Genomic DNA, 72,089 nt, shown 5'->3' on the forward strand with positions numbered 1-72,089 from the left:
TCTGCTGAATACCTTGCCGTGTTGTAGCTGTGCACAAAATCTATTCTGCAGGAGGCCTAACAAGTTTATCTTTGTCCTTTTGGCCCATTTCTTATCTGGCTGGCACAGCCAGATCTGTGTGAGTTTCAGGGAAGTGTTGAGGCTTTTAGTGCTTCACACAGGTGTGTTCCTGATTAGCAATACAGCTGTTTTGTGTATTATATGTCTCCACAAGTGTAGTGAGGATGGAAAGAACAACTTGACAGCATATGGAAGATAGAATATGTTTGATTAATCCCAACAACCAGTGACTTTGTGCAAAAATGTTTATTAGCTTTGTGCCCAATAGGATTTGTGCTATGTTATCTAGGTTAGCATACAGTTTAGTTATACTTCTTCCATTTATATCAGCTTCTGATGTTCAGAAATTTCACTACTTAGCTGACAATTATTGTACTGAAAAGTATTTGGTAATGTGTTTGTCAGTGAAGTCATGGAAATTTACTGTACAGGTTAACTACTGGTGTTTGTTTAATAAATTTCAGTGCCTTGTTGAGGTCTCAGTCACTGCCCTGAGGAATTTACAATAAAAGATAGGTAGAGATAACAAACCCACATTGAGTTTACTTGGTGAAAATTATTAGCCAAACCAAACATGACACATCAAGCATGACAGATAGCATATACCTTGCATTCCAGCGTTAGTGAGCCAGTGAAAATAATCCAAATTTATAAATTAAATTCAGGAAAATTTAAATTGGAATTAGAACTGGAGGAATACTTTGGAAAATAAGGTCGCCTTCATTGCCCAGTGAAGGTTTTAAAAGGAGCCGATTTTTATATTCAAAAATGATATAAAAGTTGTAGACAGGATTATTTATTATTCAGAGCAAACTGTTTACATAGAGAAGTGGCCCAGAAAGGGTTGAGCTTCAGTATTGTGTATAAAAGTCAGGATGAGAGAATTAATGTTTAATACAGAGATCTTCAGTTATTGCTCAGCATTCTGATGGAAGAACTGATATGAACTTTGTGTGGGAAATTACTTTTTTGGTTGCATTCAGAATAGATTTTTTTTCCTGAAAGCAATTTGTCTCATTTAGTTTACTGAGTTAATGAGGCCCAGTCCTGGAGCTGAGTCACAAAGTGTGCCAATTTCTTGGCAAGCTCAATGCCAGCCTGCTTGATTCTCAGTTTTCTCTGTTTCAGAACACGCTACCTCATCACATCAGTGTCAGTACTTCACAGAGCATTCAAGTGCAAGTCCCTCATAGTTATATGTGTGCTGAAATAGGCCATTGAATTTTAATCAGACTTAAAGCTGTCCTTTTGTATCTCATCCTCCCCTGAGAGTGATGTATTTTATCACTTACAGAGAATTACAGCACATAAATTGAATGTCTTGTCAGTAAAACCATTGTTACCTATGTAACAAAGTTGTTACAGATCCATTTTCAAGGTCACCTCAATTCTTTCTCAGTTTTACTGAGCAGATTTATATTGGTTTTGTGCAGTTAGATGGAAAAGATAAACAAAACACAAGAAATGATTTGTTTCTTTCTTTTCCAATTTGAAGATTAATAAGGTAGATGAATTGAGTAAATCCAGATTTAACTCATTCATCTTCAAATGTTCTCTTTTGTTCAGATGACAAAAGCTTCATCAGAAGAGAGAAAAAAATTGAAGGGGAAAGCTATGTGCTGAAGGGAAAGAATCTTTTCAGTCTCAAGAGCGTGTAAAAGGAATTTTGGATTACAAAACCCAGACAAGTAGCTCTGGGAGCTTTGATGACATGAATTTCAAAGGGCAAAAGCAAACCACTTTTAAATGCTGAGAAGCAGAAGGAAAAGCCATCAGAATGGTTAAAAAAAGGAGGAACTGGTACCTAAATGATAAGAAGGAAGGCTTAGAGAGCCTTTTCGAAAAGGGGACATGGTGTATGGGGTAGAGGAAAAATACACCTCTACAATTTCCTGAAGGGAGGCTGTAGCCAGGTGGGGGTCAGTCTCTTCTCCCAGGTAAACAGCTATAGTACAAGAGGAAATGGCCTCAAGTTGTGCCAGGGGAGGTTTAGGTTGGATATGAGGAAAAAAACTCCTCACCAAAAAGCCTGTCAAGCACTGGAACAGGCTGCCCAGGGAAATGGGTGAGTCACATCCCCAGAGGTATTTAAAAGAGGTGTAATGTGGTGCTTGGGGTCATGGTTTAGTGGTGGACCTGGAAGCGCTAGGTTAAGGATTGGGGGAGTTGTTCTTAAAGGTCTTTTCCAGTCTAAATGATTCCATGGTTACTGGGTGATCCAGAGCATGAGAGAATATGCATATGGTCCTTGCACAGAACAGGACATCAGACTTGATGAAGGTAATTGCTCAGAATAAAATAAGGTCTGCTTTTCACTGTGAGAGGGAAGGCAGATAATTACTAGCAATTAGGTTTATCCTCTATAATAGCTGTGTTTGTGAATATTGAATGTATTAATGCAAGCAAACCATCAGGTCTGGTAATCACACTTGATGTTATATTCAGTAGAAAATTTTTGAATTTTCATTTCCTTAAGGAGATATGAAAATCAGTGAAAAGTATCTGACTTTTTTTTTAAGAATTAGAAATAAGATATTTCTTCACTTTTTCTTATCTTTTCCAGCTGCATGTCCAATAGAATAGAATTATGTTATTTTATTTAATTATTCTTTGTATTCAGGTCACTTCAATTAGGATAATGCTTCCAAGGGCTTTTTTGCATTGCAGTCTAGACAAGCTCAGGAGTATGTTTTAATTCAGGTGACCTCCCCAGTTTGTGGGTTGATGGACCCACATATTATTCTCTTCTTCAGTTTCCTAGTGGCAAAATTCTGTGTGAGGAACATTAAATATAAATGTCACTCGAATAAAAAAAAACACACAAAGAAAAAATCCCAACGCAAGAAGTACCAATAAATCAGCTCTGCAGGAGTGGGATGCTAGTTTAGAGCAGAGGCAGTAGACCATGTAATCATTAGAGCTGGATAGGGATTGTACCTGTATTATCTGTGCCATGGATATTTTGTACCTGTTGAGAGTACTGTACTTTGATGGGAGTCACAGCAGGAGATTTGCAACCTGAAGCTAAATAGTCCATTAAGGGATCATGCTACTGCATTTCTTGCTTCTGTGGTTCCTGAAATCCTAAGCAAAGCGGTGTTTATGGAATAGCACCCTTTATTTTACATGTTTCTAGTAAAGTAGTTCTGGAGTTGTAAAGACTCATGCGTGGAGCCCTGACAATCCTGACTTGCTCGGATCTTATTATAAGCACCTCTTGTATGAGGTAGAGTAGGCTCGTAGCATCATCCTTTATTACCAGGTCTGCACATACTTACAACACATCCTTCAAAATTCTGGAGAAAACTCAGTGATGAAAAGGATCTCTAAAGGTCACAGTGCTTTTCCCCTTTCTTTTCTTAAAGCAAGAGAGCAGATGAGGAAGCTCCTGGCTGATGATGTCCTGCTTGCAAGTGAATGATTTCCTTCTCTGTTTCCTTAGAACTTTGTAGGGCTCTCGTTTTCCAATTCAATCTCAATCACTCAAAAGCAATATATTGTTGAGAGCTATCAAGTGTCTTGTCTGGTTGTTAATATTTTAACAAATATATTTAATATCTCTGATTTTATGTTTCCATTTTTCCACACATCCTGGCATGATACAGTGTTCACAAGCAATATGCTCTTTGGGATGAATCACGTGTGTTACAGCACTAGTAATATGGAGTATCTCACTAGGCTAATAATAATAATAATAATAATAATAATAATAATAATAGTGAGTATGAGTCAGTGCAGGAGTGGCTAAGATTAACTCAGAGTTTCGGAGAGCCAAGAGATGATTCATCTTTTGAAATAGAGAGAAGCTGCTAATAAACATTAATAGACATTTTCAGTTTTGTTTGCAGCATACCAGCACTTGCTGTAGATACTGAAGAGGCAGCATGAGGAACCGTGAATGTCATACTAGCAGCAGTTTTATAATCAATGACTTGTGCCTGTTGATTTGTCACTGCTGTAGATATTGGCATTCTCTACTGTCAAGATACAGCAAAAACCTCACTGGTTTTGCTACTGCAGCAGATTTTTTCCACAGTCCTTAGTGCTGTTCTTTTGCACTTGAGAGATTTGCTGGGTGTTTCCTTGAATTTCTGAATGCTAAGTGCATATCAAGAACAGCTGCACTAATTTATGGTATTTAAGGTTGGCAAATGGCTCAAATAACAGGAAAGTCACTCTGATGTAGATTCACTGGACAGCAGGATGAATTTGTTCTCCACAGAATGTGTTTGCTCCTCCTCTTTGCATCTCTGCCAAATCATTTTAATTGGGACCTCATGCTACTCTGCCTTCTGTGACAGTCACTCTGAACCCCCCACTGCCCTGAAGCCATCTTCACAATAAAATGCAGAACTGTACCCGACTGCTGACCACGTGCTCCCAGCTCATGGAGAACTTCCTTGCTTCAGGTGAAAAACAGTGTGATGCTTACTTTGCTCAGCTGTCAGGCAATGTCTTTGACTTCCTTGCTGGTGTGGCCACTTGCAAACAGCTTTAATGTTTTCTAGTCACTGCATGTGTTTGGACTGGTTTTATCTGGTCAAAGGAAAGACACAGGTTGGAGTCAGGCTTGCGAGTATTGTGATAAACTCCAGTTGGTATCCAATGTGATAGAGAGCTTTCTGCCCTCAGGAATTTCGTTCTCCCTACACATTGCTCAGAGTGGGAGCTAGTCTGATGTGTCACAAGCAGTCATCTTTTCCTGTTATATTTAATGAATGTACAACTGCAGCTTTTGTTGCCTGTGCAGTGCCTCAGACCATGGTGGCCACTGCTCTTTGTCCAAACAAAATAGTTTCCTCTTGTAAACTACTAACTTCTATTATTTTCCATTTATTTATTTATTTATCTGTATTATTATTTTATGATCTAATCTTTTAGAAACAGAAACAGGAGAGAAAACACCAATGATACTTTTACTAGTCATGCTTGCTCATGCCCTTGCTTTTTTGAAAATTATTTATTAAATTTTATTTTCTAGTATCAGGCATTTAAGTTGGCCAACACCTTCTGCACAAAAGGAGATATGACAGGAGCCTTCCTTAACAAAAATACACTCCTGTCATCTGGGTGTCTGTAAATTAATCTTTTCAATACATGCTCTTAAGCTATGGTTTTGGTGTTTTTTTAATCAAGAGGAAAAAAACCTGCACTTTTCATTCTAATTCCTCTTCTGCATTATTGGTTTCTCACTGGCCTTGTACCTCCTTTGTGACTACCATTCACACACAAAAATGCCCAACATTTTTCTCAGCTTTCCTATTTGTCTTCTTGAACAGAATTCTCCTGTACAAAGGTGAAAATACTCAGATATAATTTTGCAATTTGTTATCTCTTTAAGTGCTGAAATATCTCAGATTCAACATTTGCACTGTTAAATGTTCATTAGTTCTCTCAAAAATAAAAAGATTGGCTTGGAACCTTGAGATAACTGTTTGGGTTATGTCTGTATATGCCTGCTTTCACATGAAAAATTCATTAAAAAAATTCTGTGAAGTCCATGCCTGCCTTTAGAATTTGATAATGTTTTACTTTCTGTAAGTGAAAAATGTTGAATAGATAGCCATTTCAGAGACTGCCTCTACCCCTCCTCTTAGATTTTTTTCTCTTTTCATGGCTTATAACAACCTTATTTATAAATGGATTTGAGCTGGCTCTGTTGCATATTTGACCCCTATCTTGTTAAACATTTTTTATATGTTGTGATCATTTTTTTATTGGTGTTTCTGAGTGTGCTGGTTTTGGCTGGGATAGAGTTAACGCTCCTCACAGTGGCTTGCATGGTGCTATGTTTAGTGTTTGTGACCAGAAGAGTGTTGATAACACAGGACTGTTTTCATTATTGCTGAGCAGTGCTCATGCAGAGTCAAGGTCTTTTCTATTTCTGTCCTAATGAACTTGAGAGTATTGTGCTGCATGTGAAGAGTTTATAGATCTGCCTTTCCTACCTATTCAAAAGTGGGTACTCCTTGGCTTCTGTGAATAACCTGTTTGCATGGAAAAATATTCGGTGTATGAGTAGCTGCCAAATAATAGCCTAGGGGAGTTATCGGTGAGACAGCTGGAATTAAGGATATGTAAATATTACTTTTTTAAAAAAAGAAATGTAAAACAATAATTTTGTGATCAGTGATTACTACCTCTTTGTTCTGCTGCAGGTTTTATGAAATCAACAGTTTTGTCCTGTCTAACAACTCATCAGAAAAGAGAATTGTGTAATATTAGTGAATTTCTATCCACCACAGGCACTAGGAATCCTTCTACCTTGGAAGCTGAGTTACTTTGTACAAGTATTTTGTTTTTATTTCTCACACTATCTATTTATTACACATTACTTCAGTGGCATTCAGGCAGATTACCTTTCTTTCCCTTTCAGATTTGAATACTCATGTGTAACACTTCTCTTTTTCCCAGGTAGAACTGGTAAAGTTTATATAAATCAGATACTTCCTAAAACTCTGTTACTCAAGAAAAGTATGCAGTTTTCCCAGGTTGAGGCATCTTTCTACATACCTTCTTACAAAATAACTCTATTTAATTAGCATTGACGTGATATCCACTGATGAATGTACAGAGTGTTCAGAGACCTTTGTGTTGCAATGTGGTGTTTCTTTTCATTGTGGGATGACTCTGCACTACTGGCCTCCATCACAACAAATTAAATTTTAACCCATTCATGCTCTGGAAATAACGGGGTTTGCCCAGTACCACCACACTTCTGTCTAGGGGTAGAAACCTTCCTTTGTGGAAAGGTTGCAGCTTGAATAATTTAATGGGAAAAACTGTAACCATTTCAGGATTTCTGGATAAACAGTTCTCAGGCAATAATTAACAACATCTATATACACACAACAAAGTTCACATTGTTGAACATGGAGTGAGACTAAGGGAAAGAAGAACAGGTGAAAGAAATGAGAATCCAGTTTTCTCTATGCTGAAAATATATCAGATTCCTAGTAAGATATCAGAAAAGAAAGGATCAGAAAATTGCAAGACAATTTAATATTGAGCTCCCAGGCAGATGGAGTCTATTGTGTTTTTCTCTACTCTAAACAGTAGACTAATACCTTCCAATTAAATGTACATTTCAGAGTGAGAACATTCCTGTGGCCTTGTGAAAGCCAGGCTTGGGGTGATTCATAGTAAGACTCTCCTTTCTGGGAATTCTGAATTAATCAAAATACTTAAGGAGAAAATAATGTAGATATCAAACATCCTGTAAAGCTGAACTGTGCTGCTCAAATTCTTTTCATATTGTCTATTTTTATTCATCTAGTTCCGCATAAAATGACACTGCCAGATGAAAAGGATGTAAACATTATACCCCCCTCCTGTTGTGAAATAAGTCTTCACATTGCTTTTAGTTTGGAAATTTAAAGTACATTGTTCATTTACTAATTATTTATTAAACAGAAGAGTTGGCAGTGCCAGTTATTTTGGAAGTTTGCATTGCTGTGCTGGTTCCCAGAGTATCTCACACTAACTGTGAGAAATTTTCCTTCACTTTTAGAGTGCTTGGTGGCCTCTCTCTTTTCTGTCTCTGTTTTTTGACACGTGGCTGTGACATGGCCTGCATCTCTGTCCCACTACTATTAGTTCAGATGCAACAGTGAGGAATTATTTAGTATAATCTCCTGAGATGGAATCCAGTACAGCAGGATGAAGTCTGCAAAATAAAATTCAGATTAGAATATGTGAAATCATCTTGGCAGCAAGATCTGTGAACAAAAGGACATTTGACAGGAGTTGCGGAAATCCCAATGTGGTAGATTTTTGTAGAACAAGCAATCTTGTCTAGAAAGTCCAGTCTGTATGGAGATATGCTGGATGATCTGACTCAGCAGGGTCTGTCTAGGTTTCTTTTTGGAATAGCATGGAAGGACTGGATGCAAAAGATAAAGAGAAAATTTAACTTTCAAATCCTATATTACTATTCTAATAATCTGATATAATACCCAGCAACAAGAGAAAAATTAACTAGTATTCAGGTGAACTGCTAAATTAAAACTGTCTCCAGAGTTTCACCTAAATCCTTCTACTTGGTTGCTTATTTCTCACTCAATTCAAGAACACTTTTTCACTGTAACTCTTCCTAACCTTTTTTGAAAACTGTGACTTTTTCACCGGGAATTTAATTCATGTAATATCAAATATTGATGAATAACATTTTTGAAGCTTTTGATGGAGAAAATTACATGAGTTTGCAAAGGGTGATGTAATGCTTATTTAAACTTACTTTGCGCTTAATTTTTGTTTCAGTTTTCCAGTGAAAAATTCAACATTCACATTGAAAAAGCTCCTTTTTCAATTTTCATTTTAAAATCATATTTGAGATTACTTTGAAGAAGTCATGACTTCTTACAGGTAAGGAGGGTACTAAGGTTGTGGAAAAAGTTCTTTTGGTTGGTTTCACACCATGCCTTAAGAATTATATGCATTTTCAGAAGCTCTCAATGACTTTTCCAAATTATGTTGTCTGATGCTGGGAAGGAACACCAGCTTCACTAATAGAGAGTGTGAGGGAATCTACTTTGATACTGCTAGTACATTTCCATAGAAAGCTGTGTAATAATATCTAATAAATTCTGAATTTTTTGATGGCTAAATGCATTGCATAAGTCGAGCATATTGAGAGGGTGCTTGTAGAGTAGAAACTTGGTACATTTGTTTCTGTATGCTTCCACTGGCAATCCTGCACTAGAAGTGTGTCTTTTTCCTGGGAAAAAGAGCAGTCATCTGTTGTTAGGCAATAAAATTGAGTAAGAGATGGGATCTTGTGATGGAGAAATAAGATGTTCTCTTGGAAATACACTAGGAGGTCAAGGATTTTCATGTAAAATCAAAGCCAAAGGACTAAAGGACAGGCTGATGCTTTGTAGAGGTAACAAGATTATTTGTATTCTTCTACAGTTGTTTTGATGTTAGTTATCTTCTAGACATGAACCAGTTTCAGAGGGTGGGAACAGCTGTCCATGTTGATAGGGGTATCTTGTTACTGTTTCCTGCTTTCTTCTGACAGTGATAGTGACTGCTATCAGAAACAGGATATGGAAGTTTGACAATTCCTGTGTACTCTCATACATCCACTGTTTACGTAAGTCAGAAGGAAATACTTTCACCCTGCCTTGCTTGTCGATTTAATGGAGAAAAGATCCAAAGAGACTAAATGAAAAGTCTGTGTGCCAGAAAATCTCTTCATTAAACATGCAGGAGAAGCTGCATGCACTTCAGAAGTGTAACTTTTTTACTAATTTTTTTCTTTCCTTTCCTCACTCTGTAGGAGGATGGAACACAAAAAATTTTGCCATCCCAATTTCAGGGATTTCAAAACAATTTTGATCCCTGTTTTTCTGTTTAAAAACAATCCAAACACTGCAAAATAGCTGCTGAATATTCCCATTAATATACTTTGCCCAAGTGAAGTCAGTTTTGGTGATTAGGATCTGCCCTAATGGATAGATTTTCCAGGTTTATTGGATTTGTTTCAGTATAAGTTTATTACCTTGCATTGGATTGCACTTATTTTTTTTTTTTTTTTAATGTGGAAGTGTTTTAGGAAAAAGAACAAGACTAGAGTAACTACTATACAGAGTGTTCCCAAAAAGCCTAGCATACAAAGGGAAGCCAAGATTGCGACAGATAAGGAATGTCGTTACGAACATAGCTTGGGGCTATTCTGACTTGTGGCCATAAATGCAGGAAACAATTTTCCTCCTGGGTCCTTTTTAAATATAGGAACAAAATAAAACCTGATGATTGCAGGTATAGTGTGTGGGAGAAACTGAAAGGTCATATATCTGGGCACAGGAGGATGAAAGTGCATGTACATGAATTTGTAACTCCTAACTGTTAAATATTTTAGGATACCACTAGTCCACCAGCATCTGTGATGAAATAACATAACAATAGTACTTCCTTTCTTAACAGTCAAATAATGTGGTAGGATGTCCCTGTTCTTATGATCTGAACAGTATGTTCACAAAATTGCTTAGAAAAACTCTTCAATTCTGTTTCCATTATATCAGCTACAAGAACTACATGCAGAAGCTTTAGGCATTTTAATTATTAACTGAAGAACTGTCAGGATTGATTAAAAATCCCAGACAAACACCATGTATATGAAACAAATTAACCCTGCTGGGATAATAAATAAAAAAAAATAATTCCAGAACACTACAGTTTTTATTTACAGCAAAACCAGCAATACTCTCACTGCTTTCTTATGAGCACTTGTTAATACTTATGTTTGTATATTAAAAGCATTCTCTTTAACCTCTATATAAATATGTTCCTTAGAAGGACATTTTTGGTGCTAAAATTTAGTTGCAAGTCTTGCTATTGTGTTTTTTGACTTAAGTACATTTTCCAGTTGTATTTCACAGTTAATTCTTGTAAATTTAAATTGGCATCATGTTCAGCAAAAAAATACAGTTTATTGCTTATCTCATTTTCCAGTTGCATATTTCCTGCAGTTCACTGATTTTTCCTGATTTTTTTTTTTAAATATATTTTATCTGTAAATATTTTGTCCTTACTGTTTATTCTGCATTTTAAATTAATTATTTCCCACATCTTTGTTTGTTAGAAATAATTAATAACTAAACCCTGAGGGCAAACCAATTGCCTTCCTTTTAGATTCCAACAAGCATCTTAAAAAACAAGCAGGAGTGGAATTCTGGTGACATAAACAGTTTGCACATTACAGGAACTCTTCCTGTAAAATTCAGTCTGCAAATGGAAGTTCTTAGAATATGAAATCACAACACTTAAGAGTGAAATAATCTTCTGTATAACTGGGAAAGGGGTTGATGTTGGTGGTAATCTTGCAGGTTGTTTAATTTCTGTTTCCTAAAGAAAGCTCTATTTTGCTTTCCTCTGCTAATTAAACGCTTGCTAGGTGCAAAGAGCAGCACTGGTTTGTGTAAAAGGGAGAGTTAAAGTGGTTAAAGAGCTACCCAGATGTTTTTTACAACGCTCCATAGCCACCAGGTGCCCATATGAATTCATCCATACAAAATACTATCTGCTTTAAAGAAAATTGTAAAAGCTCATTGACTTCTTGAAGGTGGAACTTAATATTTAATGCCTTCCTGTTTCAAGTGCTCCACTGTAAATTGTAGTCATTCATTTCTGCACAATCAAGCATAGAAATTAAAGAGTATGCTTCATTCATGTGAGAGTAGGTACTGTAGTAAAACATAACATAGCAGTGCAGAATGTGATTGCAAGACTGGGCTTTCTCCAATGTATTTCATTTTGCTTAAATTTCTCTCTGTCTGCATCCCCAACAAAATTATGGATAGTAAAAAGAAAAATTATGAAGTAATTAGCATTCCAGAAATCACACAGTGACTCTGGGGGAAAGCATGTAAGCAAATTAAGTAATGCATATTTCATTTCATTAGGGGTTAGAAATTGTGTTTTTCAGTATATAAACAAAAGCTGGCAGTTAATTTTTATCTGAAGTGAATAAAAATGTTTACATTGAATCAGTTGAATTAAAAAATAAAATTAATATGGTCAATTCACTTAACAGTTCGACTTGGTCATGCCTCTGGGTCCCTTCTAACTCAGACAATTCTGTGGTTTGATGCACATTAGAAGGATGGAAGGTTGGCTTCAGTGGCTCTAACTCTAGGCTGCTTTTCCTAGAAGAGGCTCACCTACGTAACCCATATTCAGCAAAGAGTATGTTTCTGGAAAAGGGGTTCTTGGTAAGTGTTTTTTTGTTAAGAGAAAGAGGTTTTTTTTTTTTTGGGTTTTTTTTGTGATATTCATGATGTAAAGCTTTAGGGGTTATGTCAAAACATGAGCTGAGTAAGAGACAAAACCAGAAAACATTGTGTAATATTTCTATTGTAACTTCTGGTGTTATTTGGAATTTCAGTTTTATTTATTTTGACCTCCATTCCTCACTCTGTTTTCTAGTTAGATTTTTAAGTTCTGTCAATCCCAGAGAGAAGCTGCTGGTACAAACTTGTGCAAGTTCCTCCTCTTCATTAAGGGCATTTTGAAAAAGCAGTTTAGGATCAATGCCAGTGGTTTGATAGACTCAAGGACAGAGTAAAAGGCTCCAACAAGTTCCTGGATGAGAGAGGCACTTGAGTGTGGTGTAGCAAAAAAAAAAAAAAAATAGAAGGAAAGAGGTTGTCTGCTCCTGTAAACACAAACCATTTTTCATGTTCTGGTTCTGTCTTTGGCTGAGAAGAACTTGTTGGTAGAAGACAAAGAGAGGACAGTCTGTCACTGCCTAAAGACCACATAGTACTTCATCAGTTTTCCCTGGTTTTCCATACACACTCTAAGAAGGTAATTTCTACCAGTCCTATAACAGGAACTCAGGATAAATAATTATAAATAATGAATGCAATTTTTTCTGAAGCAAACTTTTTTTACTCAAGCTAGGGCTACTGCTTTTATACTGTACTGTTTCTTCTGAGAGTAAATTTCACATGGAAATGTGCCAGAAAGTAAGGAATTCACAAGGCATTTTACTTGCAGTGTCTGCCCAAATTTTCTTTTTAGTTGGTTCATAGATCTTTCATATTCTTCTGTAGCATTGGCTAGTGCAAGGTTTCTAATGAAAGAGATTTTAACAATTATGACAATTTTAACAAATTCATATTTGTTAAAAAATGGTTTCATAGTGTACCAGAAATCACAATTTTTTTTTGGAAATTAATGATACATGGAATCCTCTGATTCAGAACATGCAAGTGCAGAGAAATGGAAGATTTTTTTTTATAACAAGCTAGCAACTGAAAGGCAGAGAAAAAAATAGGAAAATAAAGAAAAAAAAAAAGATAAATGTACAATTTAATTCCCTCAAAACATCAGCAGCCATAAATCAGCAAATGTCATCTATGGTTTGGAAATGAAATATTTAGTTAATCCAATAGGCTTTTCTCCTCAGGCCAGCTATATGAAAGAAAAGCAGAACATTCAAGCCTGGTCATGTACTTACAAACATCTTTCTGCAAGATCAGGATGTGGGTTTGCTAGTCATCCTTGTGCCTCCATGATCCACACCAGTGCTGATGTCAGTGCTCCCTGGTGATATGAGCTGGCTCAGCCCTCTGAAAGCTGTCACACATGTTGTGAGGTACAAAGACTGTAGGACTTCTGTGGCCCTTTGCCAGCAGCTGGTGTTTTTAGAGGAGCAGCTCATGGAGGAAGCCTGTAACAGGACCAAATGGGATGAGCATCTGGTAGTGAAAGAACATGGCTATAGGCAGGTTCTTGATTCCACTCTCTCTTCCTTTTTAACCTGTCATCCTAAATTTCAATATTACCTGTGTATTTAAGCATGTCCTCCAAAGCTATGGCTTTTCAATAAACCCACTTTTGTTGTATTTTTCTTTTTTTTTTTTTTTTTTTTTTGCACAAAAACCAGAAGGTGGTGTACTTTTGCTGCATTTTTTCTCATGGAGCCTATGTAATGATTATCTGTGACCTGGAAAAAACCTCAAATGCACACATACTGCTCTATATAATGTTTCTTTGTGAAAAAACTTAGGAATCGCAGGTGCTACAGGTCACATGTTTATTACTACATGTTGCCACAAATGATAGCAGAAACATTCAGCCTTTTTATGAAGCTTCATTTATAGCAATACAATGTGACCTTCCAAAACCTGTCTGGCTACTTCAAGTGTTTACAAGAGAGCAGGGAAGGTATGGAATGCTATTACATTGATGTTTGTAAATATTAATAGAAAGAAAGTATCTTTCAACTCTTTACCCAATCAGTTTATTTCCTTCTAAAATGTATTGTACTTTGAAGCATAATCTGTTTACAGTGTAGTATGTTATCTGTATGACTACCAGTGTTCACGAAAAAAAAGAAATTGCATTTGAGTATCGCTTACTAGTTAAAAAATAAAATTGCTGCCTCTGCACAATAGGTTAGTTATGCAGTTTTAGTTCCAAAGAGGTCATGGATTCTTGAGAAAAAACAATATGAGTTCAGGTCAATAGTGGTAAAAGTGCTTTCCGTGGTGAACCAGAATTCATTACCACTGAAATAGAAGTATTTTGGCCTGAGCTCCCTACCTGCAAAAAAAAAATAAAATTCAGGACTCTGTCTATCACTGAAAATAAAATTTTCATATGAAGTGGTTCTGGGTTTCCCCTTAATGCTGAAATATTTTTAAAAGCCTTTTCAACATGGTGCTAACACAGAAAACAATATTTTCTTAGAAATCACAGGGAAATCAGAGGTATGAAAATTTATAATTTATTATAATAATTTATAATTTATAATTTGGTGTTTTAGTGTGAGGAATCCTGTCTTAATAAAGTTGCCTCATATAATTTCTTCACTGAAAGGACTGTAAAGCACTGGAGCAGGGTTCCCAGGAATGTGGTGGAGTCATCATCCCTGGAAGTGCTCAAAAAACATGTGGATATGGCATCAGAGGACATGATTTAATGATGAATATGGTGGTGTAGCTGGGTTGATAGTTAGACTTGGTGATCTTAGTAAACTTTTCTAACCTTAATAATTTTCTGATTCTATAATTTGCCTTACATCTTGAATATTGTCTGCTTTTGCAAAGACAAAAAATGCTGTATCTCCGTAAATTCTGCAACAGTGTCCTCTGAGTGTAAGTTCCTTCCTTAGCTTTTCAGCCCATTTTTCCCACTTGCTTAAAAAAAATGTGGTTTTTTTATATGGTTTGCAAGCTGTATAATTAGTACCACCTAGGGATGCATTTGCTTCATAGTCCAGATCAGCTGAACAATTCCTGGTGGTACATAGGCCAAGAAAGGGGATGAGGAAGGCAGGTACAATAAAATCCTCAAACCTCCTTCTGGGCAGAATTGATGCTGAGGGATACAAAAGCATTCAGATTATTCTCTTCCATCCCTGTCTGCCATATCTAGAGTTTCCTTAATGTAGCAGCATATCATGAAGTAGGAAGCCCTCTGATATTTTGGACACCTTCTCTCCACAACCATTTCCAGGCCAGTGTAGGACAAACCCCTTCTCTCAGACTAGATTAGATGTTTTTTTCTGTTCACCAAGGGTAGCTCAGAAGCAGTGAAAACATTGTGTGTGGTGCCCTCGTGCTGCTAACAGCATTGGTTTTTTTCCTACCATAAACAGAAATTTCCCTTCTTTGATCAGGATGTACACATGGAAGTAGAACCTCTGCTGTTTCAGGCAGGTATTATCAGTTACTTGTTAAAAGATAAAATCCTACAGCCCATTCTTCTGTGCATAATTTCTAAACCTCTGGATCTGGTCATGGAAAGTAGAACTATGCAGCCACTCAGTGATTACTGATTACTGATTAAGAGAAATTAAAAAAAAAAAAAAAAATAGATAAAACTTGATTTCTCTTTAGGAAGGAAATTCCTAATCACACACTGTTCCTGCATGGTGGATGTTTATGCCATTGCTTGAGACCATTTGACATGAGCTATTTGTCAATAGACAAAGATTAGAGTTCAGCCTGGTTATGGGGTGTTGTGGTGGTCTGAAAATGCGCAGTCCCAGAAGCACTCTAGTGTAGCCCATGTAGAGGGTATTAAAAAAGCAATGTGCAGAACCACATTGGAAGGGACAAAAACCATCTGGTCCAACCTTTAATCAGAAATGGAGCATAGGTGAGGTTATTGGATACTCTAGAACATCAGAGAGCTCTTTGTCCCAGAGGAGATAAATCTTAGAAGGTTTTCCTGCAGCTTGTATGGATTCTTGCCTGTCTCCTTATCCTTTATTCCCATGACTGGTACTGGCTTATGTACCCTCACTAGAATTTTGACACTTCACCTCTCAGGCTGTGGACTAATCTACAGCCAGTGTGTGACAAATTTCAAGTTCTTCTCTGTTATCTGATGAATGTGTTTCACCAGAATTCAAGTGAAACTTACCCAATACCAGTCTGATTCTAAGGAGCAGAGGAAACATGCTCTGGTTCAGTGTCCTCTAAGGTGATCTCAGTCTCTACAGTCTCTTCCTTGATGGCTTCCTTTACTTCACCTTTTCATCCTTGACCATCAGACACCCTACCTCGAAATGTAAAAAGATGAAGATTTAGGTGTGGAAAGGTCAAATAAGAAAAAATAGTGTAATTTCATTTCAGCATGGCGCTAACAGACCATTAAATTTAAAACAATGCTTCACTTGATAAGGAAGAACTTACCGCATGTAGAGAGGCCCCAGTCCTCAACTATCAAATGTTCTATCTGAAACCACATCATTTAGAACAGGAAACCCAGAAAAATATGTTTCCTCCAGATCACGTTGATGTAATGGTGTATATAAGGTAATTAATATTCTGGATTTCAAACTGGCCCAATGGAATCCTCCAAGTCAAAATGATATGAGAAAGCAAACAAAACATTTCCTTTCTTTTCCAGAGAAAGATAAATAGGAATATCTAAGCAAGTCCTGACAAGCTTTAAAATCTGATATGGAATTCAATTGTATTATACCACCTAAACAGGATGCCAGAGTTGTTGAGATTTTGTTGTTCCACTAAATAAACTTTATTTAGGAGCAAAAAAGTAACAATTGGTGACCAGGAACTCTTTCAATCCAGAACTAAATTGCAGTGTATCAGACTAAAAAGCTTAAAAAGCCTGACCATTTTCTAGATGTTAGAGCAAGCAAAACAAATGATCTCTAAAAGTGTTTATTGTTTGAGCCATTTAGTTAGGAAAAAACCCTCAGAGCATAAAAACTGCTCAAAAATAGCAGACCTCTGAATGGTGGAGATCAATTATTTTGGTATTGCATCCAACTTAAGGAGCAAACAGATGTGCTTGAAGTTCATTACCCTTTGCACTATTCTTTCCCTAATTCAATTTGGTAGATGGAGAGAAAGAGAGAATGTGATTTCTGTCTCCACATAGGGCTGGCTATCAATATACAGCAGGCTGAAGTCGATGGTTCTTAGGACAAACAGATTAAATTTGCTCTTTTGGTATATCTCCCAGCTTCTTCTAGAAGATACTCTAACCTCATGGATTTTAAATCTGTTCTTTTAATCAAAAGTCTGATGTAAGGCAAGAAGTTTATGTTTTACCAGCTTCAAGTTCTTGCCTTTTCTCTGACCGCCAAGTTAGAGGGTGGTGCAGGATGTAAAAAAATACACTGATCTCCACTGGTTTTAATGAGTACAGTTTTAAAACTAATTTTATACAAATTTATCACTCTATTTATTTTTTTGATATGTGAGTGGAGTTATGTATCCAATAAGAGATATGCAAACCCCTCAAAAGCTGCCAAAGAATACAAGTTATACAAGCGGGCATGTCACAGGCTGACTTGGTGACTCACGTCTTGGCAGCTGCCCTATAAACAAAGCTACTGAATTGGTTGAATCTGTCTAATCATAAAACCTTTTATGCAGCTCACTTTCAAAGATATGCTGCAAAGAATTACTACAGAGGGAAAATTTGAGCAAATGCATGAATTACTAATGATTTGAAAAATTAGACTAGGCTTTGGAAATTCAATTATAATAGTTGTATTTCAGTCTGAGTTTTAATCAGATATGAATACATATTAAATCTAAACCAAAGATTTGAAAATCAAATGCATTCTCTTAATAATTTCCATTTCTGCTTTGGGAGTCAGCCAAACACCAATGCCAGAGCTTCTGATCACCTGAAAAATTTTTGAATATCAGGTAAATATTGAGGATCCAGTAGTCATAATTGCTTTAAATTGATTAGAGTCCTGCTTTTATAGTCTGAGTGCTTTAAATATTCAAAAACTACTGGAATTCAGGGAGAAGATAAGTAAATAATTAGAAACCAATAACTATGATTCTGCAGGTCAGATCTTTCCTCAAAGGGAATTCCATAGAATTCCTTCTATAGAAGTAGCCAAGTTCCAAGACAGGGCATTCATGCTGCTGATTAGCAGTTATTTGCCAGCTTCTAGGAGTATAAAATGTATTTATATTCCACAGTTCAAGAGCAATGACTGTTAAGCATTAACAGTTGTTGAGGATACCTTGCTGGATTGAAAGCCCCCTTTAGAAAATCCCAATACTGAAAATTTAGAATGATTTTTGTACCATTATGCTACAGTCTTTATAGGTAGATTCATGCTAATCTGCACCTTTGTCTGTAAAAATCTCATCTTTCTTTCTCTTTTCATCTCCTGGAATGCTGTTTTTGACTTTGAGAACTAAAGACTCAATCACCTCTGCCTGGAGGGGAACAAAAAAGTATTTGTGGTCAATTTGGCTAGACATTAGCATTTCATTTAGAAATTGAGTGAGAACTGGGTTTATGCATATTTTCAACTACTCTTAACAAATCTTCAGTTTGTCACATGGAGCAGCATTTACTGTTAGATAGTTCCTAAGTCCATGTAAATTAATTTCTTCTGCATTTTCTCCAGAATTGTGAAGCTCAGAAGCTGTAACCTAATACATATGGAGATACATTCTAGTTTTCTGGGATAGGCCAAAATGACTATTAACTGAATGTTTTTTTGAATATCAAGAAACTAAGGAATACTGGAAGCACAGAGCTAACAAACTAAGACAGCTAACACAGTTCACTTCTATCCAGAAGGTGAAGAACAACACCATGCAGGAGGAAGGTCTTGGAGAGAGGCAGAAAATTCCACCTAGCTTCTTTGGGGGATTCTTGCATAGTTTTCACCTTCCCTGCCTAGAAGGGCTGTCCAGAATTCTTAGTCTTCACAGAAAGTTTTGGCAGGAAGGGAGACTCCATCAGGACCAATTTGCAGTTGATGCAGTGAATGCCTCAGTGCTATACTCTATGCCATTATTTTTTGTCTAGCACAGAGATTGTGACTAGACTTGAACACAGATTCAGCTGATTTGTGGGCTGGTTCAGGCTCACTGAACTTGATGACATCTTAGCATTTCCCTGAAGCTTAGCATGCAAATCCTGCTTTAAATACAGATGTTTCCCCAGCATGACAAATGTTTCAGTGCTGAAGTGTCATTTAACTTGAGAACAAAAGTACTTTGTTATAAATGCAGAACCAAGGCTTCAGATTTTCAGGAATTAAACTCAGTTTATTTAAAATGATTATGATTGCTTTTTGAGGCCAAAACCAACGTCTAATAAGATTTTAGTCCTTATGTCTGTTAAACAGACTCCACAGATCTTTGTTGTCACCCTGGAGTATTTTAATTTATGCTACAAATGTATTTTCAGGGCCAAATGTTTTAAGAAACTCTCATTGGAAATGAAATTTGAATTTCACTCCAATGTGTGGAGTGAGTATTAAATATTTTTTCTTCCTTAAGCTGTTTAAATAATTTTTTCCCTAAGAGTATGCTGCAATGGCAAATTAAGGGAAAAAATAGTGGCCAATAGGAAACTCACTATCCATACTAATATTTATAAAGGCTCTTTGTTGTTCATAGGACTGAACCTTATTCTTTCAGCCACAGAGTTTGCACCATGTACATGTCATAGACAAATATCTGTACTGCAAGATACAGCTATTTATCTTCAGTTCAGTTGAGTAGCACAAGCTTTGTACTTTTAGAAACATTTTGCTCTATGTTTGTGCTTTTTCCTTGGATTTTTTTTTTAATGTTTGACATAGTAGACATAATGGGGAATTACAGAAATAATGAAATAATGAGACTGCTCAGATGACATATTTGATGATTTTTCAAGGAACACCGTCCGAGAGGTTGGCCTAGTGACCATATTTTTATTTTTTATTACAGTGTAACAGAATTGTTCTTTTTAAGCAGAACCCACTGTTGTATTCAGTCCACAGTTCTGTTCAATAAATGGAATGGCTGTGTATGTTCTCTCATGCCTATTTTGAGTTTTGGCATTTTTCTTTCATTCTGTTTGGTCCTTCTGGAAGTAAAAATTTTTAATGCTAGCAGCATAAAAAAAGAAGGAAAATCCATATGAAAAATAGAAGTTTGTCCTGCCACAAGGGTGGTCTAAATAGTCTTAAATATCTTTTCCATCCTAAGTGATTCTACAATTCTAAAGACTCTGTCATGAAATGTTTGGGAAGTGGCCTGTGTATAGCATAACAAACCTTCCAGTGACTGTGATTATCTATGGAAGTATATAAAATAATATCTAAGGAATTAAAACAGGTAGGAGCATAGATTTACCTCAGCAGGTGGCACGGATATGGATTTGAGGGATCCATAGTAGGATATGACAAATCCATATGTCAAAGATTATACATCAGCTGATGTATAAATGTGATTGTTTAAATTAAAGAGCAAATCCAATTTTGATATATTTCAGGAACTGAGAAGAAAAATGAAACTGCAAATTCAGTTAGGTAAAACATTCTCAATGAAATGTAATTTATACAGATTTAAGCTTATTTCATGATCTTAAGACACCAAAGTTGGGAGATAAACATCACTGAGAAATAATGCCTCACAAGTTTTATAAAAGGTACTGTCTCCATGGACATGCAGATATAGTGACTATTGGTCTAAATCAAAAGATTTCTAGTGTATGTGTAGATTGTGAGTGTGTAGTAGGTACATATATGTGAATATATATATATATACCCACATATATAAATATATAGTTATATAGATATGTAAAAAAAATGCTAGCTGCGTTTTCTCTAGTCTTTCATTAATATGTACCTAGTAAATCTCTTAAATCAAGACAACAGCAACAGTTTTGATAAGTGTGAGCTAATTTGTAAACGTTGCTGAGGGCAGTGTATTTAAACAGATTTACAAATGCAGAGAAGGAAGTTCCATGAGGGAACACTATATCTATTTGAAGTGAAATTGCCAGAAGGAAGCTCTTTAATTTTTGTAAGAACTGTTCCAGAATAAGTAGAAGAGAATTCAGTATTCTCTGCCTATCTCTGTGTCTTTCTTGAGAACTGTTCATAGGTATATGACGTTAACTGCTTGTAGTGTTAATTACTGAAATAATGCTTCAAGGTCAAATGCAGTTTAAGATTCTGAAGCATTAGTCTTCTAAACTAGGTGAATCTGAGGAGCTAGTTGAGCTAAAATACAACTATTTTTTCTGAAGAGTTTTACATTCCTGTATTCCAAAATATCTTTATTTCCTCTTCTCCTCTGTAGGTTTTGTTTGCAGCTGTGGGAAAGTGCAGGGAAAGTTATCTACGTGCTTTTATTTTCTGCAGGCAAGAAGAAGTGTGCTTATTCTCATGTCCTATAGCAAAGAGTTCAAAGCTCTGTGACTGAGTGCTTGATCTCCTGTTCTTCTTTCCTTTCTCAAGACTGTGGCTGCAAAGGAAAGGTTCCATTGCAAAGAGAAAAAAGCTGCTGAGATACCTTGAGCCATTTCTTTGATGTGAAGCATGATGTGAACTAATAAATTGGTTTTACAGTTTCCCTGAAATCAGTGAAATGAGTGATGTCTTAAGTGAACATGCTCTTGGTGGTTGCTGAAGAAGCACAGCTGCTTTGGTCTAGCTGGAGTGTAGTTCACTTCTGAAACGCTTGTGTTTAAGGTAGTCCAATGTGAAGATGAAGAGAAGGAGTTGGCAGGGTCAGGGTGACAAATAAGGGATTGGATAGATATTTTGCATTCTACTTGGATGTCACTACCATAAATCTCTGCTTGATGAGGCTCAATCTAGAGCCTTTGACCACTTGGAATTCCTGGACCAAATGTCAGACCTATCACCAAACAATCATCCTGTCCTGTGCAACCTCTCTTCTGTGTGAAAGGAGGGATAGGAACCCTCTGATGGAAATCAAAGCTAAAATGTGTAATTCCTGTAACAAGAAATTAATTCTACCTCTGCAGAAGTAATAATCTCTGTAAAATTTGTCCAGCAGATGCCAGCAGTGAATTAACAGAGCTTCTGAAAAATAAAAGGACTTTAACATATAACTGTTTCAAATGCTTCACTGCTGAAATAGTTAATATTTTTCATTAATTTTTACTGTGAAGATCCTGATTTTATCCTCTAAATCCCTGAGAGAATCATGTGTTAGGCTGTCTTTATACAAACCAGAAAACATTCAAATTAAAATCTGGGCCACAGTGCATAGTAATGGCCTTTCAAGTAAACAGTAGGGTTTGTTACTTATTTTAAAGAAGTTCCAGCTTTAGCCTCTTTGCACCTTATTTTTACCTGGTCTGTTCTCTTCCTATTTACTGCCCCCATCAGAGTAAGAGCATAATGCTGCTTGTTTACTGCCCCTTTCTGTTTTAATTTTAAATTTGACCTGACATTAAGCTGTTCCTTTATGTACTGGAGGGAAAAAGAAAAAAAGAAAATCTAAGTCATATGGTATTATCCTTCACTTTCATTGCACCATCTGGACTCCTGGAGCTGGAGCTGAAAACTGTCAACATCTCTTGATGCAAAGCAAATAGACTTAGCTAAAAGGGAAGTTCAAGCTGGAGAATCATCCTGTAGAAAGTTTAGAGCAGTTCAACACTGGAGGAAGGAAATCATCATCTATCAGAAGAGCCCTATCCTCCCCGAAAGCCACAGCTTTAGATATCTAATGCTGTTCCTTTAAAGATTAGTCTCATATTCACAGTTTCAGTGGAAATCAGAGTTTGGTTTCATTGAAGTTTATTTTTGGTTTACTGTTTGCAAAGCTTATGTTCCAAACAAGAGGAAAAGGTTTAGTCTCTCATATCTGGACTTCCTTAATTTCAGAAAACTAGAAAGTTTTCAGAAAGAAACAAGAAGTTACTCCATGATTCACCCTGTCAGTAATAAAATTGATACACATATGATTTTGTTGCACTCATAATACAAGCTAATTCCAGGTCATTCTGAACTCTACAGAATGTAATGAACAGTCCACATAATTATGTAGATTATGTACCTCTTGAATGCCTTGAATTAAGGCATTAAATAATACAAATAAACTAACAGTGTCATGCAACAAAGTGTTTTAAATGCCTCATGATCTGGGCATTTGTGGAGGATCGTAAGCACTGAAAAAAACAAAGTTTGTTAGCAATATTTATTCTTTGTCCCAAAGAAAAATCCTAAATGAAACCCTAAGGACCCACTGAAAAGTAAACTTGTGTTGCATGGGGTTGAGCCTTCATTCCAAATAATGATCATTGTACGAGTCTAGAATATTACTTGCTATATTATGTTCTTAGCAATTAGTGTATCTCATTTAAAATATTTATTTTTCCTTTTGGCTGAGTTTCTTTACAACACTGGAACAGTTGTATTAGAAATGATTGTCTCTCAGGCAAAATAAATTAAGTCTTGGAATTATGTCAAGACTTTTAACTGAACATGAAGTTTCAAAACAGTCTTTGTACAAAAAATGAAACTCACTTTCCCCCTTCAACTCATCTTTCTACCTACTGCTTCTCTGGTGTTTCTCTCTTTAAATCAAACATAAACTCTCTTTCTTTCTGACTGGAAGACTTCCAAAGTTTGGGGGGGAAGTCTTACAGGAAACCCTTCCAAAACATATGTAGGACTTGTTCTTCCTGTGAGATAAAACCCTCAGATGTGTTTAAATTCAGATTATCTGAAAGTGGAAAGCTGTAATTGTTTTGGGGCACTTTTTAATTAAAAGGTAGAATTTTGATGTCTATTTTTCACAATATGATTTGCATCAAGGATTTTGCTTCACTGTACACATTTCTTCCAATAGGTTCCAGATGTGCTAATAATTTGAGATTTACCTTAGCTGAAATGTTCATGTGATTCTGAGGCTTCCTTATCAGATTATCAGATGGAAATCAGTGCAGTATATGCCTTTCATGAAATTTTCTGTATGGCTTTGATTTGAGAACATCTGTCTTTTGGGTTACAAAATTAATTTAGAAGAAAAGACTTATACATGTAAGATGTGATTTAAATTCTTTCCCATATATAGGCTTAGATTTTTCCTCAAGTCTAATTGCATGTTTTATAAATCTAATTTTTTCTTGTGTGACTATTGACATACCCCATAAATGGAATCTTAGAATAATACCAATTCATAGAATTAGAATTTTTTAGAAGTGCAATATCACAAGTTATATGAGCAATGACTAAAATGATTAGCTGTAATTGACTTTACATTTCTTTCTGGTTTTTTTCCTTCAGGGAGCATACATTGGACTCCTGGTCTTTTATTGCTAACATTATTAAATTATTTATTCTTTCATTGATTCCCTGGGAAAGTCAACCCACCCTGTTTAGCAGAAATTTCTTTTGGGTTATTAAGGAGCAGAGATGAGCAAAAGCAATCAAGCCAGCAATGTACCATCAGCAATATTTGAAGTGTGTTATTAGATAAACTGCTGAGTTACTGTCCTAGTGTGGTGTTTGGTGATTTCATGTTTTTCATGTACAATCATTAATATTAAACCTTCTCTATTTTCTAGACTACATTGAAATCCTGCTTATCAAGGAGACACACAAAAGTGGATGACTATCAGCTTTAGGACCTAGCCAACACATGCTGACTTTAAGTTTTCATCATCTCTTTTGCACTACTCTGCCATGTATTGGGAAATGCTCTGATTTTAAAGAGACAAACATAAAAACTAATACCATCAAATCAGATAGTAATTTTTAATCCAGAAGGGTATACAGATGCTGTCAGGGATGCTAAAGGTGTGTCTAGCATCCTGTGTGTGTTCAAAATGGGCTTAAAAATAGTGTTAATATAGCCAAAAATGGAGGTATTGGGAAAATGATGAGTAATTCAAAGTATGCTTTCCTGTTTCTTCTCCCCACAGACTTACTCCTCCCTGACTTCCACAGAAGGTAAGTACAATTGTTTTCACTCTTTCAGTAAGAAAAATCAATTAAATTAAAGTCATTACTCCTAAGAAGGGTAAATATTAGCTTTCCAGCTTTCCCAGGAGCTATTAAATCTTCTTATGCTATGAGGCTAATTAAATTAACATGCAAAAAATTATTTTTGTTAGGCATGTAACCCATGAAGTATGAAGATTTTTTGCATAAATGTAGCTGAGGATTGACCTGGATTCAGAAGGTTCAGTAGTGCTCAGGCTGTAAGAAGCTCAATTTTTGTTTTCATTGCTGCTATATGACATGCTATGTCTGAGAATATGTACTGTGAAACCAAAGGGCAAATGTATAAACAAGATAAAAAAGGGATTATTCAGGACTGAGTTGAGATTTTACTCGATGAAGACACGAAATTAAAGGTTTAGAAAATAAGATTTAATAGGCAAGCAGACATTTAAATCAATGCCCCAGTATTCATCCCTGTATATACAGAGAGAGAAAATTAACATATATATATATATATATATATATATAAGAAAACAAAAACATTTCTAAAATATTTTAGAAATATCTAAAATCCAAGAAGTTAAAAATCTGTATTTCCTTATATGATATACAATATATTAAGTTGCCCATATTTAACATTTCATAAAAGCAAGTTAATTCGTAACTCTTTATGGCTACATTTGTGATCTACATTCCTGAACTGAATTCCTGGTCTGAAGAATTCAAGATGTAAATAAGTAAGCATGACAGTGAAAAGAATTATAAAAAAAGTGAGTCAGATAAACTAAACTATGCTTGGAGTATGTAGATCAGAACAACCAGAATGAAAAAAATGGCCCCTACTACTAAATAATAATAAAAAAGGCTTCAGAGAAGTGTGGTTTTTTACCAAATAAATACTGTTACTAGTGCTTATAGAATCAGAATAGGGTGATAACATCTTCCCACAATAGATTTTCTCACCTATCTCTTTGTTATTAGGATGCAAATGTTTGAACACTGTCACTGATCTAAAAACAACACTAATCTTTTTTCCTGCAAAATTACTCTTTTCAAAATTTTTCTACTTAAGAAAAGCTAAAAGTAATTAGCACAAAACAATTATTTATCTCTTTGATGATGTAAAGGGTGTTTGGCCATATTCCTGAAAATGAATTCCTTGGGATGCTGTGATCTTCATAACTTCTCCATTTAGAGTATCATCTTCAATTATTGTTATCAATCCCTCAGCAATTATTGATGGGCTGGAAAAAAAAGTTATTTCAGATTAATGATATAATAGGCTATGTAAGAAGGACAAGATACTCAATGTAAATCTATATATCTGAAAATTTTAAAAAAATTGGCATTTGAACAAATTTATTTTGAGGAAAAGCAGAGGTGGTATGAGTGTTTCAGAAGAGATATGTATTCTCCTTAATCAGAACATACATCTAAAGTGGCTACTTTGCAAATCATCACTTGTTTTTGCTCTAGTTTTTGATAAGTGCCTGTGGACATCCAGCTGCCCCTGGGTTTCCTATCAAAGTTTTCTTTGTCAGGGAACTGGACAGAAGTAATCCTTACACAATCCTCTGCAGCTCTTTGCTGTTGATTTATCCTGCTTCTGTAGCAGAGCTGATGTACAAATTAGCATAAAGGATAATTTCACATGCAGTTTGCTGTGGTCAATAGGTACAAAATATTTTACATAAAGCATGGGTGAAACAATACAGTCATACAATTTCCTTTGTGCAGAAGCATCTTGGAAGCTAACTGTTAGTAGCTAAGGAAGTGTTAAAAAATATCATTTTATGCTTATCATATTCTCAGTTGGTCAAAGCTGTCTACTTTTGGTCTTTGTTGGCAAGACTGTGATGGGCCGGGCAACTCTTTGATCTGATCAATGGTGGTTGCTATTGTGCTCTTAATCCAGTTGTGTCAGATCTTAGTCTGATTCCTGTCTTGGTTCACATGAAAATTTTGGGAAATTTCAGTGCAAATTATATCTTCCCTATATCTTAATATTATATTATTATACCCAGCATCTTAGAATGGGTTTGATTAAACAAGTTCACTAGGCAACACCGAAGGCTATTAAGAACTAAAATCACTATATTTAATTTGTTAATTTGATTTGAACTTTGCTGGGAAATGGGAATGCATAAAGGGATATATCATTTTGCAGATGGTCCTCTTAAAAGAGCCCTTTTTCTTTGTATACAGGGTAAGACATTTGATAGTCTTTTATCTGGGGCAACATTTCCCTTTTATTTTAATTTTGCTGAAAGTGTGTCTTTGTTCTTCATCAACAAAGTGCAAAAACTACACTGTATCTGACTTACTCCATCACGCCGTAGAACTGCATCATATTTTTTATCTCATCCTTGTATGAAAAGTATTGTCCCATATTCTCTTCTTTATCTATTGACTGAAGAATTGGTGTGTTGACAAATCCTGGACAAATTGTGTTGAGTCTCACACCGTAGTTGTCCATACTAGCAGCTAACTAGAAAAGAGAAAGGGGTAGGCATTTGTCATCAACATTTTAAGACAGAATTGTGTAAGCAAATTTTCAAAGAATGAGATTTACCACAAAATACTTTTCAGCCTTCTAAGAAAGGGGATTTTGTTACTACTGATTTTCCTAACAATTAAGTTTGAAGCACATTTTCTCTAGTAATCATACTAGATTACTAGAAAAAACCCTAATTGCTTTTGTTAGGAGAACAATTCTACAAGAAATCAGAACTCTGTACATGAAGCTGGTTGTTCCATAATACTTTTTGTTCTTAGTGCTCTCTAGCATGTCATTAACAGTATTCTAGGGTGATGATACAACTCTTCCAAGCAAAAACAAGAAAAGGTTGTCCCAAATGTATGCTTCCAATCTTATAGGAGTTTTTTATTAAAAGAAAACTTTGAACTGAATAAAATTATCTTTAAGATATTGTATTAAGATATCTTCCTCACACCAACAGAAATAGAATATGTTCTCTATCCCTACAGCTGTAATGCTAAACCTTTCTACTTGTTCTATTGTCCCTGCCAAGGTATGAATCTATCTCTGAGCATCTCCACTGGAAAGTCCCTGCGAACTGACATTTTTTTCCAGAAGCAGCTCGGGAACATGATGAAAGAAAGAAGCACAGGTTGTTCTGGGAGAGGTAGGACCCCTGGTCTGTGGCTCTGCCAAAGTGTGCACATAGCAAAGAAGTCTGATCCACATCCAGGAATGTCTTGAGTGCTGGATGAACTTTCTTAGCAATAGCACAGAACTGATGAACTATACATTATATATCAGAGAATAAGCATAACTTTTAAACACTGGGTTCTAATTATTTTAATATTAATGGACTCCTTTCATTATGTAAGTCACATGTCATTTTCATGGTATTGTAGTCTGCTTTTTTGGTCTGGGGAGACAAGAAACTGAAGTCCTAGATGTAAGGTAGCAAACCTGCCCAACATTAGGCTGTAGTGCCTTTCCTGGTAAATGCTGTAGTTCACTATGTTTATTATTCTTTTTTTCCTTGGCATTCTTGTGTTCCTTAAAGACAGCATTTCCTCTAATTTACTTTTTCCCTTAGATGGTAATATTTATATTTATAATGAGAAAACAAATTTGGAAAATGAGGTGCCATGTTCTTGATGTGTTTAATGTAATATATGAAACACTTATCCACACCATTCTCTTCACACTAATCTGAAAAAGGAGTTAGTTGTGTGGGGATAGGGGCTTAAAATATGGATAGAGTGTAATTAGTGTCATTAAATTGATAGTATAATTTCAGGTGTTTAATTCTGGAAATCAGATTGGAAATACTATGTGAGCAGAATATCTCTAAGATTAATCTTTTAAAGTGTAATTGTTTTTTCTTTTTCCAAGTTGTTTTGTTACACTTTTTTGTTCAATTTAACTAGAAAGTTTTGGAGTTTGAGGCTGAGACTTATAATATGATCATCTTATATGCCCCATCCTGAATGTGCAATTTTTCATTTTCAGAGTATTAAGAGTTGGTAAGAATAAATAATGATGTGTTCAAGTCACTTTTGTAAACTTTGGTGCCCATTTATCAAAAAAAAAGTCATTGACCTGACTTAGAAATAAGGAAATCAAAATGTTAAATGAATGAGACAGGGTTCTGAAAAACATTTTTACAACTTGGATTAGAATTTGGCTTTTGGACTCCTCCTACTGTCCTTAAATTACTCTGCAACACTTTCTTCCATGTTCTCCAAACCTCAAATCGGTCATAAACACACAAATGCCGCACTTATTCCATCTCCGGATGATTCCCTTTGTGAAAGGAGGGAACCTCCACTGCTTCACACACTTTGCCTTCTTTCACAAAATTAGTTCCAGTTGTGTGGCTATAGAGCAGGAACATGAAAAACTTAAGCATGTTCCCAAGGAGCTGCTGACACCCTTTTGGAAAATGCATACTTACAGCTATGGACCGTGTGAATCCAATTACACCATGCTTTGTAGCACAGTACACAGGCTGGAATGCAGCAGGCATGAGTCCTTTAAAATAAAAAAGTAGCTGAATGAAGATGTAGTATATTCCTAATTTATGATCACCTTAAAGACATGTATAGGTCTACAGTGTAAAAAAATTTGTGAACAGAGATGTAACAAAATGGATTAGTAGACATTTGTAAATTTTAATATGTCAATATTTTGTAATCCGGTATAGGCTAAGAAAAAATTAGATGAATAAAAATATGAAGGCAAAAGAAGAGTAATTAAAAAGCATAACTTTAAAAAGGAAAAGTTGTATCTATGAAGTATGACTTAAAATAGAGGACACAATCTGGAAGAAAACACTCAAGAATTATATTTTTGAGGCATCTATGAATCAGTAAAGTATTTTAAGTATGTTGAGGATCAAAGTATTTTGGATAGGCTTTGATTATCTAATGTGGGAACTGGACATCTGCAATCATTTACAGTGTGTTCAGGGAGGAAGTGTGAGAATAGGAAACGCAAAATAAAAATTTTCTGCTAACACAGTAGATCTTTATGGTCTGAGTGGGAAAGAACAAAATTGTTATTTATAGGAGAGAAAGAAGAGAGAATGGAGGTTTTTGAAGAAAACTAAGAAGTTAATTATGGTAAGACTGAGTTGGTGGCAAAAAGCTAGTCAAGAAGAAATGACAGACCATGAATGCATATTCATTTCTCCCAATTATGCCAACAATTTACACAACAAAAGCTGAACTGGACCAAAGAGATGCTGTAGTTCCACCTGAAATTCAGGCCCTTATGAATAGCAGACTTCAGCCTGTCTGAAAGCTAGAGGATAAAATGTTTTCCTGAATATGAATATTGTAAAACTGGATATTAATTTTAATACCTTAACGGTTGATTATAATGGAAGTAATCCCAATTAATAACTCATATACTTTTATCTTTCATACTTCAGATCTTAGGGTGATACATTCAAGAAGGGCAGTGACTTACCCCAGTGGAGATGAAGAATTCACTATTTAGCTCTAAGTATGGATTTGCCAGAAAAATTATATATGCCAGACTTGCATGGGCTCTTTGCTCTGGAATCTATTTTGTCTGAAGGAAAGAACTTTCTAAGACAGCACAAAGCTCTAATCACCAACCTGACAGCTTCAAGGTTTTATCTTGATTTAAATGCTACCTTGATGATCCTGTGAAAGCAGCACTGTTCAATACTGGGAAATGACCAACTTAACCTACTGTCTGGCTGTTCTTTTAAAATTGTATTTATTTGCTTAGCTTGGATTGATGTGTTATGCTTCTGCTTAAGAAGCATTATGAAATGGTTTTTTGTACTGACTCCTCTGGATTGTGATCACAGAAATGCTTAATATTCCTCTGTTTGTTGACTTTTGATCACCATTCTTCAAATTATTGGAAACATCGGAATATTGGCACATTAGATACAATACTATTTAAAGAAAAACAACACAACAAGCTCTCAAGTACTTTTACGTGCTTAAAGGAAATTCTAATCAGGTTGCACCTAGCATAAATAAAACAGACATCTACTGGGAAACACAGAAGAAGAATTTAGAAGTAATTTAATTTTTATTTTTTAACCACAGTAAGAAAAATTACCTTTTACTTGAGAGGGAAGAGAAACAAAGTCAAGAAATAAACAAAGGAAGGGCACAGCTCACAATAATGAAGTGGAATAAGGTTCAAAGACTTACTATAACGCCAAAGACAGCAGAAATAACTAGGCAGGGAGAGAGGAACAAGTAGCTTTTTTTTGGAAAAAAATACTTTTCTAATTGAAATTATTTTTGCTGAAGTGAAAAACCAAGAAAAAATCATCTCACTTGGATAAAGCATCTAAGACTAGCATTCCTCACATAAAACAATAACAGTCCTGTCTCACTTTCGTTCCTGAGCTCAGTACTCAGAACCACAATATGGCCTTTCTGGCTCTGAGCCACATCCCTGCCCTGGGAAGAGCTGGACCTCTGCTGTTGGTGTGTCCCAGGGACTCTCCTAGCACGTATTTGCTGATGAACCACTGTGTCATATTGAGTCTGCTCTGCCTGCATATTTATTCAACCAGTGAGCAGAAATGAGTTCATAACATATTAGTTAGTGCGTTCATTTGTTAGAAAATCTGGATTCTATTTGCTGCTGCCATAAATATTTAATTACCTTATGCAAAGCAGAATGGCAGGGAAGCAGACTATTATACACAAAATAATGAGAGGAAGAAGAGGACGGTGTTCAAATGGATGGTGATGGGGCAGTGTACTTCTGGAAAGTGATACATTTGGGTTTTAATCTCTCTTAGCTGGGGCGGGGGGAGGCGCTGCTATGGCTAGATTTTTCTCTCTATAGACGTTGCTACATGGTGAATTGCAAATGACTTTGTGATGACTCAAGATGCTCTTTGGTTTACCAAAACCGGTTCAAAAAGACCAATAATAATCCTGTGCTGCAGTGTTAACTGCTGTTTTATTTTTCTCAGTTCCTGGCAGGCTGAGAGCAAGTTCTTGCCCTTGCCTATACTCCACTCTCCTTGTTGGTGTCAAGATCACTCTACCACTGAAGATATGGTGTCAGGTGTCTCACTACAACTCCTTATTTATCATGGACGATAGGTTCAATAACCACATCTTGAGAAATTAGTACTGGAGGTGGAGAATTCTATCAAAATTGTATCAATAGGCTTTGCTGAAACCAGTATTTCCTTTCATTCCATTTTGATGAAACAAAGAACTTTGATAAAAAGAGAATTAAGCATTTTTCCACAGTTGCACTATCCCACTGATCAAGCTGCCCTCAGAGATTTGAGTAAGTTCCTTTCTTTGAATAGATTTATTTGCCTTTTTTACACTGGACTTTGGTCTTTCAGATTTTCTCTCTGCATACCCTCATGACATCATTGTAGTCTTTCTGAGTGCCAAAACAAAGGTGAAGCAGAAATCCTAGCAAAAATTCTAAGCTGTGCCATTTCTATGATTTTGTTTTTAATTTTTATAGCGAAGTCTGAAGGGAATAGCATCTAATTTTTTAAACCTCATTCTGGCAGATTCTGCTGAGCATTTTCATTTTTACAAAGGCAAGTGACTGTCATGCCTTTCTGTCATGGTGCTGAACTGAAGGTCCAGCTGTACAACCATTGACCCCTCTGCTCCTCTGTATCACTGTGATAGAGTCCTTCCTTGGTGATGCAACCACAGTTTTGTTCTTGTAATACATATAGCATCTGGTCCTAAAAAAGCCTGTTTGCTGTGACAGGTACTTTAAGCATTTCTTGCGGCTGAAGCTTTAAGGAAAGGGAAGCCAAGCCAGCGGTTTGCAGAATCTGAATGCTTGAGGTTGAGTGCAATCAAACCGATATGGCTGTGCAGTATGAAGGTATCCAGATTTACTCCACACAGAACAGCCTCTCAAAAAGTAGCATGATACTATGGTAAAAAATTCTAACGTTTTTTAAGCCCTCTGTGAATATTTTGATTTTTTTTTTTTGTCTGCTAAAATACAGATACAAATTCAGTTTCACAGAAAACCTTCTTAAAAATATGAAAGCCATCAAAACAAATGTGTGTGCCTTTTGCCCTTTTACTCTTTGCAAAAAGGGTGCAAGTACCAGCCACCACAAGGTAAAAGACCAAGTTTGATAATTTAAACAGCCTCTTGAGTTAAATTTAGTTTTTTGTACTTTCGCTGATACTAACTATTCCATTAAATGTAAGAAAATGTACCACGTGTGGCTTACTACAGAAGAAATTTTAGAACATTTTATTACTTGAATTTGAAAGTTAAGTCTATTCCGATGCAAAAACCTGTAAACATTGAAATTGTTTTTTATGGAGCCAAATTTGAAGTAAAACACATTTCTCATTATCTCAGTTTAGCAAAATTACTTCTTCTTGATATGAATGCACAAATCAAATCAAATTAAATTTTGTAGCTTTGAGACATAGTTGAGTGATTGCTGCATGTGCTCACTGATTTCCTTTTTTAAGTCCTGTCTGGGGTCAAGATTAAGGAAAGGAAGACTCACCACTGGACACACAAGCTCTGGCCTTGATCCAGCTGAATTAACACTTTTAAGCATCCACTTCACAGAAATAATTTTTGTAGTACCATGGGTGTTTGGAAATATGATACTGTAAGGCTTGATTCTGTCCCTAGTCCAAATCACTGGCCAAATTCCCACCATGATGTACTGGTGGCTAATTAATGTGCAAAGGAAATACTACTGAATTTCGCATAAGCACTATGTGCAACCCTTCTTGTTGCTCAGAATGACGTAGGAAGATTTGCTGTCTGTATCTTACAGAGAACTTGGACAGTGGGAATCAAAACCACTCAGAAGTTTAATGATCAACAGAAGCTAGTTCTAACGAAACACTTGAAGGGGATGTTAAGGAAGCCAGTGGAAGTTTGTCTTTCATATATGGAATAAACTGCAGGACTTAGACCTTCAGACTGGAAAGAAGAATTACAGTAACTAAGCACAAACAGTAGTAAATAAATAAGCTATAAAAATTAGTATATGTTGGCTTTTGAAGTGTGTTTTTCCTTATGACCTTGGGAACAATTGTTAAACAAAGCCATGTGAAACCAAACAAAGCAAAGAAACTGTTGATTGTCTTAACAAACAGAACAGCCAAGCTTTTTGGTCTTGAAAACAAAATCATTTTGTGTCCATTTGAGACCTGTTAGAAAAGGAACCAAACCACTTGCTACCCCACCCTTTCTTATGCACTGCCTTGGGCATCGGTGTTTCTGTGAAACAGTTTAATCTTTTACTTGTGTTGATGACCCCTAGCACTGCAACAGCAGCTTCCTTCAGGTTAATTTGGACCCAATACAATGTCCATTTCAGCCTATAGAGATAAACTCACTGGTGTCAGTAGGCATTGTGCCAGGCAGTATGGCAAATGCAGACTTAAAGATACATGGTGTCTTTTAGTAAGACCCCCTCACCCTTTGGACACATGTGAAGTATTAAGTCAGATCCTCAAGATTCGTATGCATTATGTCAGTAGGGTCAACTGGACTCTTTATCACAAAAGCTAAGGTCTATAGGAGAACTTCAATCTACTTGGAACATCCACACTTAAGCACAAGCAGTTATCTATAGCTGGTGCTACCTTAATTGGCTTTTCATTGTTAAAACACATAGCAATATCCTGGAATGAAATGACTGAATTTGGTAATCTGCACAGATACAAAAAAAAAAACCCTCTGACAATCCAAGTGTCAGGCAGCATATGTATTACTTCTCACAGACAGTCTGACAGTAGAAAGAAAGAAAGAACCTCTCCAAATAAAAAAGAGAGAATGCAAGTAGTTCCCCACAAAATTCTTGAGAAAGGTTGTCAGGTGACTTCATTCTCCATGTACAGTTTCCCCTTCAGCTGTGCTTTTTTTCTGGGACCCCAGTCACTGAAACATTGAATATATCTACACAAAACAGTGCAGAATTCTGCCTCACAACAGGGCAGCATTACCCCCAGATGATGTAGGATTCATATAATTCTATTTTTATACAAATAAATTGAAACACAGTAATAGCATAGATAACTAATGAGCAAAGAAAGTGCTTGATTAAGCTTGGTGAAATATAAGCGTTAATTTTATGACTTCTCAAGTCCAGGTAGATCACATCTGAAAGGACTTGGAACACAGAGTGGGTGTGTGACAATCTTTGTTAATAAAATGGGCATAGTCTAATCTTAAATATTCCTACATATGTATTCCTCTGGAGCTGAATGGAGGAATTTACATCAGGCTCAAGATTTTAAATACAAAATGGATTGAATAGGAAAATTTCTGATTTTTTGCTATTGAATTGTGTTTATAAAAGCAAATGACATTTGTGGTCATTTGATATTCTTTCTGTTGCTATGATGAAAACCAGTTCAAAATATTCCTAAACAGGGAAGAGCAATAAAAAGAAAAAGTAAGACTGATCAGTATGATTAATTTGCTTAAGAAGAAAACACAGAAGATATTGTTTATGCAGAAAATTTTCTCACCTGCCAAGGATGAGATATTAATGATTACTCCTCCATCGCCTCCATTCTCTTTTCTCATGTATTCTAGACCAAGGTAGGTTCCTCTGATCACAGATGTCTGGTATAGAGAGGAAGGAATTATTGAAGATACTCAAAGATTATTTGAAACTATTCAAAATATTTTACTGAATTATTGACATTATTCCAAATATTTATTGTGCTTCTACAAACTGAAACTTGTTTTTGTTGTGGTGCTTAGAACCTGAATCACATTACCAGTGATCTTATTTATGCTTTGAAGTTTTTAAGCACAGAGACACTCCACAGTATTGTAACTCAACAACTTCAGAAACACAATTGCAATAGATAGAAGCAATAGTAGTTTACTTATTTCTCTTAATAAATATAAATAAATAAACTAAAATATTGAAATGGGAAATAAGAGTTGTGAAGGAAATGAAATAAAAAGTAAATAATTTATAGATCAAGTATGTTCCTTATCTAAAAATATAAGTGGCAGATGAACTGATCTAAATACCACCATTTTTTCTGAGATAGCCTGTTCTATATTATAAAAAATGTACTGACTGTATCTGAAGATAACATTATTACTTAAAACTGCATTAGGCCCAAGTCAAAAGAAATTCACACTTTCTAGGATTAAGTTTCATGATATATTTCTGTTTTCAGAATATTAAAAATGTGTATTATTTTCTGACAAAAGTTACAGGAGTTTTACCATTCCTCCCAAATGAAAGTTAGCCCACACAGGCAAATAAAGAGAAGGTAAAAAAGGCATTCTAAGAGATGGGAGATGATGTTAGCGTAATATTAGCTGTGATTTTTAAAATTTTATTTTTTTTTAAGACAGAACTTTGAGGAAAAAGAATTCTGAGACCTGTATCACCTTGATTCCTTAAAATCTCTTTTTGAACCCCACTGCAGTCCGAAATTCTGCTGAGATTCCTCTCACTGAGCTTCAGACTTTTAAACTGAGCTATCCAAAGACACAGCAAGGCTTGGGTAACCAGTTTCCTGGGTAAATCATGAGAGAAGAGTTTCTCCCAGAAAGTCACTTTACCTGAGAGCAAAAGCAATAGTGAGAAAAGGGCAGCAGACAAGGCTCCTGGTGGAAGACAGTAACTCTAGAGAAATGTTCCAGCATTACTGCATTAGTGATGAGTTCTGTAACTATTTACCAACCTTTTTCCTATCTCTCTTTAATCATTTCATATTTGCTTTACAATTTCTACTTAAAATGGACAAATGCATTGAGACACACTTTTAGTCTTTTGGAAATATTATTTTGCTTTTAAATGAGAACTTCATTTGTACTTTACGACTGCTTATTTATTGACCCAAATAAATTAAGATGTCCAAAAGATTAAGTGTTCATGATTATTTCAATATTTTTGACCAGAGAAGGTCTGTAGAATAATGGAGACAGAAATTTGCCACATAAAAAAACACAGTGAGAAAATCTGCATTTGCCTAAAATCTAATGGACAGTGACTAGAGAAACTGGAGAGGAAAAAAAAAAAAAAAAGCTTTTAAAATCAGAATGTTAACTATTTTTCTGCCACTATCTAAATTCCCAAATCAAAACTGGAATAATCTTGAGATGGGTATTGCATTTTCACTAGCTGATATTTTTAGAGATGCACATTATAAAATATAAAGAAGTACTTCTAATTCCATTTCAGATATCCTTCATGCTTTTTGGTTTTAATAAGAATCAGATTTGGAAAAGTGCATGTCCTACTTTATTAATATCACTGGTTCATTTTTCAAGTAACATGAGGCTGCCCATTGACAGAGATAACCTGAGACCTCATTATCAAGTTTCCTTTGGAATCTTGATAATGAATCAGCTTTTCTCATTTTCTATAGTTTCAGCACTTAATGAGATATTTTTATAATAATATATTTTCAGGAATTCACTATTTCCTGAAATAGTGTAAAACTCCACAAAATATGAACATTTGAAAATTCTGAAATATTATTTTAAATTTTTCTTAAAGAAAAAATTCCCATAAATAGATTTCTTTTTCTTTCCTGGTAAGTTTAAGTTAACATATTTTAAAAAATATTTTGATTAATTTAAAAAGGATAGTGCTGATTAAATGCTTTACCAGAAACTTTCTAAAGAACTGTCTTCAGTGTCTTGACACATACCAAATTAAATCAGATTTCTTTTGCATGTCCTGGAAAGTAGCAGAGCCATTTTAAAGGTTAATCTATTGCTGTTTAATGTTCATTTTCACATGTAAATTTGATTTATTAAAACCAAGATTGTTCATGTCCAGTAGTGTTATTCTGAACATAAACTTATTGGCACCTCAACTAAAATTAGATTTGGACTTAAGCTTGGAATGTGTTTTTTAATATACACATATATTATATACATGATAGGCTGTACAGAAGATATTTTAGAAAGAAAGGGGTTAATGCTGTCTTTGGAGAGCAGGTGCAAGTCCTGTCATGCCCTGGGGCAGTGGCTCGGCCTGCTGAGCAGAAAAAGGGAATTCCACTTAGGACGATTAGAGAAAGTAAATCAGTTGAAGAAGGAAGTAGCTTGGGGCTCCTTGAAGAGGCTTTTCTATTCCTTCTAATTCAGAGATAATAGACCTAGAGGAGTACTAGGCCAAACCAAATTACAAACCAAACAAAAAGTGGGTAGCTTGGCTGTTCAATCAAAATGACTGTATTCTTTTTCTCCTTCTGGAAGCCATTAACTTAATATTTCTTCAGGTGACAGGAGACATGTCCTCCTTTACATTAAGGTATTGTGAGAGGTGGTCTTCAAGATACATGCAGACTTCCATTTGGATATTGTCCCTTATACCCCCTAAAGCCTTGTAATCCTTACCTGTGATCCTCACAAAAACCTCACTGAGTGTGGTCGATCTTGGATGAAATAGCTATTTATGATGTTTGGGCAGATAAAATAAAGAATTATTCTGCAGGTAAACTCTGAACCACATACCCAGGGTGAGAACAACCTGTCCACACTCTCAGCAGATGGCACTTTTCATCTGAAGCATTTTGTGTTGGATTTCCCATTCCCTTGGAAGAATCCACCTCTTTCCAATTCTCTCAAAATTTATGTTTTCTGAACCCAGTTCTTTGGTTTTAGGTTATGATGAAAATGTCTGTAATTTCCTTTCAATTAAATGAAAGAAGCTAAAGGTCTTTTCATTTTGTGCCTGTAAGCTAGTTCTCATATTTTGTGTTTCATTTTAGATTTATCTGCTTAAAAAAGAAAGTGTTCTTTGGTGATGATGCCCAGGACATCATTAATCATCATCCGTTTCACGTGACAATTGCTTTGAAAGTAACTTAGTACACGGTGCTTCTTTTCTAGTGTTTCAGGACAGCTCCAACTGACATAGTTTATCACACCTATTTAATAAGGTTTCCTTTTACCAGTTCTTGTCTGATACATCTGGTACTTCATTGTGAGAAAATACATCAGCATCTTCAGTGCTGAAGATGAGCACTATATTGGTATCAAGGGGATGTGGGAATATGAATTCCTTAGAGAAAACAAAATAGTAATCTGTCCTAACATTTTGTTTCCTGAACTAAGATAGTTCAGTGCTAGGGATACTGAACAAAAATGAAAGAGCCACTGATTTGTGGTTTCATAAAGCAGGTTAACACAGAGGTGGAATTTGACCCAAGAAAATTTGCCTTTCATAAGAGTGATGTTGTAAATCAATGACTATCTATAAGGAAACATTTAAAAGTACTTTTTAAACTATGTAAGATGAACTTCAAAATCCTGAAACTAAAAGTGCTGCTTGTGATATCCATGGAAAATTTTAGCATTTTGCTGTTGGACAGGAAGGTGGGACTGTTTTTAATGTAAATTTTCTAAGACACAGACAAGTTGGAGCAAGCATGCAAGTCCCTTGGCATTCCTATGTATAGGTTAGTTTGCTATATGAAATGAAATTGCAAGCTCTTGAGTTTGAATTACCAGCTCAAACTGTGGAAAACAAGAAGTCTAGAGAGGAAAAAGGCAGAAATGAGAAAGGAATATATAGCAGGATTTGATAATTTGCTTCAAGTCAATAGCTTTTTTGCAAGGTGGGAATGAAACACTATGTTTGAGTTTTTTATGGTGCATATTTCTTTACTTCCCTCCCCATCTTCAGTACACCTCCACCTTCCTGAAGGACATAGGAATAGTATTCCATTTTGATAGGTGGTCTTATGTTCTTAGTTCAAAACCTTTGCTTTTCATTATACTTCAACATTGGTTACTGTGAACATACATTAAAACCACAAGCTAAAAAAATTAATTGACTTACTGTGCTATTAAGGTAAGTCACTGTGTCCTTCCTAGTACAATATAGACAGCAAAAATAATTATAGTGACCTAGTGGTTACTTCCAGCTGCTGAATCCAGCTATGTGTCCAGATTATATTACTTTGGGATGGAAGTTCAGTCCTTCCCATTTCTCCTGGTATGCTGGGAAAGGCCAGCAATGTGTATGCACCAGAAGAAGGCTGCAGCATACTCCCTTTTATGGCTTGCACAGTGGAACAGCCTTATGATGATCATGAAGTCTTTGTCACAAAAATAAATTCAATTCGTCACTTCTGATGTTTGCTTAGCTACCCTTCTGGTTTCTGCTGAAACATTAATTGGCCTTCCGAGAAATAGGTCCTGACTGATAAGCAAACATTGATTTTGCAAGGTTTTCTAGTTGCTGGAACATGTGTTTCACCATGAGCTGTATTGAAAGGAGTCACACATAGATATACAGTGGTGCATTCTCTGTAGTTCCAATCTAAGTATTTTGCAGGGACAAGCCATGATGTTGGTGGACTTCATTTTAGTAAGGGACTTTCCTAAATTCATGGAAATTTGTTACTTCTGTCACTTATGGAAACAAATTGTGCAAACTCATGAAAAATGTGAAAACTTGGAATTGTTGCATGTTTCTACATTTTGCCTAGTAATGAAGAATAAGACTGTTATGCACATGAAGAAATTTGATTTCTACTTCTGGACAATGCTTAAATCATTGAATCCCATATGACTGGGGTGTTTTGATGTGCCCAGACAGGCCTACAATTTAAAGTTTTGCCAGAATGTGTTAAAAACTGCAAAATTATCACAAACAGGAGATAGTTGTGATTTTGCTTTCAATTTTTTTCATAATTTCATTTGCGGAATCAGTTTAAATATATATACAAGATTAATTTTCTGTTATAATAAAACAATAAGGTAGACAAAATGCCACATAATGTACTTCTAAACTTTTGATTGGGGTAATATTTAAAATGCAAGCATAGGTGTACTGCTACATTTAACTGTATACAGCAACCTATGTCAGTTTTCAGAAACCTCTGACAAGAACATAACACCTTGTGTGTAATCTGGGAGATTGTCTTTAGTATAATATGTGCTAGGTGCATTTGTAATGACAGAAGATACTGTAATTATCCACTGTAATTGACCACTAGGTCACTCTAATTACAGTGGTTCCAGAAAGCCACATCAACACAAGATAAAATTATTGATGCCTCTTAGAACACCCAATTGTGTTTAAATAACATACATGCTCAAGGCTTGTAAAGATGTGTGCCCTTTTCTTGCTTTAAGGATTTGAAGAATAAAAAAAGTCAGATTATGAAATTTCTGGATCCCTTAGGCAAAAGTTTTTATGAATGCAATAAAGACTGTTATGCTGGAGGAGTGTAGGTAGGACCCTTAGTAAGAATTTATGTGTCATACACCCTCCTTGTGCTATTCTGTGCACACACTGTGTGTGTGTGTGACAGGCTGCTGAAACTACACTGGTCATATCTCTTTAAAATGGAATTCTGTTATGGTTGCCAAGTTCATTTTTTAATGAACTTTATTATTGCCATAATAACAAGAGTGTACCCTTGTATGACTATCACTAGTTGAAGCTGCTGTTGATCAAGCTGATATCAATCAAGTAAACTCTATGAGATTTGGAGTTTTGAGATGAGGAATAGATGGCATTGCTGGAACATGTAAGTAAAAAAAAAAATAATAGATGCATTAATAAAGTAATGAATAGATGGAACTTTAGCACAAACTGTAGCAAAATGGTGGAAAGCACTGCAATAGAAATATCATTTTAGTAGTCAGTACTCTTTCCTACACCTCTTCCCTGGCTTTATCAAGTTGTCTTTTCTTGCTCTCAGCAAGAAAACTGTAATGCAAGGAAACTGTAATGGACACCAGTAGGAATTGTGTTTTACTCCATTTTCTTCCAAACTAAGTCACACTTTTTGAAACTTCTTCATGCTTTCTTGAGCAGTACTGGCAGAGAACTTCCTTACATTCCTTCAAAATCTTTCCTGAAGACCAACCGGTTTTGTGAACTGTTGTAGCTGTAAAGAACACACCCCAGATGTGTTTGTCCTGATTTATCTTGCCCTGTACTGCCCTACATTTGTACTTTGTACTTTAAACTGGGGCAGGGAATATTTGTTATATCAGTATATAAATGATATCACTAAGATTATGACTGGCATGTAGAGGGTTTTTTCCCTTTCTAAAATAAAAAATATATGCATATTTTTGTATCACACATAGTATCACACTGTGGCTATAGCAGCTATTTCTGTTCTTAAGAATAAAACAAATACTTAAACTGTCCTACTACAGGGAGATTGAGACATTTTTAAAGAATGTATTTCATATATGTTTTTCTCCTTTCTACAAGAAAGAGAAAAATATTTTTGCTGAACCAACGCATAGAAGATACAGCTTTTTTTCTTCTGTTGTTATAATTAAAAAAACAAAAATTACAAAGTGTTATATCTTAATTTACAGAAATTACAAACAGAAATGCTCACGGAGATAAGCTAGTTAGTTGACTTGGTGTTAGACAGGGAAGGAACAATCAAATCAATAGGTATGTGGAGATATTTGGATCTTAGAGCGGCTTTGATTTTACCCACATAACTGTACTTCTACTCTGATCGTTTTAGATGTTCTTTCTAAAGACATCTAAATCTTTAGATGTCTTTAGTGACATCTTTAGATGTCACTACCATGTATTTATGAAATTTTTCAACATTCAACTGTGTGTTAGGTCGTTAGGACATTTATGGAATATTTGCATATACAATAATGTGTAAACTATATAATTTTTCCTTAAAAAAATAAATTAGGGATCTAACTTGGTAGTTAAACATGTAGGCTTCTAAGACTTGGATTTCAGTTTTTCTGCTACTTGAGACCACTTATGGTCTGCTTCTGCTCAGTTACTTATAATAAGAAAAAAAAATAATAGTCACTGAATTGTTTAGATTGGAAAAGACCTTTAAATCATCAAATCCAACTGTTAACCCAGCACTGCCAAGTCCACCACTAAACCATGACCCCACATCTATAGGCCTTTAAAATACCTCCAGGGATGGTGACTCAGCTGCTTTCCTGGGCAGCCTGTTCCAGTGCTTGACAACCTTTTTGGTGAAGAAATCTCTCCACATATCCAATCTAAACCTCCTCCAGCCCTTCTGACCATTTTCTCTCATCCTATCGCTTCTTCTTAGGAAGAGGAGGCTGTCCCTCACCTCATTACAATTTCCATTCAAGTGATTGTAGAGGGTGATAAAGCTCCTCTTAGCCTCCTTTTCTCCAGGCTAGACAACCCCACCTTCCTCAGCTGCTCCTCATAGGACCCTTCACTGCTTTGTTGTCCTTTTCTGGCCATGCTTCAGCACCTTAATGTCTTTCTTGTAGTGAGGAGCCCAAATGGAGCATGGGATTTGAGGTGCAGTCTCACCAATGCTGAGTACAGAGACAATCACTGGCCACACTATTGCTGATCTGTATCTGCAATTGCCATTGTCCTTCTTGGCCACCTGGGCACAGCTGGCTCACTGTTGAGCAGCCCCCCAGGCCCTTTCCCAATGGGCGCCTTTCCAGCCACTCTGCCCCAAGCCTGTAGCAATGCATGAGGTTGTAGTGACCAAAGTGCAGGACTCAGCACTTCTTATTGCAGCTCAGACAACTGCCCTTGGCCCATCAATCCAGCCTGTTCACATCTAGAGCCTTTGCAGAGCCTTCTGACCCCTCAGCAGATCAACCCCACACCCAGTTTTGTGTCTTCTGCAATGTAGTAAGAGGAGGTTCTTAACATCTTTGTTTGAAGCTATTGGCATCCAAAAATTATGACATCATTCAAAGTTAGGATATTTACCTTGACAACAAGTATCACAGTCAAACACATTTCTCACATGGACTTCAGTATTTCCAGTAATGACTAATTAATACCTGTGCTTGCAAATTTGACAGGTGGATGGCTGCCTACATTTGCTTATATCCTGTCTTAAAACCAGGCACAAAAGTAAGAGAAATAAGTCATCTAGAATGCAGTCCTCTTTTACATTCAAGGGATGTGTACAAAGAGATACAGATATTGCCTGTCACTGAGGATGACAAATTACTGTTACTTCACAATTTGAAGTTTCCTAATGTTTAATTTTCCAGAACATTTTAGAAATGAAATAAAGAGGAAGAAATATATGTACTTAAATCTTGAAGAATACCTAAAGAAGATATAAAAAAAATCAAGAGAAAGATGTTATGAAACTTAAATTCCTTTTTTTTCCAAATACCTATTTTCTCATTAATTTTTCTTTAACTTTATAGTATTTTCATCTCATATACAGCTTGTGTTACTTGTCCTGGAGTTATTTTGTTAGTTTGTAAATTTGGAGGTATTAGGATTCAAAGATGGGTATCTTTGCCCTTACATTTTTTGACAAAAACACACCTAATTTTCATATTCTGAGCTTTCTTGTCACGTGACAAATTTCAAACGAGGAAACTTCACATTTTACTCTTAAAAGCTTCCTTTTGCTACTTTCTTTGCATTAAGTATGATCATGGGGTGACTTGTTGAATCACTATTGAATTAGGACTTCACAGATGCTAGACTACAAGCTGAATTTCAAGAACCTAGAAATTCTATTAACGCTAGAAAGGTCATTCTTTGGAATTCTTTAGATGTCCTAGAGGTGTACTTGAAATTAAAAACTTTTCAGCTGAGAAACAGATATTGTGGTTTCATCTGATGAGATACCAGATAATATCAAAGAAGTGGTAACTGCTTGAAAATTAATTTTACAGGCTTGTTGAATATACTGGATTTTGAGAGTAAGTGTCCTTAAATAAAAAGTGATAGTGGTGAAGTGGCCTATATTAAAAACTCAGATTTTATGCTGACATGGTTGGTGAGGAAAATGTGGAGGTCTTGGCTGAACAAGTTTACTTGTAGTATCAACAAATCACAACTCTTGTGCTGGCCAGCTGAGCCTCACAAGAAATTAAAATGCTCTAAAACATCCATAGAGACAGACTGCCCTACTGCAGATGCAGCTCTACTGCTTTGGGCAGTAGATTTTCCCAAATTATACCTATTTGGGAATTAATTGGATTTTCTAGAAAGAGGATGTTGTCTGGTGATAGATAATCCAAACACCTCCACACAGTGCTGTATGTCTTGGATAGACAATTTTAGGGACCCACCACAGACTCAGTTATGTGGTGATTGTTTCAGCAGCTGTACTTACCAATCCAATAAATAATGTTCTGTCATTTGGCAAAACCTGTACAAGCCACAGGCTGTTAATTGTTTTCCAACATTAAATACTGAAATACAGACATACGAAAGGAGATAATGCTTACCAAGTTAGTTTGTATAGTGCTTTCCCAGTCCTTCTCATTGTTCACTCCAGCATTATTAACCACAATATCCAGCCTTCCAAAATGTTCAATCACTTTTTTGAAAGCACCTATAGTAAGATCCAAGAGTGACATTACTTAGAACTCTGTAAAATAAGATATAAAAATACAATGCATAGAAAAATGAATGGTTTATTAGTCTACCAAAATATCTTCATTATTTTCTTAAACATTAGTGAGCAACATTCAATTAAATACTTTATCTAACATGCACCAACATTAGATATATTAAGGGAAAGTGCAAGGATTAAGATAACATAGCTGCCTTGTAATTCAGTTTGATGATGGTTGATAACAGGAGCTAATGTAAATTTTTAGCACTTACATATTTTGTATTAGATAGGAAGTTTGGCACCCCAATTAGATAAATTAAGCATTTATAGCTTGATTTGTTACAGTTTTATATAGCTAGTAAAGTCAAGATTTGACACTATCTATTTTGAATGAAAAACAAAAGCTTCAAGTGTTCAGAAAAAAATTCTTCATTCAGTCCAAATTTAGACTAAGAACACAGTTTTTATTTAATGAATAACTGACATGAATATTTCAACCACAAATAATTAATCACGATTATTGCTTAGATGTATCTATTTATAGATAAGTTGTTATATATCCTACTTGTCAGGTAACTTTAATAATGTGCTTCTCAAATTCAAATCTTTTTTTCTGAGCATAAAAATATTGACCTGTCTTCCAAAGAATTTCAAAATAAGAACTTGGAAACTTCCCCAGTGGCATTGTGTTTTTCCAGGTGACAGTGTTAGAACTGAGATAAAAGATGTATATAGAAAAACAGGATGATGTCATAATGAGGAGCAAACCTGTCAACCTGGCTCTGCTTCAGCAAGATAGATGAGATGAATTCCAGATGTTCATTCCAGACTAAGATGTTCCAGGACTGAGGATATTATCTGACATGTATATAGAGCTTTCTTGTTTTTCCCTCCAAATACTATTCCTCGTCGCTAATATTCACTGTTATATAAACCAAGACTCCATGTCCCCAATATTGTTTTAAAAAGCTTTGTTTGGTGTTTGACTCAAAATCGACAATATTTCAGGGACACTAAAACTAGGCTTGACAGGCCTTGATGGAACTTCTTCACTGAAAGGTGATCCCAGGAGCATCTTCCTTCTCTGCTCTTTAGTGCTTAGCTCCTCATGTCAATCAGGTGTATGGCACCAGCTTTCAGACATCTACTTTTTTATGCAGCAGTTGCAGGGGTTTACAAAGCTTTTCCTGCACCAGCCTTTTCTTTGTCTCAATGCTTCAGATCCATCATAGTCATCATTTTGTGATTAAAACAAGAGCTGGGCAGCTGATGGGAAAGATTTTATTTGTCCAGCTGCCTTTATTGTACAGATTTTTATAATATTCTATACTAGAATACTGTAATATTAATAAATCTTCTGGTTTGGTCTGTCTCCCTTTTTTTCTTTTCTTATGTTTGTTGCCACTTCATTCTCTGATTTCTCAACTCTTCTTTCCAATTTATCCATTTATCTTTCCAATTCTGCATCAGCCATTGAAAATGAAAACCTTTGGATTTATTAGAAGCAGAAGTGAATATTTAACTTATTTCCAATAAGTAAAATAAATACAATTTGGGTCCTTACTTAGCTTCCAAATTTTTGAAACTGGCTAATTCTCTTTTAAGCCTTCTCTAAATAACACCTTAAGAAGATTCTAATTCATAATAGAATTTTCAAAAACCACCATGGATAATAGTAATTTTCCCAATGATTTTTTAATTAAATTTACTCAGACTTGACTAATTGTAATTTTCTATTTTACATATTGAGAAAAGACCAAATGCTTTTGCATATCTATGCTTGGAATATTTCTGGTAGAAGTTTATCTGCCTATAGTAATCCCAAATATCACCTGTCCACAAAAAGAATTGTAAATTCTTAGTGAAGTTGTCACCTACACATCAGTATAAGCTGATTTATACTTCCCTCTTCAGATGTAGAATAATACTGTACTTGCATTGCATACTAATTAGTGCTTATGGAACCATAAAAAATTAAAAGCAGATGATAGTCAGAAATGTTGAGTGGGGAAGATAAAAATAAGAGAAGGATCTATTTTAAAGGAAAGGTAAAAAAACAATGCAAAGTCCGCATAAACACCAGTTATATGTGAGCTTCTTAAACATACCTGGAAGGAAAAAGTAAGTATGGTGATTTTTCAAAAGTGGGATGACATAGGAGATTTTTGTGGGGGATTAGGTGAAAGAACCACCTGAGAAAAAAGTACAGGCAAGACCTAAAAGTATATTAAGCAGATGATTTCTTGCCCATAAGCCTCACGTGCTTAAAAATACTAGTTCTAGTACTGGGACTTGCTTCCTATTTTAAGAGCTAAAATTAAAAAAAAAAAAGAGGAACTTCATTCACACGCATGACCTTTAACATAAAGTACAGGACTTGATTCATCCAACAAGACCTTTAAACCCTAAATGTGAGATTAATCTAAATTTGTTAGGTAGTAGCTTACAATTGAAAGTGGAAAAATATGAAAATAAGGCAGTTAAAACAAAAAAAACCCACTAAAACCAGCTCAGAATCCCCAAATGATTGTGAGACATGATTGCAAATTTATGGTAAGAAACCTGCAGGTGGATTAATGCAATGATGGGGGAGGCATTATCAGCAGCAGCTGCCTGTTCTTGCTCTTTTTCTTTGTGAGAACCACTTCCAATTTTACTCTGATTGTTCTTTTCCTAGTAACTTGGTTCCAAAAACTCCCTTGCTGACCTGTCCTACTCACTCCAGCTCCCAGTTCACACCCTGTTGGTCCTGCACTCGCCTGGCACTGAAGAGAGGAGGAGCTGTGGGAGTCAAGGCACACTGAGGTAACACACCTGCTCAGCAGCACATGTTATTCCTACCTCTAGGATGCTTTTTCTTGTTTCTTACTCCTCCCACTTAGAGAAAAAGTCAATAATCAACCTAGCTGATATAATCTTTGCTGATTACAGCAGATCCCAGATGTAAAGTCCAGCATCTTTCTTACAAACAGATAATGTAAAGCTATAGAATTAGGAATAATCATTCCAGCTTGGAACAGTGGACAGTACTGCTGAATTCTGGAATAGCAGCAATGTTTCTGAAGGAAGAAAGGCTATGCTAAATGATCACTGTTCAGAAAGGGACCAGTGAAGTGTAATGAACAAAAACAGACCAAAACTGTTCACATCTATCATGGCAGAAATGAATCTGGGGAAAGGGCACTGACAAAAGAGATGTCAAAATCTGAATCTGAGTCACTACCTATGAATGCACCATTTAATAATGAAACTTCGATGAAGTGATGTGCTGTTATGAAATATTGTGAAGGTACATCAATGTTATATGATACTCAGCAGGGAACACTGTTTATCCACCAAGTGAAAACAGAAATGCAAATCACTCATAAGAGAAGCTGCTTTCATTCCATGCATCTGCAAAATGTGTGTGAAGTGTTATCACCCTATAGTTAACCCCATGATAAAGCAGCGTGCCACTTTTTGTCAGTTCTGGTTTCAGCTATGGCAGTACGCAATGAAAGTGAGCTGTATGGAAAGAGCACTGCAACCCAGCACAGAATTTATTACTCCTGTGAAGAGGGAATGCAGCTTGGAATCTGTACTGAAACCTCATAAAGAGCAAGTATGAGCTTTAAAGTTTATATATATTGCTCATAAAATAGCAATTATCCTCTGCAGAGGCTTCTATGCAAAAATATCACACACAACACTCAATGGAAACGACTTCGGCTTTTCTTTCCGATGTGCCGAGGAACAAAGTGAAATTGTGGTAGTAATGCTGGTAGCAAGATTTCACCTCTGCAGGTTCAGGATGGAGTAGTTAGTGAGCCAGTGCCAGCGGCGATGGGGAGCAGGCTGTCCTGCAGAGCGCTTACCGCTGCTGCGGCCGGGGCGCGCTCCGCTCGCTGCGCCTTACGCTCTTACCTGCCAGCTGCTCCTGCTCCGTCACATCGCACTGGATGAACAGCGTCCTCTGCGCTTCAAACTGCTCGTCCAGGGCCGCCTTGCTCGCCTGTCCGGCCTCGGAGTTGCGGTCCAGCAGGGCTACCTAAGCGGGGAGGGAGGAAAATGAGCGGCTGGCGGGCGGATGGACAGACGGACAGGTTCCCCGCCGAGCCGAGCCCCGAGGCTGCCATCACCCCCCGCCCGCGGGTGCCGGCTGGAGGCAGAGGGGAGGGAATGGGAGGACGCGCTTCCCGGGGCTTACCTTGGCGCCCTTGCCCAGCAGCGCCTGGACGAAAGCCCGGCCGATGCCCTGCGCCCCGCCGGTGACCAGAGCCACCTTCCCATTGACGTGCATGGCCACCGAGCTCCTGCCGTCCGCCCCGCGCCCTCAGAGCCGGAGCAACCCAGCGCGGTGTCACCTGCCCGCTTTCCTTTCTCCCTCCTTCGTGCCCTCCCTCCTTCGTGCCCTCCCTCCTTCCCTCCCCTCCTGCTGCTGCCGCCGCCGCTGCAGCGGCTCATTCCCCGCTCGTGTGACCCAGAGCCTCCCGGAGCTGCCTGGGCGGGGGGAAGCAGGGGCGGAGCGGGTCATTAAATCGTCCTCCCGAGCGTCTGGATGAACCCTGGAGACTCGCAAGAGGCAGAGAGAAGACCAGCTTCATCCCCTCTTCCCACCCCCAGGCTTTCCGGAGGGGACAAGTTCGCGGCGTCCCCCTGAGAAAGGGTCCCAGGGCAGCTACAGCTCCGCTCGGTGGAGAGGGGGATTTGTGTGTGTGCAAATCGCGTGAGAAGCTGCAACAAGCTTTGATAAGGGCTGTTGGCAGCCCTTGAGGCCCTGTGAGTTTTGGTTGGCCCAAGTTGCATGAGGAGCAGGGTGACGACAGCCTCCAAAAAAACAAACATAAGCCACGTTTTCTCACTTCAAAACAACAAGCCTTCTCCCTCTCATTCCCCTAGTAAGCAGAATCTATTTGCATGAAAAAGAAACCATTTAATTAGACACATCAACATTAGTGCTTTTGAGAAATTTTCAGGTCCGTGGTTAACATAGCTTATACCTTAAAACATGGTTTACTGCTTTATTAGCCTGTAAGCCAAATTCTGTCTGCTATATTAATGTGAACTGTATGCAACTAAAATTCCTCAATACAAATGTATGTGACCATACAGTAGAAATAACTTCAACCATGTAAAAACTGAAATAAATGCTCTTGTTCATTAGCTTGTTACAAGATTCACAAATGTTATCCCATAGAAGATGTAATGTTGGGTTGCCAGGAAAAATCCATTGTTTCAGTCCTAAGCTCTATAAACATGTATATCATGCAAGTGTGCATGTTTATTAACACACACACAATTGTCTTTTATGTTCCCTGTTTTCTTTTGCCTGGTGTATCAGGTTTAAACTTTTTACTTGTGCTTTCAAGGCCCTAAAGTACTCTGACTCAGACTGCATCTCTGTCATTAATGTCTTGTAATTTCTCCTTGTTTCTCAGTAACAGTGTTCCTATTTTGCCCTCTCTTTTATACCTCTTCTGTTTTTTACTAGTCTGCCTTTATCTATAGAATTGTCTTCTTTTGTTTTACCTAGAAAAAAGAAATTACATCACTCCTAACACCCAGCAAACTGTTACAGAACCATTAAGGTAACTATGTTACCTAATTGAGTAAATCCAGTAACACAAGATCTCGTTATTATAACCTTTGTCCTTAAAAATGTGAACTAATATAATCCAGCTGCTAAATTGTATCACAGCCATTACGTTTTCCTAAAGATCATGATTCACCTTGCTTCATAAGAGCAGTCAAAGATGGCCTCTGGGATAAGTGATTTGTTAGAATATGATACCTGTGTTTCTGGGAGGACTCCAATTTGCTTTGGAGCTGTGAAAATTATGCCACCTCAAGTGCCATGCCTAATGAACTCTGTCCCAACCAGCTGAGCCAGCTTCCCTAATTTGCTGGGACACAAGTACAGTGCCAGGTTAAAGTCACATCATGAGAACAGTATTACCACATAGGAACCTAACAATAGCATTGCAATGGAATCTTTCACCCTCAATTTAACCCCGATATCCCCCTGCCCCTCCTTCCCTCTCCTATGGCAATGATCAACATCTGTCATGGTTTTTATTTCCACAATGTAATATTGTTTTAAAGAGCTATGCAAAGGAAAAGATCAATAAACCCCTCTGTATTCCAAACAGCTGTAGTTGGAATGACCTTTGGCAAGAGTTTTCTAAATTGTTGATAATTTGGCATGAATGTTAAGAACAATCTGGACTCTTTAGAAGTGCTGGAATGCTTTAAGATTTGAGTGCACACATTGTTTCCATAAAAAAAATAAGCTTATAATTCTGTGTCCAGAGATCAGCTTAGTTGAATACAGTCTTGGGTATCTTAAAATTGTTTAGAAGTATTCTGATAAACTAAGCCAGGGTTTCTAACCTGTTTTTGTTGGCTAAACAGACTCTTACCATTATTCCATTCAAGAATCTAAATTACACATCTTCCAAGGCAGCATAAAAAGGATCCATACTGATACCCATAACCTTGGAGAAATGTATTTGATATGAGACAGTGTTCCTAACTAGAACAGGATGTGCCAATCCTCCAAATGCAGGAGGAAGTAATAGAAGCATGGCTCCGTGATCTACCCTTGGAGTCAGCAGAGTTCATTTGGCTGTGAGGGGTATGTGTGCTTTGCTCTTTCAAACTGCACTGGATTTGTTGTCAACTCACTACAGGTATCCTTAAGAAATCTCTTGCCATGTAGTCTTTTACCATCATAAGTTTTAAATTTAACCAATTACATAAAAGACAAAATACTGCCCATAGGAAAGCTCCTTGTAGACATCTATTAGAAATCCAGAGTTAGTATCTCAGCCTCTTTGGTGAAACTTGGGGGTTAGGGAATAGTTATGAAATATTTTTCTCTCTAATTCATAAATTGACAGTTTTTGAACTTTTCCTTCAGTTTTAAAGAAGACTCACAGAAGCATGAGGATTTCCACTGTCAATTTTTCAATGGTCCACCTTTTCAAATAACCCAACCTTAAGAAAAAAGTACCCAACTTCACATAAAAAGTTGAAAGAGCTGTCACATCAGGCAGTGGTATACCATAAGTTATCTGTCTTCCTAAGTGGCCAGTTTACAGAAGACTGAGTATATGCCTTGGGCACCTTATTCTGTGTATACTGATATGTTTACTTAAGCTGATATGCTGACTTAAGAAAATGTGGGACAGTTAATCATGGTGCATTATTCAGTGGTCAAGAGTCAAACCATATCTTATCATATTTGTGATTTTTTTCACCAAAGTGAAATTTGCACTAATGCTTGCCCTGAGGAGTTTTTGTGTAATACATTAGCTAGACTCAAATGTATCATAAACAATTATTATCTGAAATCACAGGCATGAAAAGATACTAAATGAGTCCAAGAATATTTGATTTTGGTGCTTTGAGAGAAGGGTAGTTCCATGCATTTTCTGTTCAAAGTTAAGAAATAATAATACCACTAAATAATGTCTTAGATGCTGAAGTTATGTGGGTCAAATCTTTCACACAAACTCCTGCACAAGGATGCAATGTTGAATGTTTATTAACCTTTGCCTATTGTTTGTGTACAGAATGTCATTTCATTTATTGCTTTCTAGTAAACCTCTTGACTAGCAATAAATCTTTTTTTGCCTGTGGTTCCTCTTCCATTTCCCTCCATTTACTAAATCTGCAGCTTATGCTGCACTGTTCATCACAGACCACGGTGGCATCAAAGTGAAGGAACTCCAGGTAGTTTTAATCTGTTTTTGTAGAGAAGACAGAAATATGACCTTCCAGATATATGTCACACTGTTTATTCATTTTGTGTTACCATCTTCTCATTTTCTTCAAGGTGTTATCCAAGTTGTTATAAAGACTAAGAAATTCACACACCTATGAATGAATTATCAGGCAATGTGTGTAGAAGGGCACGCAAACACAGCTAATCAGCATGTGTGCTTTGGTATGTAGCTCAGTGCATTTCCCCAGCTTCTAACAAGAAGAACAGCTGGAAAACAAAACTAGAGAAATGTCACAAATGTCCAGCTTTGCATGGGGTAATTGAAAGACAGATTTCAGGCCACATACTTAATGTGGAGTGTGTTTTTTCATTAACAAGGAACTTACAGCAAGTATGAAACATTTTTCCATGTCCAAGAGAGTTATTCATAAGGCAGTTGCTGCATTTTCTCTTTGCATGTATTACATTGAAAGGCATAAATTACTTCATAAGAAGATGATCTTATGCAGCTATGCTACATTTCAGATATTACACCTAGCTGTGTATACAGCTATGAAAAGAATTCAAAACACAGACTGGCTGCCAGAAATATCTAACTAACTTAGAAGGCAAGAAAATGAATGAATAACAGGCTCAGAGATTTGCCAAAATGCATTTTTAGAGGACAACATCATATCAGCTCGTGGTAGTGAGTGGCTAGATTATTTTGTTCACCCAAGACAACAGCAGGACTTGCACACAAATGTAATGTACTTGGGCCAAATCAGAGAAAACAGGATACATCAAAGTGGAAAATAGATGTCAAAAATCTTCTTTCACGGTGCTCATGCTATATGCTCAAGATGTCACGACTTTCATGGTGAGATTTCGAGTAAGACACTAAAAAAAACAGTTCTGTTGCTGTCTGCCTTTTCAAAAATAGCAGGCGGGATAGGAAAACAATAATGTGGGTTTTTAAAAAAATACAAGAAATTGAGGTTAGTAGTATTGTCATAATTGAAATGGTAGTTGATGAGAATAAAAAGTCTGTTTATTAGCTTAACGAGGACCATACAGTGAAGTCTAGATCACTTTTCCATATAAAGTAGAAAAGGGAAGTCACTGGAGATGATAAAAAAGAGAAATAGAGACTTGTACAGTGTAATTTCCTGATTTTTGAGAATGTCTAAAAAGTAGACAGTTTTTGTGAAAAGATGTGTCAGAACATGTGGGAGGATGTGACAGTCAATGAGACACAAGAGAGACGATAACTGGTTTTTAGATTGCCTCTAACTGACATTAGAGAAGGAATGTTAAGAGAGAGATTCCTGTTATTTTGGAAATATTTGCTACTACTGAGAGAAAAGTTTTGAAGTAAAGAAAATACAAATATCCAGAGAAGAGGTGAAGACAATAGCTGCCTAGGAAGCTAAGGACAAAATATTTAAAAATCCTCTCCTGAGTACCCATTCAGAGAGGCCTTCTAGTTCTCCAGAATGTCTTTCCTGGATCAAATTACTTCTGCCATGCTCAACATTAGTTCAGTCTGTATCTCAGGCATCACAGTGATAAATATTTCAATCCATTGTCTTGCATATAGGCCATATGACTGGGGAACACTTAGCTACTTGGGTTTCCCCCTTAGAAACTGAATTATTTTTAAAAAAAATAAAATCTTTAAGCAAGTAAGGTAGCACAATGTTCATTGAGGATAGAAGAATTATTAATAAAATCACTTAAAAAAAGTTACTAGATAAGGTAATTTGGGCTTAATCCCATGCTTGAAAATCGGTAACACACTATTAAAAATATAGTCTGCTGGAAGAATGAGAACATGAGCATGAGGCCTTGCTAGGAAAGCGGTTCTGCAAGATGTTAAAACTTCTCAAGGCTTGAGACAGACTCTAAATGAATAAGGAAAGATTCAGTGTTAAAGCATGCCCTACCCTTTCTCTATCTGATATAATTATAGGAGAACCTTTAAAACCCTGTATTTGGCACTGTCTTTAAACACCGTAGCAGTACAGCAGCTGGCAGCAAAACCAAAACAAAAATATGTGAACCCCTCCCATGCCTCTTGCAAGTTTGGCAACACACTATAAGCAAGACTGACTGTCTTCCCTATTAATTTGATTATCAACCCAACAAGCACTGCAAAAGTCTATATGTTTGCAAAGAAAATGTTGTAGGCTTACACTCAAATTGTAAAGGGCTTCCTAAAAAGCTAGGATGAGCAATTAAAATTGCACTAGTCACCCCATACAGTAACTTGAGTTTCTTACACCTGTGTAATTCTAGTGAAAGTGACTTGTCTATTTCTTTAAAGGATTGCAACCACAGAGTTATATGGATTTTGATATTTGTTGAAATCCTGGAGTCTTATTAATTATCTTATTTGATAGATACTACTGATGTGCTTTCTTTGAGTACTATCCAGTTGAGAAGAAATATTGTTTTGATTATGTTTTAACCTTTAAAAGTAAGAACTGAAAAAAAGAAAAAGAAAGAAAGAAAAAAATAAAGAGACATCCCAGAAAACCTTCATTCCAAATCTGAAAAATAAGGAATTAGCAGGGAACCATGAAAGCAAGCTTCTTATTCTACTCTCCAGTTTTATATATGGTCTGATGGTGATAGCTATCTTTCAAGCTGTTATTTTGGCTCCCTCCATTTTTCTATACAAATAGTCACTGTCTAGGTGCATCACTTTGTGGATGTTCTGTTTTAATAAAAAGCTGTCACATACAGAGGTTTTTTTTGAGTTGGGGCAGGTTATTTTGTGCTGCATGGTGATTGTGAGATGTATGTTTTAGGCAACATCTATTACTACTGAAAGAAAAGGTTTGGAGTAAAGAAAACAATTTGAAAAAAGTGCTGCATAATACTTGTAGTATTCCATAGATTAACAACTGGTCAGAATAATAAGGTAGTCACATCCAGAAATAACAAGAAAAAGTGAACCAAAAGTAAAAGAAAAGGTATGAAAAAAGAAGTAAAAAATTGATGAGTGATGTACTTTCTAGAAATTATCACATTAGATGAAATTAAGAAAGGAGTCGAACATCTTAAATGTCAACACCATGGTCCTTTTTCTTATAGGAAGTTCATTCTTTTAAATTAAAGAAGGCCATATGTAAAGGGAAATTGTGTTGAAACAATTTCTGACAGAAAAGTAGCTGATACACAATTTTCATATTTTCCTATATGTAGTTACAATACAGAATTAAAAAAAAAACCCCTCAACAGCTATTGGATTAATTCCAGCCTGAGGTAAATCAGACAGAAGCTAGCATCAAAGATAGTTTAACCTTATTTCATTTTATATATGCACATAGAAATATTTTTTGAAAAGATTGTCCCATATGTCTTTGAACTGGAGAAAAAAAAATATTGACAGGAAATATTTCATTTTTATCACACACTGAATTTACTGGAAGGTAAAACTATTTTCTTAAAATGTCATGTTAAAAAAAAATTTAAATTTTCACAATTAACGATCTTAATGAAAGAGAACATAAAGTAGTTAGAAATTATGAGGCCAGCTATAAGCAGGGTTGGTAGCAGAACCCAAGAAACTGTCTCACCTTCCTCATTAGAATTTGTCTACTTAAAATTCTTTATAGTTCTACCAGGTTAAAAGCAAGATATTTTCATATCAGATGTTTTATTCAAATTGGAAAAATGCAGGTAAAGACAAATTAAATAAGAATTGAGACTTCCTCAGCTTCATGTCTCATGTATTTGGACTGTGTCATGCAGAACTACATCTGCAAAAGGTTTCCAGTAGTTTTCAAAAAAGTTCTCAGCCACAGCACTCCCAGAATGTTTTTGCACTAATCCCAAGAGTCACAACATGTGCTGAAGAGCATTGTCCAAACACATCTTGAATTCTGTCAAGCTTGGTGCTCTGTCCACTTCCCAGGGGAGCCTGTGCCAGTGCCCCTCCTCTTCCCTTCATGAGGAAGTTGTAGACTGCAATGTGGTCTCCCCTCAGTCTCTTTTTCTTCAGGCTGAAACAACTGCACTTTTCAGGTGTTTTTCAATACCTCCCAGGATAATCTTCTCCGTATCTTTACCAGGCACTGAAGTGAGACTGACAGGCCTGTTGTTTCTTGGCTCCTCCTTCTAGACCTTCTTAAAATTTGGGGCAATGTTTACCAGCTTCTGCTCAGCTGGGACATCTCTGGATTCCCAAGAATGGTCAAAATCATTGAGACAGGTTTTGCAATGACATCAGCAAGCTCTTTGAATATTCTTGAGTGAATCCCATCAGATGCAATAGATATGTAGGGATCCAGCTGGAGCAGCAGATCCCACACACTTTCAGCATTGACTGGGAGTTGATCATCCTTGCAGTAATGGCCCTCCAGCTCAGGGCACTGAGATCCCCTTGTTCCATCATCCGTGTTGAAGGTAGAGCCAAAGAATGTGTTAAACACCTGCACCTTGTCTGTGTCCGGGTTTGTGAGGTGACCATCCTCTCCCTGTAATGGGCTGGTGTTATTTCTACTCTGCCTATTGTCTTTAATAGGTTTGAAAAAACTCTTTTTACTGTCCCCCACATTTCTGGCCATCTTCAACTGTGATTGAACTCTGGACACATGAATTTTCTCCCTATAGTGGCAACAACATCTCTCTGTTCTTCCTGTGTCACCTGACCCTGCTTCCACTGTGCATATGCTTTCCTTTTTTACCTTATTTACAAAGAAGATTCCTGTTCATCCAAGTGGGTCTTCTGCCTTGCTTGCTTGACTTCCAACATTTGGAAATTGCATGCTCCTGTGCCCTTAGACACAAAATTACCATCACTGAAGGTGAGATAGCAAAATGTGGAAGAATTACAACATATTTATATATATATATATATATTCTCATATGTTTTGGTGACTGTCAAAGACAGGATTTTAGAATATGTGGATCTTTGTTCAGAATGAGCAAAATCCTGGTTTTGGTATTACGGCAGTATTGTAATGTCTATAAAGTTAACTAAATCTATTCCACACTTTTTTTTTTTTAGAACAATTTTTACAGATAAAACATTGTTTTTGAAGAATGTTTGAATTTTTTTTTTACCTAATTTAGGTATATTTAATTCTGTCCTCTCTATATCAATATGCACTCAATAATCAATGTATATTTATGTGTGTTTATACAAATATAAATAGCTGACATATATTTCTAGGAAATAGGCTGGTACTCCATGTCATTTTGTTCTATTTGAAAGATAAATTAGCCCATTATGAAATGCCTAAACTGGTACAAGTTGGCAGAAGAGCAACAGTATTTTTAGAGTGAGTTTATGTTTTCTTTCCTGGCTTAGGTGGCATTAGGTAGGACTGACAGAGATCAGTGCCAAGAAAAGCATATGTATGTTCATCTCAAAGAGCATTTTGATTAATTAATCTGATTCCATAGCTTAAAAAATTGTGCTTGTTTAAATGAGAAAAAAGAAATTTCAATGTATGATATTTTTACACTTACACAGCAAGAATTTTTGTTCTTTTTTCTCCTGGATTTTATGGGATTAAAGCCAAGCACATAAATCTAGTTTCTGTGTGATTCTAAAAAAAAATGAGGCAAGGTTCAGGTGTTTAGCAGCTCTTATGAGAATCTAGTATGATCAGATTCCAAAACCTAAAGACAGTTTAACCATAGAGTTTATCATTTGGCTTTAAGCCAGTATTTTCTAGAGAATGAAGGAAAAGAACAGCATTGGTTTTAACAGACTTTAATACATGTGTTACTTTCACAAATTATAGAGATACAAGACATTAAAAATACACTTAAAAATATTCTGTGTTTCTGTAAAGTTGATTAACTTACTTGAATTCTGTAAAACAATTGAGTAGTTTTCATAAAGAAGAATAGTACCATAACTCTTATTATCATCCCTGTTGTTATCATCAATATATTCCTGAATATATTTATTTCTTTTATTTTGCACTTTTTGCTTTTACAAGTAAATACAGTTGTTTATTTAACTCATGCGTATCTTTTGTAAGGTAAAAATATGTTCTCTTCAATTCAGTTACATAGGGGGCTCCCAGGAGTAGGACACAAGTAAATTCTATATATGTTGAATCAGAGGGTTCTAGTACCTACAAAGTCTACTCCTAGGCTAATGCCTTCTGGTTTCCTTTTTGCAATTTTTCTAAGGTCCTTTTTTCACAGTGTGTAGCATGTAGATGGAGCATTTGTTTACTCAAAGTTTTCAGTGTACCTTCTGTACACGAAAAGTGAGGGTGGATCTTGGCACCACTGTAGTTTTCTTTCCATATCTGTTTTGGCCTTTTTTTTTTTTTTTTTTTTTTAAGTTTCTGGGCTCTAGCTCAAAGTTACTAACCACATCTGGCATCTGGAGCAGATAAAGTTCAAGGCAGGATGTCTCAACAACCAGCAAAGATGTCCAAAAATTTAGAGAGTAACTATGTGCAAATTCAAAATCATACACTAGGAATCTAGGAATCAAGACAAATCAAATATTGCGTGACTAAATGTAAACCAATGAAGCTAAGACACACACATGAATTATTATGCTGATTCACTTAGGTCTGTGACTAATCAGGCAGAATTGACACAGTTAATTAGCACAGTAGCAAACTCAAATGGGAATGAGAGCTGGAGAAATCGGCAAACTTTGCAAAAATATCGGCAACTGGAAAAACACTTTGCTTAACACTTAATTTATTGCACAAATTCATTGCATAGCTTCCTTCTATTGCTCTGAGAACAAATAATCAGCCTAAACAATCAGAGATGTGTCTATACTAGTCTTTTGCCCTACATCTTTCAAGCATTAGTGAGGAGGCAGTCCTCATGGTAGCTGGTACAGCACTTCTAGCACCAATAGCTCCTGGCATGTGGATAGCTTGGGAGCCAAAGGCAGCAGGAGCTCTCCCATGGCAGATTGCTGCAGTTTCTCATAGTACTGTTCTAGTTCAATGCAAGGCTCAGAGCCTTTCAGGCCGAGATCCACAAAAGAATTGTAGTGCCAAAAGTGGATCTGTAGATGGTTTGAGCTTCAAAATCCAAGACTCTGATTCTTAAAAGTCCTGCTGAACTGTGTAAACAACTGTATTTTTGGTGGAAAAGCTCCTCTAATGCAAAAGATTCCAGTATTTTCAAGGACTGTCATGTTGTTAGGATTAAGACTGTTAACAGGCAGCTGTTTGAAACTGAAATGTAATCTTGTAGTCTGAAAAAAATGAGAATTTTCTGCCCAAGTACTTACCTGAGCAGCTTCACATTAACTTCAATAAAATATGTATGTTTTGACAACTTTTTTAAATTTAACAAAGAAGTGGTAGAAGTGATCTGTCTTCTGCTTTGTGGAATACCTTAGCAATTAAAGCAGTCACATAGAAGATGGTGCTAAGGGGTTCAAGACTTTCCACAAAGTGAATGAACTGAAATCCATATCTCCCTAGAAAGTGTTTTAACAATAAGGCAGTGAGGCTGTACAGTAATACCGGTTTTAGTGTGAGGGAATGCCCTTCTTTTGAAACTAGGGCACTTTAAGTAGTCCTTCATGGTTTCTGAAGTATGCCTGTGGATTTGAAGCTAAGTGAACATTTTATGTAGCTGCAGAAACATCCAGGTTTATGTGAGATATTTTTGTTATTTGTTTATATGCATACCAACATGATTAATTTAAATTCTAGACAATATAATTTCTTGCAAAGAATCCTGTCTCACCCTGTGGGCTTAAAAAAAATCCTGCAATTATTAACTCCAAATAGAAATGGAAAATTCCAACACAAAAGTAATTTAATCATAACCGTGGATTAATTTTTACATCTAGATACTGCAAAATTAGTCTTCAAGAAAAACAAAGAATGAAACAATAGATAGAGAAGTAAAGCAGAAAGATCTGTGTCTGTCAAATTCTTACGTGGGATAGTTTCTGGTCATTTAACCTAGAAGTTGTATCAGCAGGAGATGTCATTTTCTTGACATTAACTAGGAGTGACTAGTATTTAAAAAGGAGTATTTTTACAAAAGATGAGGTAAATAAAATACAGCTGAGTAACAACCTACTTTGAGACAGCTGTTCTCTTTGTTTTTCTGGCATCAGGCAGCATTTTTTGGTAACAGAATCTAAATGAATTTTCAATTCTGTGATTATGAAAGGCATATGTAGTCAGAATTAAAGTAAAATAAGGAAAACAGAACTAAAGAGAGACTTAAAATGAGAAAAGTAAACACACACTATGTGGTAACTACAGTTTAGTATACCATAACTGTGAAACACAGATGGAATATCCTGTGATAGGGAAATTGCAACTAAACATCTGTTTCTTCCAAATTTCCAAAGAAGAGTAGATTCACAAATGATGTCCAAATGTTTAAGAAACTAGACTATACAAACATGTCAGAAAATGTCAAATTCATATTCAAATTTTAGCAACTTTTTGTGTTTATAGACTGTCTTTAGTACAGTCACTGTCAAATAAACAATAGTCAATAAAAACGCAGATATACACCACACGATCCTTTAGATGTGTCCCAAGAGAAAGGACGTCACAGACTGTCTACATGTCCTAATAAAGAAGGCAAATATCCTGACTTTTGAGCAGTGGATATTATGGCAATCTTCTGTTCCCTAAGAATTATTCACAGAAAGTCTCAAAGTAGTTATAGCTCAAAGCTATAGTATTGAACTAAATCTTTGAGGTGTACTGTATTCTGTAAAATGTCTTTTACCTCAGTTTAGTGACAATAGTGGGAAGGATTCTGTGGCTTAAACATTGGCATCCACATAATTTATATGCTTTAAGGAGTAGTAGATACCCACTGGTAGATTTGACATAGAGCACTCAATAAACCCATATTTTCTGGAGCAAGAGTGAAGATGTAACCATGCACATAACCATGAAACCCAAGTCTGCCTGATGAAACAAGTGATTTCCTATAAGCAAATTAGTTTCTCTGAGGCATAAAAACTGTCTTAACCTCTTGATAGTCTTTGCAGTCCTGAGATCCAATAATTATGCTGAGGTGACAGAGCATATAGATGCATTTGTACTCATGTCGTGCACCTACATAGCTGGAGACAATGAGTTAATGAGTTCATGACATGAAATGTTTGAGATCACATAAATGATTAGTTCTTAATCCATTATAAAGTAATTTTAGATTAGGCCTGGTGCTCTCTCACCTCAGAGCAACTCATTCTAAAGACATCCTAGCCATGGAACAATAAAAGATAATAAATAAAAAAAAAAATAAAAATAAAATTTTGTGTCATACCAGGATGTTTACAGCCAGTGAGTATGAAATGAATTATTATTTCAGGATGACTCCAGGAAGATGGTATAATTGTATTTGGAAGATGGAAGATGCAAAAAAAAAAAAAAAAATGTTGCCTCCGGCGCATGAGAGTCTGTTTTTCATTTTGGTTTACTTAATGAATTTATTACTAGTGTTTAATTTAGCTGTAGTTACTGTATGCTAATAGCTGCTATATAGGTTCTTTGCAGCACAAGTACATTCACATGATTATTCACTTATGTGTCTTTAGCAGGATTTTAGCTCCTCAGTTTGTTCCTAAATGTTGACATCTTTGTATCACCAGTGAATAAAAAATAGATTTGCAGTCAGTGAAAGAATACTTTGAAGATTCAATCTCTGAGGTTTTCTGAATCTATTCTGCAAGTAGTTTTCAATAAAGTTGGTCCAAATTTTTCATGAATAGCATTTTTTCCACAGAAAATACTGGTAAACCAAAGCCACATAATTTGTATTGGCTTCAGAAAAATTTCCAGTAGCATGCTCAAGCTAATTGAAAAATATGTTGCCTATTTGGTACCATTGTGGTTTTACTGCTTCATTCTGATTTGACTTCAGGAAGTTCTACTTCTCTTGCATGTTATTGCGTGTGTCTGTTGACTTTGTGAGTACATACTGATCATACACCTGGTTCAGCCTGGAGAGGAGGAGACTGAGAGGGTATCTTATCAATGTATTTAAGTGTCTGAATGGAGGGTGTCAAGAACCAGTCCCTTTTTGGTGGTGCCAGGCAATAGGACAAGAGGCCACAGGCAGAAACTGGAACACAGCTTTTCACATGAACATGAGGAAGAACTTTGCTGTCTGGGTTATTCAGTGCTGGAACAAATTGCCCAGTGAGGTAATGGCGTCTCCCTGGAGATATTCAAAAACTTTTTGAACACAATTCTAAGTAACATGCTCTAGAGAATCCTGCTTAAGTAGGGAGGCTCCTGGAGGACCTCCAGTGGTCCCTTACTGTCATGGTTTAGGGCAAATTTGGAAGGAAACTCTCAAAGTGTTTTTTTTAGAAAGGAGATTTAAGTGGCTTTTCTCTCAGCTGGGTCAGGAAAAGGTTTTCTTGGAGAAAAGTGGAAAAAAATTATTTATTTAACAAGCAAAATATTTACAAGTATAAAAAATGAATATTAAACAATAAAACCTTTAATTGTTCTGAAGAGATGCCAAATTCAGAAAGTCCTTGTTGTGGGGTGTAGCTCAGCTCTCTCAGTCTCTTATCAGTCCCTCCTGTGCTGGAAAATACTGCCTCCTGAGCCTTCAGGAGATCACAGATGTGAACTCCTGGCGTTTTTCTGGGTTTTCAGTCTAGAGAAGGGCTGATCAGTTCCAAGAAAAAGAAAAGCCACAGTCCAGAGAACTTTGTTTCAGCTGGCTAAAAAGAAAAAAACTAACTAAAAACAAAGGAGAGCTCTCTCTGTCTGTCCATGCTGCAGACAAGAGTCTCTGAGAGAGAATGCAGGGGAGTGAGTGTCATTTCTGATAACAAACTGCATGTTTCTCTTCCCAACTTTGCTCTCAGAACCAGTCATAAAGGTGCAGAATTTAACATCCAGCATTAACATATCCAGATGATTGAGGATAGAAGCATCATAAAGTCACTGTAGGACATTTACCCATTCTGTAATTCTGTGAAACTGCAATAAGACTTGAAGTCTACCCCTTCTTGTAGTTGTAAGATTTTCCATTTGAAACGGTGTCTATTTACAGTGGTGAAGGGAAGGGACTGCCCAGAGGAGCAAAAGGAGCAGTCTGTAAATAATTCTCTAGAAAAACAAATTGATTGCATACATAAGTATACTTCTTGAATGATGAAAAGGAGGATGGGGACTTATTAATTTCCCAAGAAAGGGAACTACCTCTGATAATACAATATTTCTGCTTGATCTGGCAACTTCACAATTTCCAAAGCCACAAACTGTGCTTATGGTTCTAGGAACGGCAGTACAGGCTGTTCGCAGCAGTCCTCTGACCTTTACTTCAGAAGGAGAAACAGAAAGAAGTCCTCTACTTCTGGAACATTGCTAAGTGGAACAGTTAATTTGGAAGTTTTGCAATATGAATCCCAAGAATCAGTGACTGTGAATTACCTAAGCCAAACTCTGACGTAGAGGTACAGCCCTTCACTTTGAGAATGTTAATGATGTGGAAGAAGACTGTAATCAGCCTAAGATCACCAGAGTAAACTTCTTCAAAGTCTCAAAAGTTGTCACCTTTGTCTCAGAGATTGTCAATTGAATCTGCAATTGTGATCAGCTTTCAATTACTGAAAGAATATGGTTGCATTTTTTCACACCACTAGGCTGGACACTATTAGGAGATCAAGTGGCATATTACTTGGTAAGATATCACCTTCACTTGTAATTTTTTTAACCCAAAACTGTTGAGTGGCCTTTTGATGGCCATGCAGATGTTTTGACTGTGATGTGAAAAGGCTGGGTATTAATTGAGCATGATAAAACAAATTAAAAACAATCGCAGAAAAGAGTATTCCCCAGAAGGTTACTGCAGGTGAAATGGAATCAAGCACTGTGTCTGCTGGCAATCTCAAGTTTAACTGTTGCTTCTCATGATTTCATCAATTCATTCCAGCAGCATGGCTCAACACACTTTAGCAAGGCTTTTGAGAGGCAGCAAAAATATAATTTCAAACACCCTGGAGTGACAAACTTCACCAGGTAATGCATGAGGACGCTGACCACAGCTATGCTTTCCTTTAGGGAGTAGCAGAGACGTTATATACTTTGTCTTAAAAAGGGCGTCCACCAAGCTCTGTATTACCATGAGAAGAGCACTTCTGTACATCAGGTGATGTTGCAGAGTACAACTCATCCTCTATCTTGTCCACAAGTGTCTGTAGGATGGCCCTGCCTCATGTATCAAACAAATAAAAACATATGGTAAGGAGGACATGCCCAGGTAAAGAGCAGTTTACTAGGTGGTGCACTTTGTAACAGGTGAAGAATAAAATGCTCCCAATGGTGTCTATAGAAAAGTGCAGCATCATGAATGAGCAATCCTAGAAACTTCTGCTGAGCTTTTGGAACATGACAATAAAACTTCAGAGGCAGCAAAAATTATAACTTTTAGCATGAAAATTTAGAAGTTCTTAAAATGCATGTAGACTTATTTTTCACATGGATGTTGTTTTAAACCCTGAAATATTTTTTGCTTTTCTAGCAAGCTGGTATTTCTGTGCATTCAGGAGCCAGAACACTGATACACCTATTGTTATTTCCTTTCTTTCATGAGGAAGCACCAATGCAAGGGAAAAAGAAGTCCAGAAAAAACCTGACAGACATCACTGAAATCTATCTGTGTTCAAAACAATATCCTTATCAGACTGCATCAACCTTTAAATTTGTTCTCAAAACCCTTGTTGAACTTTTTTGGTTGTATCTTGAAATAACATATCCCTCTACTTAATCCTGTGGATGGAACCATTGAAATGGCCTAAGTAGATGTGTTCTTCTAAATCTTTTAACCTCACAGCTCTTTTTCTGACTTTGACAAAATCACATTCAGTACTGTACACACTACATCATATAATTGTTTGCTGTCAAGTCAAAGTACATTCATGCACAACCCTTCAACTGTGAAAAAGAAAATAGCAACCACAATTATAAAAATGTTTCAGAGATACTGAATAAACCAAATTATCTTTGAAAACCAACTATAAATTCACTTCTGAATGATGTAACTAAAAGCAATTCTTCATGCTTACACTATCCTTATACAAATCATATGAATGATATAGTCTCAGAAGATTAATTTTGTGAAACATTCTTTACAGAATTTCGACTTTCTTTTAATGCAAATTTAGTCACTACTTTGTCGGGATAGTATTAATCTGTTGAGCATTCAGAACTAACATGCAATGTACTCAAATTAAAAAAATATATAAATACCCCATGTTCTTAGAACAGACTGAACTGACTTCAGCTTTAGATCTCTAGCAAAATCTACTTGCCAAAGCATGTTCTCTCAGCTAGAACAAAGGACAGATAACCTTCAAGACCTTGCAGAACTTTACAGAAAATAACAGGAACTAAACTATCTAAAATTGAAAACAAAGGTCTTGCTACTTGAGTAAATGTGCATAAAGAACATTTCAAAAAAGAAAGTAGTGACCCTCTTTGAGGAAGTTAGGAGTGTGTTTCTTTGGGGGATGTCTGGTGCCAGAAGATATCTTTTGGATTGAAGGCATCCCAGAACACAAACAAATGGACAGAAAGGTTGCATTTTAAAGAAGCCAGAGGCATTTTCTGAACAAAATGGCCATTTTGCACAAAACCCCACACTGTATACAGGAGGTATGGTATTGTAAATGCAGATTGTGTCTTCAGTTATGTGAAGAAAATGAAGAAAAGATCTAGGATTTGCTCTGTGATACTAAAGTGTAGTCTTCTAATATAAACTGTCAAAAGCACTCTTCCTTAAGTAGTATATATTTTGCCCGTAAATTTGCATGAATGCACAAGCAAACACAGTCTTGTTTTGAAATCGGCGTTATTGCGCAAATTCCAGCTGATCATCTGCAGTTTTAGAAAGAGCTGAAGTTAGTGCCTGAGGCACAGCTCCATAATAATTAATAGCATAATAACAAAATTCCATAAAGAATCAGATCAAACGGCCAATATTCCTCAGTGGTAACAGTGAGCATTTTGATGTAAGAAACAAGGCAGGGCAGAATGGTTCTTTCCCTTTTGTACACATAATGGTCTAAAAAGTAGTTCAGTTTCCCTTTAAAAAGCATTATGTGTTCCCATGCCTCAGATAGTGCTTCCAAGTAAGAGAGTCATTCCTCGGCCGTTGGGCAGATCTGGAAGCATCTGTCAAAGTGTCAAAATATGCAGCTGCAGAACATTGCAATGACTAAGATATGGAAAATGGAACAAAAATAAAGTTCTCTGTTTTGGCTACTTAACCAGACAATTAAAAGAAAAATATATTTTCTATTAAATGGATATGTTGTTTGCTGTACTGAAATAAGCTTGATCCTTACTTTCATTCCCCACTTCTTAGCAAAACCCTTTGCTGAAAAGGAATGCTTCCCAGGTTTTGTCAGAAAAGCAAAAGGAAGGAGTGTATTCACAAATCTAGTGAGAGGTCACCTTTTCTTTTGCAGGAGGTTGGGATAGTCATACATTGAATATAGAGAGAGTCTGGCATTTTCTCTGAGAAGTTGTCAAGATTTGAAATCATGTCCTTTACCTCCTGAAAGAGCATTCTAACTTCCTGCATGTGGAATGGCTCTCAGCTATTCCTGTTACTGTCCATTTTATGGCAACTGCAGAAAGAAAAGAGTGAGACACTAAAAACAGGAAGGAGAAGGGTGACTCTGGACATTCACTATAGAAATAGGCACCTAGACTCCCTTTTCACTGAAATAATATTGCTTTCAAGGGTAAGTATAGAAAACCTTCCACTACTAAAGCAAATTCATTTAAGAGGCAGGAGATGCAAGTAGTCAGCAAGTTATGAAATTGTTTTTTGCAACTTTAATCTCAAACAGACTTTTCTGCACAAGCTGGTGCTTGCTATGTATATGTTCACATTTTGGGAAATAAAAATTGTGTCTCCTTTTTCCCTTTCCTTATTTCTGATGTATGAAAGCATGCAAAATTTTCAGTAAGTTCATTGTATTCAGTACTTTGTTCTTTAACAAAAAAACCTTACCAAGCTTAATAAAATTTTACTGGAAAAAAGATTCTAACCACTGTGTATTGATTTACAATTTTTTTTTTTCGATTTCTCTGTACTTGAATGCTGCCAAGTTTGGCTTTTTGCTCCCTCTAAATGCTTATTATTGTATGAGGAAGCATTAAGCTTAATCCTGTTGTGGTTAAATAAGAAGGTTTAGTAATTTCATTCCATGACTTCAACTGTTCTTAGCCATGCATGCGTGTCTCTTGCTACTGTTTGATCTGCTCAGAAGAGATTTGGTTCAGAATGTCATCTATATGGAGATTCAGCATAGTTATGAACATATGATTTCGGGGCTGATAACAAAGATATTTGCTGTAAGATTGCATCTTCTTCGTTGTAAGTAGTTAAGGAAGAGAACAATAAAGCATTTTTGATGGTCATGTCATGGGCCTAAATTGCTCAAGGGATGGAGCCATGAAAAAAGGCAAGTGAGACTGAAGTATTCCCCACCAGGAGGATTCCAGGGGAGCCAGTGAGCAGCAGTCATCTGGAATAGTTAAAACTCCAGTCACAGACATGCAAAAAATTAAACTGAAACTAGGTCATTTGCAGAGAAGACTACAAGGGTGACAACAGAAGTGGAGGACCTAAGTTATGAAAGGTAGTGGAAGGGTGTGATTTATATAACTTTGTAAAAGGAAAGCCGAGAGGGGCTAAGATTGCTCTCCTCAAGGATAAACACCATGAGGGAACTGATCTGTTTAAGTTAAAGAACAATGCTGGCACAAGAACAAATACATATAGACTGACCCTTAAAAAAATCTTGGATTGAACATTAGAAGAATATCACTAACTATTATTAAACTGTTCTTCAAGAAGTCACAGCCATCCTGCATGGTGTACACTTGCAGGTGAAGCTAAAAGATTTACATCTCTGAGTGAGAATGCACAGTCCAGAGGATGAAAGAGTAGCTCTGTAGGTGTATTTCTCTAGAAACACCAGTGTTTTTCTCCTTAAATTTGGTTTGCCAAATGAGTCTGAAGTTTTATTACCATGAATCCAGTTGTAAAGGCTCTCTTCCAAGCTCTCTTTCAACCATGTATTCCCAGCTTATGCTCCCATTAATTTCTTAAAATATAGCTGACAGAAGTTCAATTCTTCTGTACTATGATATAATTCAATTCAAGAGAAAATTATTGACTTCATACAGCATTTACTTGCTGATCTGCTCTGCCATGTGTATCTGGTCATAAGAGATGATCATAATAGTACCTTCTAGGCTTAAAGCCCATTAATCTGTGGATGACCTGACCATGGGTTCACTGGAAACCAGGGTTTCACTGTTTTTATAGTCAACAAGCACATTTTTTAAACAGCAAATTATTTTTGCCAACAGGAATTTTGAGGTGTCAGCTATAAAAGCTGCCATAAGCTTTCTTATGACATTGCAAAGAGAAAGCAAAGGGGCTTTGAAAATTACATCATTTACAATAGATTATTTACTTTTGGCTGTCAGTAATGAAAGATTTAGAGCCTAGCCCAAGTTTTATTGCAGAACAACATTAAGGGTTATGAACTTAAAGGCACCTGTTTTTTTTTTATGTTTTAGACTAATATGACATTTGCTGTCATATGCTGTAATATTTTCCTTGCAGGTAAAGCCTCTGTTCCATTATCAGCATTTTACTGAGGAAAAATAAATCCAGCTATTGAAGACTTTCTCTAAAATATCTTCACTGTCATAGGGAACACAGGTAAAGGAGCAAACACTTGGCATGAAAAACGATAAGGTCTGTTGAGAAGAGTATAGTTAGATAAAAGAAAATAATTTTTCTAGAAGAAGCTAACAATATTTTAGTTACCATCTTTTTGTAATTAACATATCACTGAGGTCTTAGTAATTTTTTATTTTTGTAACAAAGAGTTGAGTAACACTTTAATGATGGAATGAGAACTGTGCTCCTAAAATGGGACAAGAAAGGATATTCAGGTTAGGAAGGAAATACAATGGAACTAAGGGTAAACACAGTTGTAAGAAGAGGGACCAACTTGTCCAGACTAATTCCTGTTCCCTTCATTGAATAGTAGGTGAAATACCTAGTACATATTTTGGTGCATGTTATCTTTTATTTTTTAATGTGCCATTGAAGTAGTGTGTGAACTGAGTTCCTGAAAATCAATTTTTGGTCTCCAGAAGAAAATTTTCAATATATGCAGGTTGACATATAGACAATATTTTGTCTGCCTCTTGTCTGTGTGTGTCCATCCTTAAAAAGACTTAGCAGCAATAAGAAAGAGTAAGAAGGGTGTTGAATATTTGCAGTTCTGTTGCAATGTGTGGCCAGACCTCAGGGAAGAACTCAGAGGGATTTCATATGACCTGGCAGTGTTTTTTGGGATATAAGAGCTTAAAATAAGAGGTTTGAAGTCATATTTGTTTGAGTTTCCCTCACATGTGCCACTACGCTCCCTCATGCAGGAAGTGAGAATCTTCACAGGAGAACTAAATTATGGAATTTCAACTGAAAAGCATCAGGACTAAATTCTGGCATGCAGATATTTCTCTGGGACATGTTCATTTTAGGTTGAAAATTTTTTTTAGTTAACTCACTGAAAAGTAGGCTTTCACTTTAAAGTCCCATCCCAACTATTCTGATTCGTGAGATAATTAACTGCTAGGGGTCTTGCTGAAAGGTGTTTACTGGCAGAGGTGAATACAAAACAAATGTAGAACAAGTGTGTTAATAAGGGAAATGAGAGACAAACTTTTAAGAGCTTCCTGTTCTCCCCTGAGATCTGGAAGAATAAGCTGTACCTCCAGCACCTCCCTATGCTCTCTGTATCATCTTGGCAAACATGCCATCTACTAAGCCCTGAAGCAGAGGAAAAGCCTTCTTCAGGCCTGCAACAACATTTATAGGGCTCCTATTTCAAGCAGATATTTAAAACGCAGATTGATGCAGAATGTACTGTTCAGATTAGTGCATAAGATATATCAAATACTTTTTGGTTTCTCAGTAAACTTAGTAATTTTTCAGTTTAGAGTAGGTTAGATAGATCAGTGGTGATATTTAGACAAAAAAAAAACAAACCCAGAAGCCTAAGAGGTCACCATCAGGCGGATTACCTGCTGCTAGAACTTCCCTGAGACTGTGAAATGGCTCCCACATAGCCAGCCTGACCACTGGATGTTGTGAGAAGCATAAGGAATGGGACTAACACTAACAAAACGAAAAAAAAAAGAATTGTATTCAAGGTAGGAGACACATTTTGTAACTTTCTTCTTGCTTACATATGCTTTTGGAGAGTATCCATCTCTGTCCGATGCTGCTTTCCCTGTGAAGGGCTGTGTTTGTATATTATCTGGCCAGGGGCCTTCACCTCTTCTCAGTCCCTCTGACAATGGGGCTAAATATGAGGATGGTTTTTCAGCTCACCATGATTCCCCTCCTTGGGAGTGCCACTGCCTGTGTGTCCAGAATGTGTCAATGTCTGTGGATCCCACAGGCCACGGCACACAGCCCTGTCCCAGCAGGTGACAAGGGGACGGGTGGTTTCAAGGGGCCTGTGGCAGGGCCTGGGGAGCCACCTGGGCCCAGTGCATGTCACCGGCCCGGCCTGAGCGCTTGTCACAGGAGGCACCGTGAGCATCTGTGGGTCTGGGATCTGGGCTGCCTCCCTGGACCAACCCTTCCCAGTGCCCAGCTGGCAGTCCCCGATCTGCTGGATGCTGGGAGAGGTCCTGAGGCTCTCACCTGACACAGAAATGGAGTCTGAAGGTGGGAAGGAATGTGACACATTCTGGACACGTGCACAGACAGACAGCGTTACTTACCTGAGCAAATATTTGCATTTAGTAACCCATGCCTTTTTAAAGTTCTGATCTCTGAGAAGAAGTACTCAGATAAGTCAGACATTCAGGTGACTTCTGCAAGGTGAAAGGAGGGGGTAGGTACTGTCAGCAGTGTGTCTGTGGTCACAGGGAGCATGAGCCGTGGAAATCAGGGAGGAGGGAGCTTGAAGTGGAAGGTGAAGACTGGATGAAAATAATGGACTAGTGGGTTCCAGGAAGGAATAGCAGCAGGCTGTTCCAGACCAGAAGCAACAGGAAAAATGCTCTGCTCTAACATTTTACACATGATATTGACACCTATGTTTAATCCACATAGCTGCTGAACTGCACTGGATTTTAGTGAGTAATCTGGAAGTTATAAATGGACAAATATGGTAACTATGTGTGATCTACCTGTCCTTGCACCCAATAGCAGAAACTTGGAAAAACTTGTGAAAAATGTATCCCTCTCTCAGATGCTTTAGGCACTTTCAGACTTAGTGTAAGGGTTTTTCTACAACTTCATGATTGCCTGTGATTCCGTATTAGACAATTTGCTGTCTTTGCTACTATGTTCTGGTACTAAAAGTTCATAGAGAACCCCACTCAGCTGGCATACCCAGTTAATTTGCTGGGAACACACCCATTCACTGATAAAATCACC

At 36.5% G+C, this 72,089-nt stretch overlaps 1 protein-coding gene across 2 annotated transcripts; it reads right to left on the reverse strand.

Moving 5' to 3' along the window:
* Window positions 1-25,128: 25,128 nt before the first annotated feature.
* On the reverse strand, window positions 25,129-49,651 carry HPGD (15-hydroxyprostaglandin dehydrogenase). 2 transcript variants are annotated; one of them, XM_015625288.1, is made up of 7 exons: window positions 49,161-49,387; window positions 48,878-49,001; window positions 44,865-44,971; window positions 35,198-35,294; window positions 29,152-29,228; window positions 27,046-27,209; window positions 25,129-25,965 (listed from the first exon to the last, which is right to left on the reverse strand). In XM_015625288.1, exons 1-7 carry the CDS (start codon window positions 49,251-49,253, stop codon window positions 25,827-25,829), a joined length of 801 nt encoding a protein of 266 aa, XP_015480774.1. In that variant the 5' UTR covers window positions 49,254-49,387; the 3' UTR covers window positions 25,129-25,826. The 2 variants fall into 2 exon arrangements, with proteins under 2 accessions (XP_015480774.1, XP_033369379.1); XM_033513488.1 differs by lacking the exons at window positions 25,129-25,965; window positions 29,152-29,228 and having other exon boundaries at window positions 27,116-27,209; window positions 49,161-49,651.
* Window positions 49,652-72,089: the final 22,438 nt, after the last annotated feature.

This window comes from Parus major, chromosome 4 (genome assembly GCF_001522545.3).
Source record: "Parus major isolate Abel chromosome 4, Parus_major1.1, whole genome shotgun sequence".
NCBI classification, from domain to species: domain Eukaryota; kingdom Metazoa; phylum Chordata; class Aves; order Passeriformes; family Paridae; genus Parus; species Parus major.

Coding starts and splice junctions, on each gene's coding strand:
- HPGD (XM_015625288.1), bottom strand. CDS start 49,253: ATGCACGTCAATGGGAAGGTGGCTCTGGTCACCGGCGGGGCGCAGGGC. Junction 49,002..49,160: donor TGCTGGGCAAGGGCGCCAAG/GTAAGCCCCGGG, acceptor CTCCCCGCTTAG/GTAGCCCTGCTGGACCGCAA. Junction 44,972..48,877: donor GGAGCAGGAGCAGCTGGCAG/GTAAGAGCGTAA, acceptor ATCTTACTATAG/GTGCTTTCAAAAAAGTGATT.